The sequence below is a fragment of the Protopterus annectens genome, chromosome 12.part0 (assembly GCF_019279795.1).
Source record: "Protopterus annectens isolate FY-2018-M chromosome 12.part0, PAN1.0, whole genome shotgun sequence".
Classification (NCBI taxonomy): domain Eukaryota; kingdom Metazoa; phylum Chordata; order Ceratodontiformes; family Protopteridae; genus Protopterus; species Protopterus annectens.
The window spans coordinates 650,819,079-650,891,167 of NC_056746.1; positions in this window are offsets into that span (position 1 = coordinate 650,819,079).

The following is a 72,089-nucleotide window of genomic DNA, read 5'->3' on the forward strand; positions in this document are numbered from 1 at the left end:
AATTATCTATCAAGACAAAACTACACATTTGGTAAAACAGCATCATATAAACTAAAATAAACTTTTTTTTAAAACTGTTCATACTACTATATAGATCTATGTAATATATAACACTTGTATTCAAATAGCATTCAAATAATCTTGATGTTAGAAATCAAGAGGAGAGAAAATTAGGTTCTAACATTCATTTAAATCAAAAACTTTGGCTAATATGATTCAGACATTACATATATTAAGATGCATCTATTTTCTGTCATGTGAATACTATTAACAGCTTCCAAAAAAAAAAAATCTTGAAATGTTTGTATATGAGCATTTACTTAAACTCATTATTGTCAATAGAGTAAAATACTGTATTCATAAAAATTATTATAAATCATATTGCATAGTTATGCAAATTCTCAGAAACACTTGCATTATTAAAAAAAAAAAGCCATCACACACATACACACAGACACACACACACATACACACACACACACACACACACATACACATACACACACACACACACACACACACACACACACATATATATATATATATATATATATATATATATATATATATATATGATCTCACTGAGTTATGTCCTTGTTGAGCACTATCCTACTTGCTGTCCCTAGAATAAATCTGTCTGCTTTATAGAAAATAATGCACAGCAAACACATTTTAGTAACCAGATTTTACAATCATGCTAACCTACTGCTTTAAATATATCACATGACATTTCTTCCAGAATAGAATTATAAAATTGTTTATGCTCGTCAATCAGATGAATTAAATGAATTATAATAAAGTATATGTTTGGAACAGAAGTTTTAACACAGATTATTATGCTGCTGTTAAGTAGATTTTCAAAAACATTTAAATAAATGTTTCATTTTCTATGCCTTCTAAAATAAGACATTTACTTACTACAAGAAACTACATCATTTAAACTCATTATAACTGACATTTTATGAATAGAGTATTTTTCCTGAATCTGTGGTGTGTCAGTATGATAACTAGGTCAGAGGTTATACTAACTGCTTTCAGTTTCTCTGTGAGAATTCTGTGAGTTGAAGCTTTTGAAGTAGTTCATGGACACTGTGCATGAGACAGCCCACATCCCAGATTGTCTCCCTTAACATTTTGGTGGGAAACTTATTAAAACTTGTGGCAAACATTCATTTTGTCAATAGAGTAAAATATTGTATTCATAGAAATTATTATAAATCATATTGGATAGTTATGCAGATTCTCAGAAACACTTGCATTATTATATAAAAAAAAAGCCATCACACTTACACACACACATACACATACACACACACACACACACACACACACACACACACACACACACACACACACACACACACACACACACACATATATATATATATCTGATCTCACTGAGTTGTGTCTTTGTTGAGCACTATCCTACTTGCTGTCCCTAGAATAAATCTGTCTGCTTTATACAAAATAATGCACAGCAAACACATTTTAGTAACCAGATTTTACAATCATGCTAACCTACTGCTTTAAAATATATCACATGACATTTCTTCCAGAATAGAGTTATAAGATTATTTATGCTTGTCAATCAGATGAATTAAATGAGTTATAGTAAAGTATATGTTTGGAACACTAATTTTTAACACAGATTATTATGCTGCTGTTAAGTAGATTTTCAAAAACATTTAAATAAATGTTTCATTTTCTATGCCTTCTAAAATAAGACATTTACTTACTACAAGAAACTACATCATTTAGACTCATTATAACTGGCATATTTTATGAATAGAGTATTTTTCCTGAATCTGTGGTGTGTCAGTGTGATAACTATGTCAAAGGTTATACTAACTGCTTTCAGTTTCTCTGTGAGAATTCTGTGAGTTGAAGCTTTTGAAGTAGTTCATGGACACTGTGCATGAGACAGCCCACATCTCAGATTGTCTCTCTTAACATTTTGGTGGGAAACTTATTAAAAACTAGTGACAAACATTCATTTAGTAGTGTAAATGCATGTAAACATGACAAAACCTTCACAATGTATTCCACAGACCATTACAGCCTCTTACTTCTTTTCAGAAAGAGAAACAAATTGAATCACAGCTTGCCATTAAATCTTCAGATATTTTGACTGGTTATGAAACAAAACATTATAACTGACATATTTTATGAATAGAGTATTTTCCTGAATCTGTGGTGTGTCAGTGTGATAACTATGTCAAAGGTTATACTAACTGCTTTCAGTTTCTCTGTGAGAATTCTGTGAGCTGAAGCTTTTGAAGTAACTCATGAACACTGTGCATGAGATAGCCCACATCTCAGATTGTCTCTCTTAACATTTTGGCGGGAAACTTATTAAAAACTAGTGACAAACATTCATTTAGCAGTGTAAATGCATCTAAACATGACAAAACCTTCACAATGTATTCCACAGATCGTTACAGCCTCTATGTAAGTGAAATTAAGCCCCAAATTACCAACAAGCAATAAAACTCAACATTCTTCTCCCAACTCAATTTTCATACAAATCCTATTATTCACTGTGCCCACACAATCAAAAGCATTTCTATATATTAATAAAGAAAAGAAAAAGAGAGTAGAAAATAAAAGGGAGTGAGGCAGAAATAAAAAAATGTAAGAGAAAGCTGTAAGAAGTATATACAATGGAATGTTACTTACTGTTTATATTAATAGAGTTAAAAATAAAACATATTATTTACTCTTATTTAGTTCTGATTATTATTAGTTAAAGCATAACAGATTATTTACAAACAGGCATAAGCAGTATAATCAAGAAAGTATAATTAGAAATAGCATTTGAAGAACTTATAAAAACTTTTACAAGGAATAAATATGTTATCATTCTATTAATGATATTTTCATTACTGTTCTCTCCCTGCCCTCCCCGACCCTTTACCCACTACATAATCTAAATAGAATGTCATTGTTTAAACAAAGAAAATAATAAAAGGAGAAGGAAAAAAAGGTAAAGATAAAAAATGTATCAAATTACTAACCTTACTTCTTTTCAGAAAGAGAAACAAATTGAATCACAGCTTGCCATTAAATCTTCAGGTATTTTGACTGGTTATGAAACAAAACATTTCTTTGCACATAGAGAATAACTTTAATTAAATCTTTTCCAAAATATTTGTGGCTTTCTGGAAATGCAGGAACTATATTCAAAAAGATTAATAATGAACTAAAATGATGAGAGAAAAAAAAAACATATAACAAATCATTTGTTTTTTAGTCTCTTCTTCTTCTCTGAAGTCTTCCACGAAGCTTCAGTTGCCAATCTCTTTAATGAAGAACTAGCCCATTCCATTTCTTCTATTTTATCCAAAATCCTTTTTGCTTTGACAAACAGTAAAGCAGAGTCTAAATCATCGAAAACCTTAGGACCATCAGGAAGGAAGATTTTAAGCTTGGCAGGAAACAGAAGGTATGTTTTAAACTGTGCTTTTTAAGCTCCCTTATTAGTGGCAGAAAAACTTTTCTTTTAGCTATTACCATGGAAGAATAGTCATTGTCAAAACGCACAGTTGTCTCATTAATCTTAACAGGAGCTTTAGCCCAAGCAGATTTAAGAACCATCTCTTTATCAAAAGATGATAGAAATCTAACTATAACTGATCTAGGATATTTTTTGTTAGAGTTAGTATTAGCTATAGATCTATGTGCTCTTTTGATACCAAAAGGGAATGCTTCTGGTAAGTCTAAAGTTTTAGGGAGCCAAGTTGTTAAAAAAGAAGTAATATTGTTACCTTCAATATTTTCCGGCAGTCCAAAAATCCTAATGTTATTGCGCCTAGATCTATTTTCCAGGTCATCCAGCTTTGTTTGTAAATGTGTATTTTGTTTCAGCAGAAACTCAATGTTGATTTCCTCTTCTTGGATTCTATTTTCCATGTCATTCACAGCTTCTTCTATGCCTGTCATCTGGTTCTTCTGTTGTTGCAGGTCTGTATGTAACAGGTCTATTTGTTTTGTAGCTTTTCTATGAAGGTGTCTATTTTAGTATCCATTTTATCCATTTTATCAGTAAGTTGCTGGATTATAATTATCAGAGACTGAAGTTCTTTCTTGATGCTGGAGTCTTGAGAATTTGTCTTACTGGAACTCATTTCAGACTGATAAACTGACAGGAAAATTTCCACAGTGATTTCTGACAGGAATATTGTTAAGATTTCCTTTCTTTTTTAGATATAGTTCAAGAACTATATAAAACAAACGTATTTAGAAAGAAAATTACTTCAAAAATTAATTTTTTAAGTAATTAATTCCTGTCAGTGTAATGAAATTGGTGGAGCTGAAGAAATCTGCTGCTATCCTGTGTTCATCCTTGGCCACGCCCCTGATTTCCATTAGTCTTGATGACAGCAGAATTTATCTTGAGCCTATGGCACTTTTACTGTACTTTTTACTGTCACATGATTCTGTACTTTTGAGGGTATATCTCTAAATATTTACTATGGAGATAAATCATATACCAATTGTACGACTTTCTCATTTTCATGTAAGTACTTTTCCTTTGGGATGAAAGCTAAAAATTATTTAAGCAATTCAACTGCTTTACAACCCTGCCAATCTAGTTATATGTCTACAACCTTAACAGCAACACCTTTTTTTCATAATCATAGGCTTATAGTTACTTACCTGGCTATTGATCTGTGAAGAGCTTAAGAAACCTGTCCTTACATTCCTATTACAGTTATTTTGCCCTTTATATTTTTATGTATGAATAACCTGGAGGCGGGCAGAAAGTATATGTTGGGACGTTTATTTGTTGCCCCTATGCATGAAGGAGATGAATGCTAAATCCAGGGTGAATTTGTAGTTTCCCACCCATTCGTCCAAATGATGCTTGAATAGAGTAAGAGAAGTACTTTGCTTTACGTGGAGTAGAATACAGTGTTACTCTCTGTGATATAATAGTGTTACTTGTTCATTAACCAGGTAGGCCCACTGGGCACAATACTTTTTTCAGGGGTGACCCAGGAGCAATGTCTAGTTAAGTGACTTCCCTTAAGGTCACATATTAGGTAATCAAGGGCTGAGGGAATCAAACCCTGTACCACAGGGATTACAGGTTGTAACCACAACCTCTGTGGCAACTGCTAGAACACCAATTCCACCAATGTGTCATATTTATGCTGCAAAAAAAGATTGAGATTCCTTGAGTAGGTATTCATGCTACCGTTGGAGTTGTGAATTTGTAATAGGTCAGACAGGAGAGTGTCTGCTGAGGCTCTGTAAGAAAGGCAGAGATTGCACCTTAATAGCTTGCAAGATATTGAGAATAGGTACAAGACTCTGAGAAGGTCTGCACGGATTTTATAATTTAGGCCCTTGATTTTCTTTTAGTGAGAAAGCATTGTGATAACTCTAGTTGTGACAAATGTTTGGACAGGTACATACTGAAAGGGCCAATATATTCAGTGACTGTCCTAATGAGAGCTACGTTCAGTAGAATGATTGCATCCGTTCCTTTAGTCTCTTTTTTTATCACTTATAATGTGATGCTTTCTAGTCTCTCTCTGCCTCAATCTCTCTCCTTCTCTACCCCTCTGTCAGCAAACAGGCATCTATGCATTCAGAGCCTTAACTAGGGTGGGGTGCTCCAGGTGTAAGCTGCTAGAGGGTATGACTGGAAGTTGCAAGTGGGATGTGAGTGCAGTATCATTGTTTATTCAAGAAGCCATTTGATATAGTGGCTTCTTAAATGAATATCAGTACTACATTTTTGCTTATATTTAGTAGCTCAGAGTGCTAGTAACTGTAGCAAGGATCTTGCTACAGTTAAAGTAGCTGCAGAACAGGATAAAGTTTAGAAGACCTCTTTTTTTTTATCCTCCACTTCAAGATGAACTTTATTTTGCTACTTAACTTTGGGTTGGTGGGGTCAGCTTGTGTAATTCCCACGGAGTGCCAAATGACATCGCTATTGCTCTGCATGTCATCGCAATTAATTCAGTTCTTATAGCAAACTGAGCATTTATGCTACACAGCAACATTTTTAATACATGCTATTTGTCTGTATTCCATTCCAACCTGCTAAATGCAAGTGCCTGCCTACTATATTCATCTTACACAGAGGATATGAAAAAAATAATTATGCAAGGGAAAACCCCTCCTGTTTTATATTTACTATTTATAAAAATAACTAGTACTTTTCCATGTTTTAACAGGAACTTAAGATCAATATTCTCATATGGTTAACCCTCACAGTATGTTTTAAAATCTAAACTCTCTTGAATAATATTAATTTGGTATACAGGTTCTTGCAGAAACTATTATTATTGATATTTTAAAGTTATACAAGTTGTAATTAGTGGGGAAAAAATCTCAAATCTTGTAACAAACGTAAGTCTGACAACATATTTGCAGAATTGGGTAACATCCATTAGAATCTGAAATTTGAACACCAGCTTTTACCCCATGATTAGACCAATTTTAGACTTTTTTTGTACACTCACTGGGCAAACAGTTCAATAACTTGCATATAGGAGGCATTCCTGTATTGCAGCATAGTTTATATCATCATGTATAACTTTCCAGCCATCTTGTCCCAAGGGCTGCACATATAAGCAAACATCTCTTCTCAGTTTCATCTTGTCTGATGAAGTCATATGCTTGACGAAAACGTGTGTAAAATTGTGTGGCGTTAAAGTCAATAAACTGCTGTTTTGTGGATTTGAGCATTGGAGCCTTATTGTGAGCTGTTTTGAGTGATATCCTATCACTAATTCTTCAGGTGGAGTTTGCCTACTGGACTGCCGTTTTTATCTCTTCTCAGTTAAGTCAGATCTCATTTCTCACTCATCTTTGCTTCTCTCCTGGTGTTAGTATTTATCAGCTCAATGTTCTCTTTGCCCTTTTGCTCCACTTGTAACTGGGCAAACTTCCAACTAATTGTTTTATTTTGAGTTGTTTCATCTGGAATGTCAAAAGTTAACACCTTACCATTTTGGACGTCCTTTTAAGTGACAAAGAATGACAGTTTAAATTACAGCAAATAAAGTGCATGCCACACAACCAAAAATCCATTATTATCCTTCTTATTAACATACTTTTAAAGTTTACCATTTCATCAATGCCTGAATAATTGCCAGCATTAAGACAAATTTACTGGTTAGCATGTACAAATTTCTATACCCCATTGCATCTACTCTGACAGAATCAATCATATAAAATAAAACATTGTAAAATGCATACAAATAAGAGAATGCATATATAAAACAATCTCATTTTTTTCATACATTTCCTCATTTAATTTACATGTAGTTCTTCCTACATAAAAAACTAATAAGACCATTAGTTATGACAGTCGTGTGATTTTTAAGTCTTATTTAGAAATGATAAAAAATGATTTTATTCATAGTCTGAAAAGTATCTTGTGAATGAAAACACTTAACTGTGAGTATTTTGGGCTACAATAAATTATTCCTGGATTTATACAGTCATTTTATTTTATTTTAAATTTCAGTTTTTTTGTTTGTACTCCTTTAACACTTCTACAAATCACAACCATTACTTCAATGTCACCTCGGCATAATCCTGCTCTACAATTACAAGTCTTCCAGCCACTGACAACTTTCTACAAATTTGCCCCATCTTCCACAATGCCTGTTTGTTTTCAAAACATGTCAAAATGACATCAATATCAGTCTGTATTTTCAATATCTGACTCCTGATTCTGGAAATAGCAATAATTTTGTTAGTGCTATCCCAAGAAATATTGTGCACCCAGACCACTCTACCATTCACTTATTACATAAGGTGTATCTTTTCCTCACCTCCAAAGCATCCTGTACTCTCAGATTTTGCTTTCTTGTTTATCATCTCTTCCTTTTAAATGCTGCCCAATCTGCTCATATCATTGTACTGGCTCAATTGCCTTATGCTAAACCTCACACATTTCTTATAAGTTCATAGGTTCATAAGTAGGTACTAGGCTATCGGCCCAAAGGCCTAAGTAAGCCTAGCCAACAAGGTTCCCTGGCTTATGCCACCCACAAAAGTTAATTTCTTGAGCCCCTGTTGAGCAGAGCTGCAGAAGTGATCCCCAGGGTGTATTTCCTATTTCCCATCCATTCATCAAGATTTTTCTTGAAGAGTGCTAATGAGGAACTTTGCTTGACATAAATGGGTAGCTTGTTCCAGGGTATAGGAAGTCTCTTGGACAGGAATCTATCCCTTCAGCATGTCCTGTTTATTGTGGTGACAAGGTTTAGGTCCCTAGAGAGTGTAGCTTGGAGAGATTGGGATTTCTTTAGGTGTAGCATGTTCAACAGCTCTGGGTTTAACATAGCTTTATATGTTAGGCAGAGATATCCTCAGAGTAGGTGATATGCTACAGAGTAAAGCTGGAGTTTTTTGAGACGGTCAGTGTGGGGCATCTGTTTGAGGCCAGTAATCCTCTTTGTGAGGTACTTCTGTGGCCTTTCCAGCTGCTGCAGACGTCTTGTGAGGTACATTCCAAAAGGGGCATTGTACTCTATAATGGGTCTAATGAGTGCCGAGTAGAGGGGAACAATGACCTCTTTTTTCCTGGATGAGAACCCTTTTGTGATGAGGTGTGCCACATAGAAGTATTTCCTGACTACTATGGAGATGTGATTATCAAAGGAGAGACTACTGTCCACCTGGGTCCCAAGGTCTCTTATCACACATTCGGCGTTAAGTAGACTGCTGTTTATGTGGTAGTTCATGGGTACAGAGTTTTTACCAAAGGGGATGACAATGCACTTTTTGGCATTGAGCTTGAGGCCATGCCTCTGACACCAGGCATTTGTCTCAGTGAGGCCCTTCTGTAGGATGTCTACATCATTTGGGGACTCAACTATGGCTCCTAGTTTGTAGTCATCTGTGCACTTTGTTAGCCAGAGGCCTTCTGTGTTAGCCTGTATGTCAGAGAAGTAGATACCAAACAGGAGAGGTCCCAGAACTGAACCCTGTGGTACTCCACTTATCACTGGTTTGAAGTCAGATTTGGAGTCTGCAACTTTTAAAGTGCGGGTTCTGTCAGTGAGCCAGTTGGCAACCCATCTTGTGACATAGGGATTTATACCTAATTTAGTGAGTTTAGCTATAATTCCAGAATGGGGGATGGTGTCAAAAGCCTTGGTGAGGTCAAGATAGGCTGTGTGAACCACCTAACCCTCGTCTACAGCTTTGGTGACTGCCTCAAAGAAGTTGATCAGGTTCAGAAGGCGTGATCTGCCTTTCACAAACCCGAACTGGGTGGGGTCCAGAGTTTGGAGTTTACCAATGTCTATGTTTATGAGTTCCGTGATGATACATTCCATGGCCTTGCAGACCAGTCTTGTCAGGCTTATAGGGCAATAGTTCCCTGGATCAGTGGTGGCTCCCCCTTTGTGGAGGGGGATAACTATTGCTGTGAGCCATTCAGTGGGCACAAAGCCTGACGTGAGACTATGATTGAACATGGCGCGTAGGTGGGGAGCCAGTTTGTTCTGAAGTTTGTGTAAAATGCAACCTGGGATGTTGTCCAGTCCCATGGATGCTGTGTTTTTGGTTTTAGAGAATGCAGCTTTTACCTGCATAGATGTGATTACAGGGACTCTGCATTCTTCCTGTATAGATATGAGCCCTGTAGGGGGTGAGAGGGGGGTAAAGTTAGCACTGAACCTATCTGCCAGGATGTTGGCAATATCAGTTGGTTCTGTAATTTTCATGCCATTGTGCTGTGACTCAGAGCAGATCTGGGTGTTGCCATTGAGATTCTTGACATAGCTATAGAATGCTTTGTGGTTGCCCTTAGAATCAGTGGCGATTTTGTTTTCATAGCTAGCTTTGCAGGATCTTATAAAGGATCTCAGCTTCTTACTATGGCTGACCAGGGAACTCCTCCACTTATGGGATTTTACTTTCTTTTGCAACAGTTTCTTCCTTCTGTTGTAGAATTTGTTTATGGCAGGGGACCACCAGATTGGCTTCCTTTTCTTGGAGGATAGCGTCTTGGTTCTGTTTGGGATAGCATGATCCATGTACTCATGTAAGTGCTTATAGAGTACATTTGTGTAGTATTCAGCAGTCGTAACTGTATTGTCTATCTGCATGGGTGTCATGAAGTTTGCCACTTCTGTCTTAAGAAGCATGAAGTTGGCTTTGGAGAAATTTTTTACCGTGGTTTCCTTAATGGTGGGTGGGGGCGAGATGTGGATATCTAGGGTGATTAGCTTATGGTCGGATCTAACCAACGAGGAGTTGACTTCAGGTGTGGAACACCGGTCACTCATGTTAGTAATGACTAGGTCTAGGATATTATTGCCGCTAGTGGGGGTGTAGATAAGTTGATCCAGGGCATTGGAATTTATGAATTCCAGAAAGCGTTGAGTGAAGGAGTTGGTACATGAGTAGTTTTCCCAGTTAATGGTGGGGTAGTTGAAATCGCCCATTATTAGGGTCTTTGGTTGAACCCTAATATTTTCCAGTATATCAAGGAAAGAGGAGTGGGAATCCTGGAGCATGGTGGGGGATCAGTAGCAAGCTACAATTTGAATTGCAGTTTTGCCCAGAGTTAGCTGCACTTGGATAACCTCTGATGCATTATGCTGCGCAACTAGCCTGGAGATGTGGATATCCTTAAAGAATATGGACACACCTCCACCGTTGGTGTTCTAGTCCAGGTTAGATGGCCGAAAAGTGTGGTATGAGTTATAGCCTGGTTATGCAGGGGTGCTCTCTAGAACCTTGAACCATATCTCAGTCGCTGCACAGATATCGATGTTCTCCATTTTAAGAGTGCCTCGAGTGACTGTTTAACAGATGTGATAGCTACCTGCTGGTCTTACAGGAACTCTCTTTTATCCATCATAATCACTCCCATATATTTTGTGTATATTCAAACAGTCTAGTCCATATCCACAACTCAGTCTGTATGGCTTCCAAATTATTTCCGACTTTTACTGCATTCAGTTTTAAGAATCATTTTGTTTCTCTACTCACTGGACATAAAGCACCATGGCAGCCCCTTTCTGGCTTTTGACTAACTTCTCTTTCAGAATCTTCGAATTCTGCCACACATTTTTTTATCACAAAGAAATGACTCCAATCTTCAGTTGACTGAAAAATTCACTGACTACTGTGTCTTTACCTCACAATTTACTGATTTTAACTTTGATACAAAAAACATCTTCAACATGCAGTGCATTCCTGTTTTTATTTTAACGTCCCTTAATGTACGACTCTGTCAAATGGCTTCCTTCTTCCCCCTTTTAGGTTCCTTTCTTCTTTTTTGGGAAGCCTTGTTTTTTTCCTGTTTTATGACTGTGAAAGTCCACTGGACACAAGTCCCTTTTCAGGGGTAACACAGGAGTGCTATCTGGTTAAGTGACTTGCTCAGACTCATATGGCAGGCAAATGAAGGTAGAATGACTCAGCAGAGGGACTAGTTCATTAATAGCTCAGAGATATAGTTATCTGTGTTAACTTCTAGACTGCCAAGATGAAGGTAAAAACACTAACAGCTTTTACTTTTTCTATGACCTCAATGTATTTCTTCCTCTACTTGACCAATTGACCAATGCCTGCACTCACCATTGTACCTTCTTCCTTTTCTTCTACAGTCAAAGAATTGTTTTTTTTATATGCCTTTTCTTGTCTTAACTTCATTACTACATTGCTCATTTGCCTTTGCCTTCATTACTACATTTTTATTACTTCCACATATTTCTGCCCACATTTGTCTTTTTTATCCTTTAACTCATTTCATACTCATTTTATTCAATGGATTGTCTCCATAACCTCTTCAATGATCTACATTGGCATCTTTCTTATCCCTTCTTAGCTCTTTCAGCTAGGCTCTTTTCTATAGCTGTAGTTGTTTGTATTCTCCTTCTGATATTTACTCACAGGCTGTTCTATGTATTTGCTAAAAGAACAGTTTCCCATTTCTTTCTCATAAACTTGCCTGTCACAGTCATACAGTTTGATGCTGTTTATTTCTCTGCTGTCACATCATCCATAGTGAACCATAAAATGTCAAAATCGTTCTTGGCCAGTGGAACTTTTACTTTTAATTCTTCTCGACAATGAACCCTATTTTGTACATGCCTAGTGCTTTATCCTTCTTTGACCTTCCTACTATGGCTGAATTATGATGGATATAGGAATTTAAAAAATACAGGGTAAACATGTCTGATAAACCACTTGTGCATATGTCAGGGTAGAGCATTCCGGGCAGCATGTTTTGATTCACAAATGGAGGGCATGTAGCCTCCTGCATCACCCATTGGCTCTACTGCTTGCTGCTGCATGGTCTATAACCTGTAATATTTTGTTCTCTCTCACTCCTAATTTTTGACATAAGAATGCTCAAATATCAACTTTCTGTTTACTACCAAAGACATATTATGTTTACCCTTTTGTGCTCATTTTTTTCTTCCAGTATTGCATGGCCAGCGTATATAGTATAACTAACCATAATCATTTTATTTCTTCATGTCTGCCTGCTTCATTGCTAATTTTTATGGTATTTGAGACCTTCTTATCCATTATATGCCTCCTTGTTCACAAATACTTCACAGTTTGTACTCTGCTTAATGTACATGATTGTGTCTCCAGCTCCTCCAACTATTTCCATTTCTATCCTAAATGAACAAACTATATACCGGGTTCTTTGTACCTCATTTGCTCATGTTTCTGTCATAGTTATCATGTCTACTTTCTCATACTTTATCATCTCTCATTTTATGACATGTCTCTATATAACTCTTTACATATTCCTGTTAGTTTCATGTGATGAATTGTTTTATGTTATTTTTCATTATGTACACACTTTTAACTTTAGATTTATAGCTTGCATTATTGTCCCTTTCACATCTGTACCTTCTATTTCTATCTTCAGCTTCCCTTACTAATTCCACATCTTTCAGCCAGTTGTTAATGCAAGGCCAGCTATTGCCCTTATCCTGTCCTTTAAAAAATCTGCCCCTCCTCTGTTTCAAGGATTCTTTCAGTGATTACAAAAGGGTACACTGGTTCTGAGAATGCTAACAGTATCCTTAAAAGAAAGTGACTATACAAGAAAATATAAAATGCCAGCGGAAGCAGACTATGTTTGTTTAGTATGCCCATTTATTTTTTATTACCAAGGTTCACTGCAGCTCCATTCTTAAGTATGTTCTTGTAGTTATGCTATGCATACTTAAAAGACTTGGGGATCCTAGATTCTGCTACCCTCATGTAAGAAATGAGTCCATTTATCCATTAAAATTTCTGTGAAAACCTGTGTCCTCCTATCTATATTAAACTGCATTCTTTTTCTCTGCATGTTGTGTTATGTCTTATCTGTCCTGTCTTTCAATTTCAGTAAAATCCCATCACATTTTCCTCATTTACCTTGCATATCCATATTATTTTTATTTATGTATTTATTTATTGCATTTGTTGACTAGGAAGGTCCACTGAGCCAAAGAGTGCCCATTTTCAGCAGAGGCCCGGGGAGAAAAGCTCCACAGAGATAAAACATAATAATAATATAATGCTTACAGTGTGATAGAACACAAGATAACAGACATATCAGATAAACTGCTAAAGCATACAAGCATACAATGCACTGAAAGTAATAAAAAACACATGGATCAAATATGACAGATTAAGCTGCCTTAGCTTCAGGCCACAGTGCAGTATGGTCAATTTGATAAGAATCCATACAACAGTTGTTCCAGATTAGACTGACAGTCCCATATAGTAGTTGGCACTGAGATAGAGTCAGTAATGGTGTCAAATATCAAGGGGCATAGAGATGGTTTATTTTTTCAGGCGAAGGTAAAGTTGAAGGTACTGGAGGTGGAGGGGGGAAGGAGGGAAAGGTGAGAGGAGAGGAAGGACAGGTGGGAGAAGAGGAAGGGAAGAGACAGAAGTCAGGTTATGGGTTGTGAAGTGTTAGCACAGTGGGAGGAGAGGTGATGTTTCAAAGATTTTTTTAAAGATACATATATTACTAGTTGATCTAAGGGAGGGAGGGAGAGAGTTCCACAGTTTAGCAGTGGAAAATGAGTGGAGCCATTGTCTAGCAGAGAGGTTGGGTTTATCTACCTGTAGGAGCATCTGGTTTTCTGATCTGAGGGGCCTGTTAGGGTGGTATGGAGTAAATAAGTTAGAAAGGTCTGGGCAACTGGAAGGGTTGTGTATTAGTTTATGGGCAGTAGTTAGTTAAATATACATCAGATGGTGAGGTAGTTCTAGCCAGTTCAGAAGTCTAAGAGAGGAACAGTGGTGAGATAAGGCTTACTACTGGTAACAAAATCTTGCTATTTTGTTGTAGCATGAGTGTAGTTTGGATTTAAGACTGGTGTGAATATTGGTGAAAAGAGGAGATCCATAGAGAAGAGAGGGGAGCAGAAAATAGGAGGCAAGGGCTAGTTTAGAAAAATAATTGAGGAATGTTTTATGTCGATATAGCATGCCCAATTTCTGGTGTGCTTTTTAATGTTGTTGTGGATGTGCATGTCAAATGTTAGGTGTTCATCTATAGTAACACCTAGAAGTTTGGTATGTGTGACAACCTCTATGGAGGTGTTGTCATGGGAGAGGATAGTGAAAGTGTCTTTGCTTATGGTGCAGGATTTCTTGGGGGTAAATAGCACAAGTTTAGATTTTTTAGGATTTAATGCTAAATGGTTGTTAGCCATCCATATTTCAGTGGTGTTGAGGGCTGCTTGGGTGAATTGTTGGAGTTTGTGTGGGGAGTTGGCAGTACAGATGATAGCAGAGTCATCTGCATATTGGATGACTGTTCCTTGAGTGAGAGTAGAATGGACGTCATTAATGAAAATGCTGAAAAGTAGTGGGCCTAAGATGGATCCTTGGGGATCACCTATGGAGATGGTAAGGAAAGGAGAGAAGGAGTTTAGCCATTTTGTAGCTTGTTGCCTGTCTGATAAGTAGTTGGAAAACCGGTGTAAAGTAGAAGGAGAGATACCTGTATTGAATAGTTTTCTAAGAAGGAGTGGATGAGAGTTAGTATCAAAGGCTTTGGACATGTCGGGAAATAAAGAGGAGGCAAGTTTTCTGGTGTCACAAGCCCAATTGATAGTGTCACAGAAGGAGGTAAGAGCTGTAGTGGTACTATTCCCTGGTCTAAAGCCATGTTAGGCTGGAGATAGTATGTTGTTGTCAAGTAGGTAGCTAAGGAGCTGGCTGTGGATCCATTTCTCAAGGACTTTTGAGATGGGAGAAAGAAGGGCAATGGGCTGAAAGTTGGAGACATCTATGTTGTTTCCACCTTTATGGAGTGGGAGAATAAATGCTTTTGCCAGATGGAAGGAACGTACGACTTTTGTATGGATCTGTTAAGAAGTATTCTGATAGGGTATGCAATGGAATCTGCAGCTTTTTGTAGGACTTCTGGGGGCAGGCTGTCAGGGGCATTTGTGCAAGGTTTTAATTTCAGAAGCATTTTCTTTACTATGGCTGTGGGAATAGGGGCTAGAGAGAAGTTGGGAGAATGGTCAGGGGAGCTATTAGTGGCTGATGGCTTGGGTTGGTTAGTAGTAGCTGGAGGGAAGGTGGCAGTGAGATTGGCTATAACATCAATAAAATATGTGTTGAAAAGTGTGGCAATTTCTACAGGGTTTTTGTCAGGGTTGGGACAGGGGTTATTCTCTGATCCTGGGTGTAGAAGTCTGTTGATAGAGCTCCAGAAATGTTTAGGGTTAGGCCGATGTTGATTTTGTAAGGTATGATACTATTCTTTCTTATCCCTAATGATTTAGTGCTTTACTTGGTTGTAGAGGTGTCTGTGGGTTATGAGGTCAGAGGGTTTTTTGTGCTTTTGCCAAAGCTTCCAGGCTTTGTCCCTGGTGACCATGTTCACTTAAGTGGCTCTAGTGAGCCATGGGGCATGCAAGGATATTATGTGTTTTAACCAGAAGGGTACTTGGCTATTCAGAATATTAAGGAATGAAGAATTGAAATGTTGTACTGTGTTGTCTACAGGGAGTGTTTTAAGAGGGTCCCAATTAATGTTTCATAGGGTGCCATTAAATGTTATAGGAGAGAATTGAGATAATGCTGTAGTATATTTGTATTGATGTTTGTGAATTTCTGTTGTGGTTCTGCATATTACAAATGCTGGCAAGTGGTCACTGATGTTATTTGGGAGGGTTCCTGCAGTGGCTATTTTATTGGGGTCAGAGACCATGATCCAATCTAAGATTGTACCATGGCTGTTATTTTTGCTAGGTCTGGTAATGTCATTTATGAGCTGGCTGTATTTATATAAGTTGATGGTGGAGGGGTGGTGGTGGTGGTGTGAGAAATCAAGCCAATTTATGTTTACATCACCCAGGATTATTGTTTCTGTAGTTATGTTACTGGAACTCCAGGCTAGGATGTCCTCTAATATGGGGATATTATTACCAGGGGGTATATACAGTGCAATGATACATATATTTTTGTTGTCATTGATTTTTAGAAAGGCTATTAAGATTTCAGTTGTAGCAAAGTTGGGTATTTGTGAGCTGTAGTGGATCATATTGAAGGTGTTAGGGTAGATTAGAACTACCCCACCACCTTTTTTGGGGGGTCCGTCCTTGCATAGACAGGCATACCCTGGAGGGAGAAATTCTGCGCTTTTGATATATGGATTTTGCCATGTTTCTGTAGCAGCACTTATGTTGGGTTTATTGTGTGTTATCCAGTCATGGAAGAGAGGGATTTTATTTATAATGCTCTGCAGGTTAATAGTAGTTAGGTTTAGAGACTTATAGAGGTGGTGTGGGTTGGGAGATGGGGAGGGTGGACCAGGGTTGGGATAGATATCTCCACTTAAGTTTAGTTTGGAGTATTTGAGCAGGATGATTGCAGGCTCCTTTTTCTTGTTAGTATTGTGGCTAAGTAAGGGGGTATAGTTTGTCATAGCTTTATCATTAGTGGGCAGAAGTTTTTGTTTAAAGCAGAGTATGTTGTCTGAAGGATACAGGTTAAGAGAAATGTCTGAGAAGGTTTTGCATGTTACTTTATGTATGGAGGCTGCAGATGAGGGTATGTACTGGATTGTGGCATATGTAAGATGTAGTAGGAGAGTTAAGGATAGTAAGAGGACGAAGGGTGTCAGGTCATATTTAAGTGGCATTTTGGAGAGGTTGGGGTGGTGAGACTTTAGATAGGTAGTAATAGCTAGGAAAGTAGTTACTAGTAATATAAGCTAGCAGGTGTTACTAGTATGGGGTGTGTTTGATATGGTTTGATAAGGGAGAAAAGATAAGGAGGTGTGTGTGGGAAGTAAAACAGTAATAAGAGGTGGTGGTAAGTGAAGTGATTAGGTGATAGTGGGAAGTTTGCTGATTGGGTGGTATACAACAATGGGCAGAGATGAGGTGAGAAGAAATGTAATTGAAGTGGGGATGGGTGGGAATGGGGATAGGGTAGGGGAGCAGAGTGAGTCCGAGTGCAGGGAGGGCGAACAGAGCAGCCAACCCAGAATGGGAAACAGTGCAGCGAGAGTCAATCAGTCACTCACAGAGAAAACACGGGGATATAGTTTAAGTATGGGGAAAAACAAGAAAGTACAAAAATGAGAGAGTTTTAGTGGCAGAGAGAAGAAGTCATGAAGAAAAAATGTCTGAAACTAGTAAGACAGATTGATGGTCTAGGGACAAGCATTACCACTTAGAGACAGGTAAGTAGAGTATAGAATGAGGAAGTAAGTGAAGGTGAAAGAGACCCAAAGCAAAGAGGTAGGCAGCTGTGGGGCAGAGTAGGGTGGCTGGCTAAAGGAGGATGACATAATATGCAGTGTGTGAGAATCAGGTAAATGTCAGGCAATGGACACTGAAGAGTATGGCAGGGAGTATGGCAGGGAGAGGTAGGTAGAGGGTATGAGAAGGCTGTGAGAGAATGACTGAGAGAAAGGTTTAGTCGTCAGCTTTTGTTTTTCCTAGTTTGGTTTTGGTTTTTCGTTTTAGAGGGAAAATAGTCGACCTAGGAAAGGGGTGGAAGGAGAAAGGGTGGAGAGAAAAAAGTATAATACACCCAGGGAGGTATCAAAGGCAGACTAAGATGGGCTGCTGGCATCCCCTACTGTAAGCTGGTAATCATTAGGTGTAATGTTTAGAATCTTGAGAGAATAGCTATTAGGTTAAGTTAACCAAACAATTATCACATACATCTACTGCTTTGAGATACTCTTTGTAGGTAAAGAGCAGCTGGTTCAGCTGTTAGGTCAGCAAGGTCTCTGAACTCCCAGGGTTAACACTCAGGGGTGAGAGGCTGGGGAACAGTGGCAGGGCTGGAAAGGTAAAAATGGGAAATGTCAGTGCACACGTGAAAAGGGAGAGAGGAGAAGCACAATTCAGTATGAACAACACCACAGAACAGTTTCCACTATTGCAACTACTTCTCTAGGGTGTGCTCAATAAACTCAATATCTTAATTCTTAGACAGTGATATCATTTTGCAATATATCTTACAACAGCAGCATTTCTGCAAGCAATAATAGCAGTGATATTGTTTTATAGTATATCTTACAACAGCAGCATTTCTACAAGCAATAATTGGACATAAATTATACTGGCAAAACAGGAGCAATTCACTGGCAGCATTATCCACAATAAAGTAGGGAATGGAACGCAAATCTAGTAACTAAGCAAGGTTTCTTGTGAGCACCAATGTCGCATGTAATGTAAGTACTGCACACTAGGTAATGTTGGCTGTAAAAGGTAAGAGTGGCCTATATCACTGATATCTGCATTCCCCTCCGTACTTAGCTATGTGCAATAGTGTTATCACAGAAATGTATACATGAGCCAAGAAACCAGAGGAAAAAATGATGTATAGCTTCTGTTTGGTAGTAATATTGTAAAGTACTACGTACTGCAGTCAGGAAACTGGAGAAAAATGATGTACAGCTTCTGTTTAGTAGCGATATCACAGAAAACTACATACTACAGCCAGGAAACTGGGGGAAATGATGTACAGTTTCTGTTTAGTAGCGATACCACAGAAAAATTAAGTACTATAGGCTAGGTAATACTGGTTGCAGAAGGAAGAGCGACATATTATGTTATGTGGTGCACGCTCATCCGTATTAGCTATGTTAGATGAAAAAAAGAATGATAAAGAAAAATGGCTAAAGGCAGCTGCTGTACTTGTCTATACAGTGCACTATCCTACATTACATGTAATACGTGATAAGTGTACTCATATACGCACATACACATTTAGGTAGAGGCAGCATGGAGACAAATAAAACAAGAGGCTGAGTAAACATTTAACTTCTAATCATACAACATACCTTGTGAGTACACGGTTACAGACAGGGACACCTAACAGCAAGGGATAACTACGATTTACAAATGGCACCTGGGACTGGAAGGAACCCTATGAAAACTATTGGCCGGAAATTCGGTAGGGGGAGGGGTTAAGTAGAAGGGGCAGGGAAAAATGTATTTGGAGAGATTGCCCAGAATGGGAAACAGTGCAGCAAGAGACAATCAGTCACTCACAGAGAAAAAATAGGGATATAATTTAAGTATGGGGAAAAACAGGAAAGTGCAAAAATGAGAGAGTTTTAGTTACAGAGAAAAGAAGTCATGAAGAAAAAACGTCTGAAACTAGTAAGACAGATTGATGGTCTGGGGACAAGCATTACCACCTGGAGACAGGTAAGTAGAGTATACAGGGAGGAAGTTAGTGAAGGTGAAAGAGACCCAAAGCAAAGAGCTAGGCAGCTGTGGGGCAGAGTAGTTGTGGCTGGCTAAAGGAGGACGACATAATATGCAGTGTGTGAGAAGCAGGTAGACATCAGGCAAAGGACACGGAAGAGTATGGCAGGGAGAGGTAGGTAGAGGGTATGAGAAGGCTGTGAGAGAATGACTGAGAGAAAGATGTAGAGGGAAAATAGTTGACCTAACCATTATGTATTTGCTTATCTCAAGATGAGAAAGTCAATTTCTTTAAGACCCCTCCCAAATGTCATACACTTTGTCCCATAAACCCTCCTTGTCATTATTCTTTGTACTTCTCATTATTTGGATTTTATTTTCTCTATATGGTCTCCAGACTTACATTCCATTTGTTGCATAAGCAGTGCATAACAATGCATTGTCACCTTCCTGTTTTTTTTTTTTTTTCATCTTTGGAAATCTGACACACTTGATTTATTTTAGCCCACCTATTTTACTTTGTTTCTGCTTATTCTGTGTGAGTCTTTGAAGGAATATCCTACATCTTCTTTGATTATAGGAACAATGGTAATGAATAATAGTAGCTATTTTGCTATTCTGCTAAAGATTTTCTGTCCTTTGTCTTTGCTTGGTATGTATATCAAAACTCCACACTCTTCTGAGTTCTGTGAATCCTAACATAATCTGTTAAAGAAATATCCCCCTGGCTTGTCTTGAAGGTGTGGTAAGATGTGGAACTAATGTCATTCACCCATCAGGCATTATTAGGGGACAGGAACTGTCCCTAAACCTTGACATATGTTAGGACTACAAAGTTAAACCAGGAGTCAGACCAAATGTATCCACACATTGGACAATATGGGAAGGAAGATAATCATACGCACTGACATCCATCAGAAACTATCATACTGACACCAAAAAGAAAGGCTTATCCTATTACCCCATCATCATGCAGTGTATAAATGATGGAAGGTCTAGAAATAAGTTCAGCTGTCCCTATAGGGGCAGTGCAGTAACAGGCAATGATCTCATTCTGGCATTAGGCACTGCAGGGTGTGGGCAGGAGTCAGTACTGTTTGTAGTGAGCCATCAGGTACTGTGAAGTTAGGTGACCTTTCAGCAAATACAGCAGACCAACAACTATCAAAATATTGCAGATTGAAAGTAACAAATTGCATTGTTCCAATTATCCATCATGTGGGTATAGTGGATAAAGAAAAATTAAATCCATCCATCTGTGAAGTACTAAAGCAACCTTAAGCTCAGTGCGTCATGTCAGAGTTAAAGTATAAACAAACAATAACCCTCAAACCCAATGTATAGTGTTGGCAAAATGATAAACCACTTGTGCATATGTCAGGGCTCATCGTGCACTGTAAAGTGAAGGCAGAAAATAACCCACAGTCCAATCCCATTGCATACTGATGAAAATGAGTTGGAACTGATGATGAATGTAGCCACAAGTTAAGTACTACTATGTGAGATACGATCTCACAATGAGCATATCAACTGATTAGATACTCTAAGATCAGTGCAGGGACCAATAATCAGCCCAGCTTCCCATCAGATGCTGCAGCGTAAGACCAGAAATCAGAGATGAGCTCTGTCATCCATCAGACAATATATCATGAAAATAGAAAACAGGACCATAGCTACTTACCAATAAAGGTTTAATGTAAAGGAAATTGGTAGTTCTAAATGAGATATCTGGGAAGGCTGTGGTAAGGGCAGTAAATACCATTGACTCGAGGGATCATAAGCCTTTTGGAGTAATGGGAGGAAGAATGACACAAGCTACAGATCTGTGATAATAATGGAGTAATGAATGAGTTGGAACTGGGCCCACAGTTTCATCATGAAGTCTGGACATGGAGATTTGAAACAGTATTAACCCATCCCTACACTACAGCGCAATAGTGAGTGACCGAAATAATTCATCCTTCAGGCATTGTGTTAAATTGCATTAACACGATGGCAGAAGGAGACAATAAACCTGTCTAATCTACACTTCAGAGGTATTTCTTTTGTATTGCCTTCATTTCTAAATTGCATTTTACCCTTTTTCCATCTATCCCATGTCCTCTTGAATGTTTATGTGGATTTATTATCCATCAACCATGCTATTCTATTCTGTTTTATTCCATGAGTCGAGTATCCTCTCTGTGAAAAAGTATTTCACAAATACAAGAAGTAGTTAGTTCCAACAATCTACTGCATGTGCCCCCCTATGCCTTGGCTTTTCAATTTCAGGATTATGCCCTCACATCTCTTGTACACCAGTATCATGTCCTCCTGTCTCTTCTATTCTGTGAGAAGAGCTCCATTTCCTCTGGTCTCTGGCTATATCATTTCTCCTCCATCCTGCAGGTCTTTCTGGCGAATTTTGTCTGGGCTCCTTTCAGCAGCTTGATGTTTCTTTCATTATAAGGCCTTCAGAAAAGCACACTGTATTCAAGATGTAGTCGCACCGGTGTCCTATAAAGTGGAAGTGCTACCTTTATGCTTTTGGAAAGTATACTTCTGAGAATGTGCCTCAGCATTCTGGTTGTCTTGTCATTGTGCTCCTAGTGGTCCAGTTCAGGTGTGGTCAATATCCTCAGATTCTTTCTCCTAATCTGTTGTCATCAGTTCCAGTTCCCTAGATGATACTTCACAGTAAGGGTGTTATAGCCTGTGAGTGCTGGACCTCACCTGCCTCCTTTCTGCTCACTTGGACAGCTTTTTCAAATCCCTTGTTAGACTCTTTCCCCATCCTGCACTGTTCCACCACTCTTTGTGTCATCAGCAAAGAGGCTTACCCTGTTCTCTAGTCTGTCTGGCATGGCTAATATAAACACTGTGAAGACTACTGGACTGACCCCTGCTGTTCTTCACTAGACAGGGTTTTTTTGTGGTGTCTCTCAAATGCTGTCCCTACTCTGTCCTGCATCCCTTTCAGCAGAGCAGCCTACCTTTGTTTTCCTTTGTAAATGCTGAAAGAAAGTATTTATTTGGTACCTCTATTTTTTGCTCTCTAATGTGATCTATCTTCTATTTTTGCTTAGCCTGGCCAGGTCAGTCTTTCCCTTCCTTCCTTCTATTAAATACATAAAAAAGACCTTGTTCCACTTCCTGATGCCTTTTGTCAACTCCTTTTTAACTTGTGGCTTGACTGCCCTCACCACCTTTGTTGACCTTCAGTTAGTCTTCTTGAACTATGCCTCATCCATCTTTCCTCCCCAACTTTCTGGCAATTACAGGCCCTTGATTTTGCCCTAATTTCCAACATTACCTTTCTGTATAGCCATAATGACCCTGTCCTCATTTTGCATTTTTCTTTTACACTTGTTCATAGCCCTAAGCATTACACCCTGATCCATTCTCATACCATGTTTACTGCTACGTTTGATCCCAGACTCCTAAGACATCCTTAACCCTCAGTATAATCCATGCTCTTAAAATGTAATGCCATCACCTTTACTTTCAGTTTCTTTTCAGTGCCTCAGCTCTCATGATCACTGTTGGCTAATTGCACCTTCTTCTGGACAATCATGATCCTCTCTGCTTTGGTTAGGACCACATGTAGAAAACTCTTCATGGTCCAAGACCTCAATCAACACTCGCACCTTCAGTATTCTGGAGCTAGGAATCTCCCAGTCTGGTCCTGGCAGAGTCAAATGTCCAATGTGTAGATTATTTTATCTCTTATACCACTTCTTTACTGTTTTCTTCAGTTTCTCATCTTCCTCGCTTGATATACCTGGAGGATGATACACTGTACTGATCCACCAGCTCTCCCCATTTTTCCTACCTTAACTGACAAGGCACTTAATGTAGGTTCTGTAGGTTCTAACCCCACCTGCTCGTCTACCCCATTTTTGATTTGGTGGTGTTCTTCCTATATGAACTTGTAGTTGATGCCCTCCTTTGTGCAGATTACCTGTCCATATTCATCTCTTTGTTACCTTTCATTCCTGAATGCTCTATATCCAGCCCCCTCTATGTCCCACTTCTTTTACTGAAGGCCCCTCTTTCTGTAATACTGCCAGTGTTCATGCCTCATGTTCTACATCCTGCTTGGACCTTTGTAATTGTTCTATCTAGATGTCTTACTCTGTAAAGTAATACTACACAGCCATTTTCCAAGTTACCCATGGTGTTTTGCTATATTCTGCATCTGTTTGTTCATTTTCTCTGCCGTCTGAATATGATCCTTTGCTCCAGTGACATACCTTCCTTCTTTTAACTGAGTTTAAAGATATGATCACTGATTATGTACTTGTGTAGTATGATGACTAACTGCAGCAGTGGTCAAAGGGGAAGGGACTGGGACCTTTATGGGAGTAGGTGGCTCAGCACTACATTTTGTCTTCCAGTACAGTTAACACTTCTGAGAAGGCTGTCTAGAGGCCCCCTTCTTGCATTTTTTTCCACTGCTGGCCCTGCTTCTTACTACCTCAGCTGTATCCACTGACAGCTCAGTTGAGCCCACCAACTCTACAATATGTGAATATGACTTCCCCTTCATGTTTGCTTCAATCACCTTCTCCAACATCTTACTAAATCTAAGCCCCAAGACTAGTTTCACTAAAATCTAGTCTCTACATATTCATTTGTCAAGACCCTTAATGGAATTGCCAATCACCAGTTTAATATATATGAGCATATATGTATATCTATAATTATATTTATAGATTATTGGAAGCCCCAACTCAATCGGACATGCTCCATTAAGAGCATACTCGAGTTAAAGAAACCAGAACTTAGCAACTTTTACTGAAACACAATAATACAAGTATTCTTTTAGAGCTATAGTATTTCATGTCTATGCCTGAATTTCATTTTCATTTTTTATCTTTAGTACTAGATGTTTAATTGGTTATTTTATTTTTATATTAAGTTTAAGTTAAATTTTTTTTATTTTTACTTTTACTTCCATTGCGATTCTTTTACTTATATTTGGTATCTGAGGATAATTCAATGTCAAGTTGAATTGTTCATATTATGATATGTCTGATCAACCGTATGAAGTACTAAGCTGGTACATGCTAACATGATGAGATCTGAGGAAGGTCCTCACTTTATTAACAGAAATGGGCAAAAGCATTCTGAAATAATAATAATAATAATAATACGAATACTACTACTACTAATAATTATAATAATTTTGTGGTGAGCACAAGCTTAGACATGTATTTACTTAACACAACTACATATATGTAGGTATATGCGTGTATGTGTCTATATATATGTGTACATCTGTCTATCTCATATATATATTTTATACACACACACACACACACACACACACACACACATATATATATATATATATATATATATATATATATATATATATATATATACATACATATATACATATAAAGATAGAGAGAGAGAGATACATATGTCTGGTTTGGCATGACTCTGTCCTTATGTGTGGCCCATCTCTTACCCTTGTTTTCTGAGCCTATACACACACACACATACATCTTCATGCTTAGTTTTTCTTTTATCTTGTATTAGTACTACCCCTGAGGGCATTTTGCTGTCCTGGTTCTTTGAGACTTCCTAGACTCAGACACAGTTGCTAAATCCTCATTGCACCTCTGCCCTTATCAGCAGACTTCTGTCTTAAATTGTGTTAACCATCAGTCTCCTCCTGTCTCCCATCACAGCATTTCACACAGATTATAATCTCACTGCCATCTGTTTCTTTATATACTATAAAATGTAACAAAAATGCAGGGCCTAATGCCTACATTGTTATTTGATATTATCCCTAGCACCCTAATCAACAGCCAGATATACAGTGACTTTGCACTTACTTAGATATGAAGTTAACAGCACCAATCACAATAAATATGCAAACTTTGAATGTACCATTCCAGTCACTGTCATTGAATGTGATCAGTTTAAGTACTGTTGGAGTAAATTCTTTGTTGTAATTTACATGGCTATTTATATGGAAAATAGAAAAGTATATATTACTTATTGCTGGCATGTATATCTTAGAACTGATGAAGCTCTGACAAGGGCAAAAGCAATCATCTCTTGTTTTAACTTAATAAATTGCAGCTTAAAAAAGCAATTTCAGCTCAGATCCTGTTTTCTTATTTTTAATAAGATGCAAAGTGATCTTTGACCTGGCTCTTACATAAGAAATTGTGACAACAGCCTAGTTTAGTAATTTGTATGCCAATATCAACAGCTAGTTTTCCCTTTTTGTGTATGTATAAATATGTAAATATATGCAGCAGTGAAGGGAAGGAAACATAGTGGAAAATAGGGCATGAGGGGAACAGTGGAGTGGCAGGGAGATAAAAGAGCAGGAGTAACAGAGGCTAGGGAGTATGACAGAAGGACCACATGGAGGAAAATGGTGAGGCAGAGAAGGCTAGTCCCCAGATCTGGAAGTGGTTAAAACCAGTATTGTGCTGTGAAATAGCGTAGAGCTTCTCTTGGATCCTTCAAAACATTGCTCTCACCCATTGCATTCAGTGGGCAAGTTGCATTAGAGGTTAGTGTTTGGATGTTTAGTGAACAGGTAACGCTGGTGTGTGTGTGCATGTGTGTATGTGTGTGGCTGCATGTAGGAGTGTATGCAGAGGGATGAGTAGCCTCAGGTGTGTGCGTGCATGTGCAGACACATTTAGACACGTGTGTGTGAGTGTGTGTGTGTGTGTGTGTGTGTGTGTGTGTGTGTGTGTGTGTGTGTGTGTGTGTGTGTGTATCTGTGTGTGAGATACCTCTCAACCTCTTAGTACAATACATCTGGACAAAGCCTAAAGTAATTGGGAGACAAAGACCCAAAAACATATATATATTGCTCTTATAAGCTTAGAAAGTTGCTAGAATAATGGGATTCGTGTGAGAGTGCATTTTCTGACTTATATGAAGTTTGAAACTCAACAATGTATGTCATTTTTATTGACTTCAATCCTCAGTGATTTGCAAGAAAAACACAAATTTGATGAGTAACACACCAAAAATATGATGCAAAAATGTGAACATTCTGCAAAAATCTGGACAGTTGAGAGGTATGTATGTGTATGGATGAATGGGTGAGTGTGTCAGGGATGGAGATCAAGTGAGAAGGGGCTGTGTGTGGGGGATAAATCTGTCACATGACCACACTCCCTAAACTAATGAGGACTTCCTGTAATGTTAGTGGGGTGGGGTGGGGAATACTAGACCAGGGATACTCTTTATATCATCCCATGAAGGTACTTACAAAGATAATATAACATCAGAACTCATGTACAGCTCTTAGCTGTTAGCTCTGTACAACATGGTTAGACACAAGTGATACTCCTAAACATATTACCTTAAGTCTTTTAAACTAAAAAAATGTTAAAGGGGGAGTGTTTCAAACCATGCATGCATTTGTGTGTGTGTGTGTGTGGGGGGGGGGACTGAATGATGCCAACACAAAGCATAGGGAACTTACTACTGGAATGTTAACAGAAATCCAAAAAAACGCTGACAGTCATGTACTCAAAAACTTTTATTCAGGAAACCACAACAGTTAAGCGCTTTCATCAGCAAATACGGGCTGACTTCATCAGAACTTAAATAAAACAAAAACATGTTTAATTTATAGCATAAAAGCATCACCTGATTCAATCAAGCAATCAAGTAAATAGTTCTGTATGCTTAAAGTGCCAAGTGCAATAAAAGATGCCATAGCCATAAAAAACAACATAGTATATAAACATAACTCTACACCCTAAAAATAACTTGATATATAATTAGCAGTAGGTAATAAAATAGGAAATTAATATATTAAAAATTTAACAACTTTAAATTTCATATGCTCACAATTTAAGTAGGCTAGTTAAATTTGTTGCATCGTTCAAGCCAGGGAAGGTAGTGATGTCTAATTTAATCTGCCAAAACAATTCTTTAAAATCAAGATAATCTTCCCATGGTCCACCCCTAGTGTTCTGTGGGACTTTTTCAATGACGCAAAATCTAAAATCTTGTCCAGTGTTTTTATTGATGTGTTTGAATAAAGCACTAGTGTTGTTTTGGGTTCATATAACCCTAAGATGTTCGTATACCCTGTCTTTAAAGTGCCTTTTGGTTTTACCAGTGTAGAACCCCTTACAATTAATACACAAAGCTGCATAAATAACTCCCGCAGTGCTGCAAGAAAATCTATCCTTGGACTTAATAACTGTGTGGTTAATAATAATCTTGTCTGTGTTCAAAATGTAGGAACATTGTGAACAAAACCCACACTTCCTGGTGCCTAACCCACCATTACTTGTAATGGGATGAAATTCCCTCTCCAGTAAATTTTTGATGGTAGCCCCTCTCCTGTAAACAACCTTACTTAAGATAGTATCTTGTCCATAAAAAATTCTCCAGTACTTCTTTAAAATACTGTATATCTCATTGTGATCTAAAGATAAATTTGTAATGAAGGAACAAACGTGTTCGTAGTCTACTTCCCCAAGAGCGGTGCTTTTAGTCGTATTCACTGCATAAGTATTGTCTAAAAGTAACTGGCACAATTTCTCATCTAGTCTCATATTTGAAACCTCACTAATGACGTTGTCAATTAATTCCAGAGGATATCCGATAGCCAAAAACATACCCTTTAAACAATTAATCTGAATAGGAAAATCTTCAGTGCTGCTAACCATGCATGAAATTCTAATAAATTGACCTTTAACAACTTCTTTCTTGACATGTTCTGGGTGGCTACTCTGATAGTGTAATAGACTATTGCTATATGTAGGCTTCCTGTACAAATCACTAACAAAGGAAGCGTTGGTCAAATCCTTTCTTATAGTTACATTCAAAAAGTGAATTTTATCTGCACTATACTTTGAAGTAAATATTAAAAACTGCGTTGTACTGTTGATATAGGTCAAAAAATGGGACACTTCTGCTGGATCACCATTCCAGACAAAGAATAAATCATCAATATAACGTACATACAGAGCCCACTGACTAGAAAAAGAAGAATGCAAGAGAAATTTCCTCTCCCACATGTACATAAAAATGTTTGCAAAAATGGGGGCGCATGAGGCCCCCATAGCCACCCCACTCTTCTGTACAATAAACTGTCCATCAAAATAAACAAAGTTAAACTTTAAAATAATTTCCATAAGTGTTACCAAAACAGAAACCTGGTTATTATTATAGTAACAAACACAAAACCAAGAACCAACAGAAAACTTGACAGAAATCCAAAAAATCGCTCATAGTCCTGTACTCAAAAACTTTTATTCGGGAAACCACAACAGTTAAGCACTTTCATCAGCAACCACAGGCTGACTTCATCAGAATTGAAATAAAACAAAAACATGTTTAATTTATAGCATAAAAGCATCACCTGATTCAATTAAACAATCAGGTAAATAGTTCTATATGCTTAAAGTGCCAAGTGCAATAAAAAATGCCATAGCCATAAAAAACAACATAGTATATAAACACAAACAACTCTACACCCTAAAAATAACTTGATTTATGCTATAAATTAAACATGTTTTTGTTTTATTTCAGTTTTGATGAAGTCAGCCTGTGGCTGCTGATGAAAGCGCTTAACTGTTGTGGTTTCCCGAATAAAAGTTTTTGAGTACAGGATTGAGTTTTTTTGGATCTCTGTCAAGTTTTCTGTTGGTTCTTGGTTTCATGTTTGTTACTATCTCCAGACTGCCAATGGGTTCCTCTGCTTGTTCTTTTACTTTGGGGATGACCCAATGGAAAATTTGGGACTTCTTACTCAGCTCATACAACAACTCTACACCGAAATTCCTCATACTAACAGAAGTAATGTTTCTCTGCAGTTGTCCGGTGAGAATACCCCTCCCCCAGAACAAGGCACTTCTATCCGCAATTCTAATACCATTATAACTAACACTACTTCGGATGTATCTTTTGAACGTTGGTATAACAAAGAAATTATTTTCAACTGTGACAATGTTAATGTTGTGCAAAGAGGCACTTTTCAACAGTCCCTTTCCCCGTTTTGAAAACAAACTGTCTAAATGCAAGAAGTTACAAGTGGAAAATGCCTACTTTCATGAGTGTATCAAGAAATAGGTAGTGCCAAAGGGACTTAGGTATTGGAAATTTCCTACAGGCTTAACTGCAGATTCTCCATTATACTGTGAGTTGGTTACTTTGTTTGATAGGCAAGGTACCGAATTGCTTGAAATTTTGATGAAAAACAACAACAAAGTTATTGATTTGTTACACTCAGAACTTTCTGAGTTGGACAGAGTGTTACATGATGATCTTTTGTTTCAACATTCTGTTTCTGCCTACCAACATGTGTTAAATAAAGTGGACAAGATCATTGCAGATGGTAAAAACCGCGAAATAAAAAAACTTGACAGAGATATTAGAGCTTATCAGTCTGGTACAGCCTACCCTAGACCAACGGCCACTAGTGTTCAAGATACCTCATACAAGGACTCTCCTGTTGGTAGCGGTCCTGTGAGAGGTGGAGCTGAAGAGCAACCGGATCACCAAGTCCCTTTAGGGGAAGAACCATTGAGGAGATCGATAAGGATACGCAACCAAACACAACAGGAGAGTTACAGTCAATATCGGCCCTATGTGAACCAGGGTTATCAACGGAATTATTTTCAACAGAACACAAGGCGCCAACAATCCAGATGGAATTAAATGATTTGGTAACTGGTTTGGATTTTCATACATCTTTTGATGTTAGTTCTTGTTCCAACTCTGAGGACGTGTGTTATGAGTTGGGGGATGTATGCACCGTGTCCTCTTCTATTGTTTATAACACAGCAGGTGACTTTTCAGTTTATAACTTTTCTAACCTGTTCTTTGACGCTGACATAGCTAACCTGTTATGTAAAGGCTTTAACTTTGTACCTGCAAAACATTCTGACATTGTACAACTAATTCTTGACTTGAAACTTTTTGTGTGTAAGATAAACTTATGTTTATTGTTTGATTACATTTCACATAGTGTTCATGGTAACACTTTAAGAAAGAAGAGTGTTTTTAATCTGCCCCTTGTCAGTTTTTGACTATTTTTGAAAGTATGGTTGAATTTGAATTTAGAACTCTTTTGAGTTCATGGTCTGTTTGTGATGGCACTGGGTTGAATTTATCCAGGACTGAATATGTCTTATTAAGAAAATTATGTATAGATAAATCACTCAGAGTCATGAAACTGGACAAAGGGGGTGGAGTAGTCATCATGACTAGATGTGACTACAACAACAGAATGAATACTCTGCTTTTAGATGATGCTATGTATGAAGAAGTTTCCCTGAATTTTGTCAATATTTCACATTATAGGATTTATTTACTTTATAAAGACCTGTTTGATCAGGGACAAATTGATGTTGAACTTTATGAATTTCTCACAGTTAGATTTCCTAGGGTGCTAAGTATTTTCAGCATACCTAAAATACACAAAGACAGGAACAATCCTCTTATGAGACCAATTGTTAGTGCAGCAGGATCTAAAACACATTTTATGGGTAAATATCTTGACATTATGCTTAAAAATGTTTTGAAAGACGTAGAAGACATTTGTATAGATTCCTGGCACTTTTTGACAAAACTTAAAAAACTTGCCTTGTGATGAGGATGTTAGTTTTCTAACTGTGGATATTACCAACTTGTTTAACATCATACCACACTCTTTGGATTTGGAATGTTTTGAAGAATTTTGTTTGACTGTAATTTATTTGATAATAACCAGGTTTCTGTTTTGGTAACACTTATGGAAATTATTTTAAAGTTTAACTATGTTTATTTTGATGGACAGTTTTTTGTACAGAAGAGTGGGGTGGCTATGGGGGCTTCATGCGCCCCCATTTTTGCAAGCATTTTTATGTACATGTGGGAGAAGAAATTTCTCTTGCATTCTTCTTTTTCTAGTCAATGGGCTCTGTATGTACGTTATATTGATGATTTATTCTTTGTCTGGAATAGTGATCTAGCAGAAGTGTCCCATTTTTTGACCTATATCAACAGTACAACGCAGTTTTTAAGATTTACTTCAAAGTATAGTGTAGATAAAATTCACTTTTTGAATGTAACTATAAGAAAGGATTTGACCAATGCTTTCTTTGTTAGTGATTTGTACAGGAAGCCTACATATAGCAACAGTCTGTTACACTATCAGAGTAGCCACCCAGAACATGTCAAGAAAGGAGTTGTTAAAGGTCAATTTATTAGAATTTCATGCATGGTTTGCAGCACTGAAGATTTTCATACTCAGATTGTTTAAAGGGTATGTTTTTGACTAGAGGATATCCTCTGGAATTAATTGACAATGTCATTAGTGAGGTTTCAAATATGAGACTAGATGAGAAATTATGCCAGTTACTTTTAGACAATACTTATGCAGTGAATACGACTAAAAACATCACTCTTGGGGAAGTAGACTATGAACAAGTTTGTTCCTTCATTACAAATTTCTCTTTAGATCACAATGAGATATACAGTATTTTAAAGAAGTATTGGAGAATTTTTTATGGACAAGATACTATCTTGAGTAAGGTTGGTATATACCCTAGAGTTGTTTACAGGAGAGGGGCTGCCATCAAATATTTACTGGAGAGGGAATTTCATCCCATTAGAAGTAATGGTGGTGTAGGCACCAGGAAGTGTGGGTTTTGTTCTCAATGTTCTTACATTTTGAACACAGACAAGATTATTATTAACTGCACAGTTATTAAGTCTAAGGGTAGATTTTCTTTCAGCACTGTGGGAGTTATTTATGCAGCTTTGTGTATTAATTTTAAGGGGTTCTACATTGGTAAAACCAAAAGGCACTTTAAAGACAGGGTATACGAACATCATACAGCTATAAGAACCGAGAACAACACTAGTGCTTTATTCAAACACATCAATAAAAACCCTGGACATGATTTTGGATTTTGTGTCATTGAAAAAGTCCCACAGAACCCTAGGGGTGGACCATGGGAAGATTATCTTGATTTTAGAGAATTGTTTTGGCAGATTAAATTAGATGACACTACCTTCCCTGGCTTGAACGATGCAACAAATTTAAATAGCCTACTTAAATTGTGAGCATATGAAATTTAAAGTTGTTCAATTTTTAATATATTAATTTCCTATTTTATTACCTACTGCTACTTTTATATCAAGTTATTTTTAGGGTGTAGATTTGTTTGTGTTTATATACTATGTTGTTTTTTATGGCTATGGCATTTTTTATTGCACTTGGCACTTTAAGCATATAGAACTATTTACTTTATTGTTTAATTGAATCAGGTGATGCTTTTATGCTATAAATTAAACATTTTTTTTTGTTTTATTTCAGTTCTTATGAAGTCAGCCTGTGGTTGCTGACGAAAGTGCTTAACTGTTGTGGTTTCCCAAATAAACGTTTTTGAGTACAGGACTGTCAGCGTTTTTTTTCGATTTCTGTCAAGTTTTCTGTTGGTTCTTGGTTTTGTGTTTACTACAGTAAAGTGTTGAGTGCTAACTTGCTCTCCCAGTAGTTAAGGATTATTCAGTGATATGCAAATTAGCTGATAACAAGGCCTTTTCTCCCTTTAGCTAACATGTCTCTGAATCTCATTTTCTCACATTGCAGAAACAGTCCCTTTTGGCTGCAGCTCTTGCCTCTGGCAGTGAACTTCTTTTTAAAACCCTGGGTAAGTAAGTGGAAGCATGTCAGCCCTTTGGAGAAGATTTTAACAAATGCAAAGAAACTGAAGCCAGTTCACTGAAACCGCCTTTGATGAAAATGGAGATTACATTTTGCTGTACTGCTGTGCTACCCTAGAGTCGGTATATATATATATATATATATATATATATATATATATATATATATATATATATATATATATATATATATAAAACTCTGAGGGGTGTGGGGGTACCCACAGATGGGTGGTGCAGGGTTGGGTGTGCCCCCTCTGCAAAAAAACAAATTGCTTCAGTGTTCACTGAAGGTGGTTTTGGTGAACTGGTTTTCGTTTATTTGCTTTCACCGAAATCGCCTCTGATGGAATGACATGAATCGAAATGTAGATACAAAATATGAAGCAGAGTGATACTACACATTCCCCAGATGACATGAGTGTTTTATGCTTTCTGACAACACGTACCCTATTCTTGTTTTCTTTTTATCTTGGGGAAAAATTGCATGCAAATGTTTCATTTTATATGTTTGAGCATTTAATATTGCAAGTAAGTTTGTAAAAATATATGTTTTATATTTTCCTTTTTTTGTATTATTGCTTATTTGAACAAGTACACATAGCTATACCCATTGGGAAGGCTGTCACAGATTACACTACAAAGAAACAGATGGAGATCTTTATTAAACAATATTGCTTTTCTTTAACGAGTCTTAAATAAATGCCTTATTAGTGAAATATTAACTAATTATATATCCTCTTGTCATATTGAAACTCTGAATTTCAAAGCTTTCATGGGTTTACTTTTTCTTATGCATATTAGTACTGTATATTGTGACTTTGTTTTTTTTTTCATTAAACAATTGTTAAGAATTTTAAAATGATCTGATTGCCTAAAGTTCTTCTTCAGTGTGAGTAAATTTCAACTTCTGCATACAGAAAAGATCAGTGGATCACATTTATTAAAACCAATGCAATCATATAGCATTTCTACATTGCTAGAAGTAACTTTCTGTTTTTTTTTCTAAAACAAAACATAACTAAAAACATTGTTCAAGGCACATTTACGATTATATGAAAGAGGCATTCATAAACAATGCTGAGCCGTAGACTTTTAAACATATATTCCCATATCTGACAGATACCCTCTCTTTCTTACTTCATTTCCATACCTTCCCCTCTGTTCTATCATCCAATGTTTATGAAAAATATTGTATTTAGCAACTTAAAATTAACAGGGGTAGGGCATTGATCCCAATGGACCTATTTCAAACTCAGCCCAGGCATGCGAAAACAGTGTAGTACAGACTATTACAAGCACAATAAAAGCAATAAATTATACAAAGAATGATAGAAGCAATTCTATACATAATATTTACATGAACATTATATCAACTAAATATCAGAAGGAAATACAGTAAGTAAATATTCTTGTTGATGCATGACAAAATGAGAGATGGTGAAGTGAAAAATTTAATGTAGAGAGAATTAAGTTAATGATGATCAGGTTTCATTCTGTCTGAGATAATTACAGAATTTAGAATTAAATAATTCCTACAAGTTAAAATATTTGGATTTAATGTGAAAACATCAAAAGCATTCATACTTGATTCAGTTAAAATTAAATATGTCAACCTACTTTTAGCATTGCTCTCAGTCTGTTAATTTTAAAACTGGGTTATTTAGGACTAAAGTCTCAAATCAGAAACTGGTTTTAATATATATATATATATATATATATATATATATATATATATATATATATATATATGTATGTATAGATATTAGTACTATTAATTTTGAAAGTTCATAAAATAAAGGACTTTAATTAAGAAGTATTTTTGAAGTAAAAGAAGCCTTTGACTTTAAATCTGGTTTTGTTTGTTAAATGTGAACCGCCATCATGTTTTGAAAAATCAAAACTTTTAGGAAGAAGAGATTACAATTTTGAGCTGAAATTAGGGATGCCCCTAAAAAATCAGGGACAGTTTAGAGATACAACTGTCAGGTAATAAAGTAAGCAAAATGGCACTTATTAGCATGTCTGACTTAATGTAAATTAATTAACTTTACTTAATTAACTAATGAAACTTGTGCAATTTCTTTCTATTGTCTGCGCTAGTACTAGGCTAAGTCATTGTTAGCATAATCAGTTTTAGTTTGTTCTGTCATTCTGCCATTTCTTTGGTTATTTCCTAATTAATTCAGGAAGGAATGCAAAGAAAACCACCATGCCATCTGACTGGCACTCTGCTGAAGGCAGGACAAGAACCGAATGTTCATTACGATCATACAAATATACAAGTTGCAACTGCTTTTAAAATTGCCAAAGTTATTGATTCAGCATGATGCTCTTTAACATAACTATAATGTAATAAAAATGCAATATAAATTATTGTTATGATTTACCTTTCATTGTTCAAACAGACATATTCACCAATTATATGAGATACTTTTCTGAAGTAAAAGCCATTACCTGCACAGACTGACTCAATACCCTGTCACTACTATATGTGGTATCTTACAGACTGCTAAGAGGTAGATTAACTACACATCAGTAAGTCAAACAACATCAGAAATACTCAGTCATGGGATCTAAACCTCTTCATCAACATCAACAGAGCAGTTTGAAGGGACATGTATATCCTGCAGAGCATACTGCTACTGCTGGGCAACAGACTCTCCATCCACATAAAACAAAGTTCATTCCTGTCCAAATTCAAGCACAACTGAGATCTATGGATGGGAAACAGAAAATGTATCCCAAGACTGCCCCCAATGCTAATGGACAGTGACAGCTCCAAAATGCTTTATCCCATGCATGGGTCCCCTCCAATTTTCTATGATATGATCCCAGTTATTCTCATTAGGGGTAATATATAATTATCAGGCATGGGATGGGTAAGGCCAGTCTATAACAAATGGGATAGGATATTTTGAGCACAAAAAATGGAAACTGTCTAGGCTCAAAATGGCCCATAAGGACAGCTAGCCTAGTACTTACTAATGAAACTGTGAACCTATAAGAGTAAAGCACATACCCTTTTATGTATTAGCAGAAAGTGACATAGCAGAAGGCTAAACTATACCACCACAGAATGATACTGCCTAGTAACAAAATGGTCATAACAAATAAGGTAAAAAAACATGTCATAGGATGTTCACTATTAAAATTAGTGGTTTTCCTTCTGTACAATATACAGTGAAATGTGGCTGGTCATGGAGGGCCTCTGTGGGATCAAACATTTTATCACTGAAGCAGGAAACACAGAAAATGCAAGCACAAATGTAACTAATGCTAAAAAATTATCATCTTGAAGATTTCAGAATTATCAAGTCACAAAGTAGCTTGCACACTCCATGTCATAATCTTACAAAAGCACAGCATCATCAGTCTGTTATTTTCATATTTCTGAAATAACAATGGCAAGACATAGTTGAGATTAGAGAGTTAAGCTATGGCCTGCTAATGAACTTATTATCTTATAATCCTGGTTTAAAGCTTTCAATCTCTACTCACAAACTGTGAATCTGAACAACTGACTCAGTGTTCCTGGGTCACCCCACAAAAAAGTAATTTGCATTTAGTGGTCTTACATGGCTAAAACAATAAAATAAAAATAAAATGAATACTGAATTGTTCACATTTAACTTTTTACAGTATTACACGAGATGAAGCAAGACAGCTCACAATCTTCATAATAGTGAGTGAAGGATTGCAAATGCTTTTATTGTTTGACCTAGTTTTGCAAGAGGAAAAGACCCCTGAACCACCCTTACCCCCTCTACTAATATAGTTCATGTCAGAAGTTGCATAACTATGGAGAAAATAAAATATTTTGTTTTTATAGAAAGTCAAGTATTCCATTTTTTCTGTGCTTGTACAACATCAGGGTTGGAGCATTTAAGAAGTAACATTGAGCAGTTGATTACGGAGGCTAGCACTTTAGATGGTAACATCAAGAAAGATCTTCTATTGAGTGATCACTATGGTCTAATGTTGTCTTTCTTCATTTTTTATTTTAATCTGTCACAACTACATTCATGGGTGGACATAAAATAAACTGAATCTGGTTATGCTTTCATTTGTCTCTAATTGAAAGTATGTGAGTGATACGTAGAGATATATGACATGTATTGTTCACTCAAACATATTTGCATTATCATCTCTAGTGAACACAACTCTAAGGGTTCATTCTATGAACTACATAGTTTTTGTAGTATGATTCAAGTGTTCTGAATAGACTTGTCTGTATTTATCTTCACTTAATGATACATTTCTAAATCTACTTCACTCAGTTATATTATATTTTTAGTATGTAGGAGAGTGTTTAACTGACATAATCATTAATATATTGGTCATATCAGAATATTGGAGACTATCAATATGTATATATACTACTCTCAGGCTAAAGAGAACTAATGTTAAGCAACATTTACTGTGTTATAAATGAGATTTTACTTTATGAATGTTTAAGTAGTGCATGATAGGATAATAATATTCTGAAAAAGAAGTCTAATCTAATCTAATCTAAAATTAAACTGTATTACCAAATCAATACTCATTTCCATACATTATGTTAATTCATTATTAATAGTTATATAGGGAAAATAATAACTAATATTGTTAATCTCCAAGATAAGAGAAAAGGTGTACTGGAGTTGGGGTTAGATTTTTTTTATTCTTTTTTCATGAGGGAAGTTATGGTAGACAATCTGTTAGATGTCTTTTCAGCTAGCAGATTGGAAGTGTATTTCACTTCATGTACATTAGATGGTTTACAAAAATATTTATATACTTGTTATACAATTAATTTTGGCATTTTTCTTTTTTCTTTTTTTATTGGCCTGAACTAAGCTCTATTTTAAGTTATTTGACCAAAATTAAAATATTGACTACAATGAGAATTATTAACACAGTAGTTACACATTTTACATTTGGTATGGTATTACAAAATATAATACAAAACAAATATGATGTAAAGTTAAATACTGAGAATGGACTTGACTATTAACACTAATGGTTCAAACAATCCAAGGAAAAGATCTAATTTATTAAGATATATGAAATTAAATAAAGTACAAATAGTATTTCTTCAAGAGACTCACTTCAAAACAAATGATACCTTTAGCTGGAATCCTAATGAATATATGATCTTATCTCACTCTTCATATAAGAAAAAGACTAGGAGAACTTCAATTTTATGAAAAAAAATGTCACTATGCCTCAAATCATTTACAAATATGAAGATAAGGAAGGATTTCTAGCCATAGTAATAGTAAAATATAACAATGGACTCTGGACATTAGTAAATATATATTGGTTTCCAGGTATTGGGGATGGGACAATAAGAAAACACATGGATCTAATAACTGGAGTATATAAAGGAAATTTGATTTTGGGAGGTGACTTTAATTGTATAGTGGATAAACCAGAGACCACAAGCAAAATAAATGTACGTGTAAGTTCTATAGGGAAACTACTTAAGAAATGGGAAGAAAGTTTAAATCTCATTGATACATTTAGTTATAAGGAGAACAATTCATTATTATTTTCACACCAAGACCACAGATTTGGGACACATACAAGAATTGATAAAATCTTCATATCTCAAGAACTAAATTCAAAAATAATAAAATTTTCCATAATCCCTTGTCCCTTTTCAGATCATAATTCATTAATTCTCAAAATACATACAGATTACAAGAAATTAATTTTTATGTCAAGAATTCCAGCTTACATTACAAAATTAAAACAATTTAAACCTTGGTTAGATTCAGAAGTACAATTATTTGTAGATATAAACTACACTACTGAAATAAATGTAATTAATCTTTGGGATACCTTGAAAGCCTATCTAAATGGAAAAATTATTTCATGGTATAAAAACAAGCTAAAAGAGTGGGAATCAGAATTATGTAACATCCAAAAACAAATTACAGATCTCACTATTAATGCATCTACTTACACACAAAATAATCATAAAAAAGCATTGGAAGACTTAAACAAAAGATATAATGAAATCCTAACTCACAAAACTAATATAGCTGTAGAAAGGTTAAAACTTAGTTCCTATGCAGTATCACCCAAACATATGCATAGTTTAGCAATAAGATTAAAAAAAAAAAACATTTGATTGAAAATAATATTACAAGTATTATACATGAAGGAAGGGAAAAAAAACAAAAAGGTTTCGGATATAAATGATATACTAGATGCATTTAAACATTATTTCTCTGACCATTATAATAATACTTCACATATAACTAATACATCAAACTTAGACCTGAAATTAGTAAAGGTAAAGGCGATACCAGAAAAGTTAAAGTTAGACAATCAAAAACAAATATATCTAAAAGAAATTACTAAAAAAATCAAGGAAAGTAAAAGTAATAAAACACTGTGAATTGATGGAATAATTAATGAATTGTATAAGATATTTCCATCTTCAGTAATATCATTGTTTCACAAAACTTTGAATGAAATTCTAGCACAAAACACAACTCCAATTTCATGGAGATACTCCTTAATTACACCCATTATAAAAGAAAACAAAGACCCTTTACAGTGTAAATCTTATAGGCCAATATCTTTACTTAACAATGATTATAAAATCTTCATGTCAATATTAGTAGATTTAAAAAATCATTGACACAGATAATAAATGAGGATCAAACAGGATTCATTTATAAAAGACACACACATGACAGTGTACAACGAATTCTAACACTCATAGATTTTCTAAACAGAAACAACTAAGAATCTCTAATAGTAGCTTTGGATATAGAAAAAGCCTTTGATTCATTGAGCTGGGATTTTCTTTTTAAGGTTTTAGAATTGTTTGAATTTCCTACTAATTTTATTATGCTAATAAAGAATATTTATAAAAACAATTTGGCTTATGTAAAACTTAGGCCAGTTACTTTGAAGGCTATTGAAATAACCAAAGGTACAAAGCAGGGATGTCCGATGTCTCCCATCCTGTTTGCCTTAGGAATTGAATTATTTGCCTCATTAGCACGCCACAACTCTAATATATCAGGCATAGATGTATATGGTCAACTCAATTCAAAAATTATGTTATTTGCTGATGATGTTTTACTCACGTTATCTGTCTCGGAGAAATCAGTACAAAAACTAGATGAAATAGTGGAAAGGTTTTATCATATTTCCGGCCTTAGATTTAACAAGGGATAATCTAATTATATACATTTGAATAAAAAGAGAGAATTTACCTTAACTACAAATTGTGATAGGAAAACAAGTTCCCATAATAAAATATTTAGGAATAACACTATGTGATAATTTGGAATCTAGGCTATTCACAAATTATAGCAACATAATTAATAAAAAAATGTTAATAGTAAGCTGGAATAAAATGTTCTTGAGATTTGAAGACAGATTACAAATAATAAAAATGACAATACTTCCAAAAATTAATAATATTGCACAAGCTATTCCTATAGTACCTAACAAGAAAATCTTGAAAGAAATAAAATTCTATTAAACATTCTTTGGTATCCAGAAAGAAATAGAATAGCCTATACACATCATATTAGATCTTGGGAAATGGGTGGAATTAAACTTCCAGATCTAGAATCATACATAAAAGCTTCCATATTAAGAACTATAATTAATTGGATAGATCCTAATTATTCTTCAACATGGAAAACATTGCACACTATTATTTTTCTAAATGAAAATAAAATAATTAAAAATTGTATATTAAGTGAACAAAATAATAGGATGTGGTACATATTGACTGTTAATATTCAATATAATATAACAAAACCAACAAACTTAAATTATATAAATAATATTTACAATTTATTCAGAAGATTTATATATACTAACACAGCTATTAAGATATGGCTAGACTTGATAATACCCTTTAGCTCTACAAAGAATTTCTTCAATAAAATTCATAATGTTATTTTAACTAGATGGGAGGGGAAAAACTTCACTTGTTGGTGACATTGTATAGAGAATCAAGTAGTAGTATTAGACATTCAACAAATTCAGAATAAATATGACATTCCATCAGCAGATTGGTTGATACTACAAAGCATATTATCATATATTAAGGATTTTAATAGTAAAATTATTAATTCTCCTTATAAAACTAGTCCAAATTTGATAAGTCTAATATCTGAAGTTATTTATGACAATTATAATTGGACGAATCTAATTTCAAAATTATACAAAATATTGATAAAATATAAAACTAACCCTAATGCAAGATATTGGAATTTCATAGCAAAAGGATGTCACACTAATCTATCAATTGAGAGTAAAACAAATATTTTATGTTCTGTTAACTTAACATTTAATTTACAAGTAGGGCATTTATTACACCTGATAAACTAGCCAAATTCAATTCACTTGATAAATCCATTTGTTGGAGATGTTCTTTAAACTGTAAAGCTGATTGGTCTCATATATTTTTGAGTGTATTAATATAAAACAATTCTGGGAAGAAATTACTATTTTTCTCCAAGTTATATTCACAGATACATTTATTTTAACCAAATCTTTACTCCTCTTAAATGTTAATGATACTACTGGAATGAATAAAAAAGATCTATACCAACTTTGGTCCATACTAGCTGTGGCAAGGAAATGTATAACTAGAAAGTGGAAGTCTTCACAAGAACCTACTATGGAAGAATTCTTGAGATTGATAGAAGAAACAACATTAGAAATCAAGGTGAAGGAATCGAGAATTTCACCTAAAACATAGACAAACAATCCTTGGGAAAAAATTGTAACTCTTATTGAGACATTAAAAATGAACCCTAAATAATTAATGTGTAACTTTATCCTTTATTAATTGAATATTATACATTTTTGTTACTAATTTCATATATTTTATTAATTTTTTCCCTCCTTTGTTCAGGTCAGTTGTACATAGTGTATATAAAGGTTTATAATACTTGTTTATTGATGATTATACTTTTAAACATTATATTATTTGAAAAATAAAAAAATATTTGAAAAATAAAAAGATAGATCTTCTATTCTCAGTCTGGAAAACTCAATACCTAAATATTTTTTCTAAAATCAACAAAACTGTTTTTAATATTTCAAAAATAAAAGAAAAATGTTGGAAAGGGATAGACTAGAGTATGTGGAAGGGAGAGCCTATCCCCAACCAATGAAAATCAATGAGAGACGGGAATCCTTTGCCAAAAATGATGGTAATAGAAGTGAGATGATGAATACTGGTGTCTCTGACCATGCCCTTTTAGAAAGAGAGACATCCTGAGGAGGTTGGAGCATCTGAGGACCTGGGAGAAGTACTTGGGGGGCCCTTGGTGGGCTCACAACTATCAACGGAACCAACGATGTCAAACAGGATACAACAGTGCATGGAAAGTGAACTAGAGTTTGGTTTTGAACCAAACGATTTACTAGAGATTGTTTTAAACTCAACAGGTGACTTTAAATAATATATTTACACAGACAATATATATAGTATTGAGCATGTTGAACTTCTAAGTAGGGGTTATACTTTTTTCCTATATGTCGTACCAATGTAGAAACTGTGATTCCTGATTTTAAATTATTTATTAGGAAGCTCAACTTGAGACTGTTGTTTAAGAATGTGAACTTTGAACATGGACTTAATATTATATGTAGAAGCAGTGTTTTTAACCCACCTCCCACATTACCGTTAATTCTCTTTGAGAAGCTTTGTGACTTTGTAATTAGAGAATTTATTATTAATAGAGGTAAAGAATATAATTTTAACTTGAGCCATTCTGAATTTGAATTACTTAAGCAACTATGTCAAGACAAAAATGTCCAAGTGATGAAACCAGGCAAAGGTGGGGAGTGAGTGCTGGTAATGCAGAGTGTTGACTATGTAAATAAAATGTATGTTTTTTTTAAATGATGAGGATATGTATAAAGAGACCACACTGAATTATATTCATATGACATACAGAAAGATAGATTTTTTCTTCAGGATATGTTTGAGCAGGGGCAAATAGATGAAGAGGTGCTTGACTTTTTATATGTAAAATTCTCCATTGTACCATCTATTTTTGGTATACCGAAGATACACAAGGACATAAAGGACTCCCAAGTGAGACCTATTGTTAATGCAAGTACATCTAAAATACATGCTTTGGCAAAATACATAGATTTATTTATTTATTTATTCCAGTTTGCTTATCGGGGAGGTCCACTGGGCTTGGGGGCCCGTTTTCAGTGGAGGCCCGGGGAGAAAAGCTCCACAGGAAACAGTTTAATTACATACAAATTCAAAGACAGTTTGCATTACAAATAACAGGTTGCTACAAAAAGAATAAACACTAACAATTTCTATTTTGTTCAGGAGAAAAAACAGGCATATAGCATAAAAACAAGATTTTACTATTTAGTTACCTATACTATCTATATTTAAAAGAGGTTAGGAAAGTAAAGAGGTTAGCCTGGAGAGAAGGGAGGAGATAGCTTGAGAGGTATGGGCTGAAGAGTGCAGTTGCATTTCCTGTTTAGATAGCGGTAGGAATAAAGTTGGGGTTTTGAAGTTCTTAAGGTTGTTACAGGTCCTTAGTGTGGAGGGCAGGGCATTCCATTTTTTAGCTAGGGTAAAGGATAAGAGAAGCTGATCTGCTGGGCGCTTGGGTTTTGTACGGTGATCAGGTTTTGGTGAGAAGATCTAAGGGATCTAAGGGGGGTATAAGGTTGTAGAATATTGGAAAGAGCAGGGCAGTTAGTAGGATGGAACAATAATTTGTGGGCTGTGGTGATTTGGAGAAAGTCAAGTTGATTGGGGAGTTCAAGCCAGTTTAGAGAGTGAAGGGAGGTGCAGTGATGAGAGGAGGATTTGGCATTTGTGGCAAATCTGGAGATTTTGTTGTAACATTGTTCCAATTTGGAGGTAAGTGTGGATGATAAATTAGTGAGCAGAGGAGTGCCATACAGTAGAGGGGGAAGGAGGCAGGTAGAGGCAAGAGTTAGTCTGGTGGGAGGAGAGAGGAAGTGATTGTTTCTATACAGTAAGCCAAGTTTTATGTGAGTTTTGTTGATGTTTAGCTGGATATGAGTATTAAATTTTAGTTGGTCCTCAATCGTAACACTAAGAAGTTTGGTGGAGGGTACGATCTCAATAGTGGAGTTGTTAAGGCTGATAAGTTGAAATGAGTTTTTATCAAGAGAGGAGGATTTAAAGGGGGAGAAAAGGAGGATCTTAGTTTTGTTTACATTTAGAGAGAGATGATTTTGGAGCATCCAGATTTCAGTGGTTGAGAAGGCTCTTTGTGTTAGAGCTTGGAGCTCAGTTAGGTTAGGGGCGCAGCAGATCAAAGTGGAATCATCAGCGTATTGCACAATTTTGGTGTTAGGAATGGCTTTGTGGAAGTCGTTAATAAATATATTGAATTGTAATGGGCCAAGTATGGAACCTTGGGGTACTCCAGTAGGGGTAGGAAGGAAAGTAGAGGTGGCTTGGCCCCATTTCACAGCTTGGGACCTGTTTGAAAGGTAGCTGGAGAACCAGGAAAGAGTTTTTTGGCAAAGGTTGAGATTAGAGAGATGGTTTAGAAGGTGGGTATGGGAGAAGGTGTCAAAAGCGTTGGATAAGTCTAGTAGAACAGAGGATACTATATTACCGGAGTCACGTGCTGACTTGACAGAGTGTAAGAAGGTGAGAAGGGCGGTGTTAGTACTGTGTCCTGGGCGGAAGCTGTGTTGGGTAGGAGAGAGTAGTTGGTGTTTTGTAAGGAATGGCAAGAGCTGCAGGTGGATGCATTTTTCAAGGATTTTGGAGATAGAGGAGAGGATGGTTATGGGGTGGAAATTGGAGACATTACAATTTTTGCCACCCTTATAGAGAAGAAGAATGAAAGCCATGTGCCATAGTTTAGGTACATAGGATTCAAGTGAGACCTATTAATTAGGATGCTGATAGGTAGAGCAATAGCGTCAGAAGCTATTTTTAGGAAGGAGGATGGAATGCTGTCAGGGGCATTGGAGCAAGGCTTTAGTTTATAGAGAAGTTTCTTTATTAGGTCAGTGGATCTAATCTAGATCTAGATCTAGATCTAGATCTAAAGTTAAAAACATTTTTGACCAATTTTCATCATCTAGACAAAGACTCTTGGGACTTTTTGCACAAGTTACAAAGAGTAGATTATTCTAATAACTTGTGGTTTATAACCATTGACATAGTAAACTTATTCAGTGTGATACCACATGAACATGATTTAGACTGGTTCAGGGAATTTTTGGTTGAGTCAGGGAAGTTGATCAATGATGAAATTAATTTGCTGGTTCTTCTAATGGAGTTAGTTTTGGATTACAACTTTGTCTACATAGAAGGTCAATACTTTCAACAGAAAAGAGGTGTTGCAATGCTGGCCGCATGTGCCCCCTTATACGCTAACATAGTGATGCTACAATGGGAGAAACATTTTGTACTAAATTCTCCCACAGATAGACAATGGAAGCTATATGATTGATTTTTAGATGACATATTTCTAGTGTGGGAGACTGAAAAAGATGAAACTGAAAACTTGATTAGATATTTTAATTCTACCACATCTTTTTTTAAGATTCACCTACTTCTATAATGCTGAAAAAATAAGTTACTTAGTCATACTAGTGTCTAAAGACCATCTTCGTAAGAAGATAACTAACAACATTTTGCTTAAACCACACTACTAAAATGAATTATTACAGTACTACAGTTGTCAACCCCATCATGTGAAAAGGGGTGTGATAAAAGGACAGTTTGTTCGCTTAGCTAAAATGATTTTGGAAGATGATGACTTTATTTTAAAAGGGTGTAAACTAACAGAAATGTTTTATGCAAGAGGATATCCTGAAGCCTTAGTGAGTAGTATATAAAGGGAAATATGTTTAAAAAGGAGGCAAGGTATTATTACCCCCCTTTTAAGAGGTGACATGAATCTTGTAGAGGATAGGCCTATTGACACTGGTATCAACAACAACAAAATGTTTGAATGTGTTTTTATTACAACCTATACTGTGGATTGTGAAAACATATTTAATATACTTTTAAAAAATTGGACGATTTTTTTCTTGTTTTGGAAAAGGAACAGACACCTTGGAATTAAGACCACGTATGGTATATAGGCTGGGGTGATCCATTAAAGGATACCCTGAAGGAGGAAAAAGGTAGGAATGATTCTAAAAAAAGCAGGGGCACCTTCAAATGTGGTTGTAGTAGCCAATGTAAATTTATTTTGGAAGGCGATGTGGTTAATGTAGGGGTTCACAGAATATACACCCCTTTTCATTGTACATGTAATTCCCAAGGAATAGTATACCTGGCAAAATGTTCACAATGTGCTGTTTTTTATATAGGGAAAACAAAATGAAAATTTAAAGAATGTATTTATGAGCACAATTTAGACATAAATAATAAAAATGAAAAGCACTCACTGTAAAAGCATATTCAGTTTCATCCTGAACACTCTTTTACTTTCTTTGGGGTAGACACTGTTTTTCAGAACATGAGAGGTGGACCATGGGAAGATTTAATTGAATACAAAGAAACAATGTGGCAAATTAAGTTAAACGCAAATGTTTTTCCAGGCTTTAATGAACATGTATCTATAGCTAGTATATTGTGTTTAAAGTCATACAATGTGTAAAATGAAGTGTTTAAAAGTATTTTTATTCATGTAACAAGTTGGTGTACATATTTTAAAATGGTGTTTGTTTTTAAAAAGTTTTGAATTGGTTAATTGAATACTTTACTGAATATTGTTATGTGGTCATGTGACATGTATTGATTGATTATTTAAGCAAGTTGTGTTTGTTGGATAGTATGGATTCTGAAGAAGTCTAAGTTATATTCTGAAGAAAGTGCTTAATCCAGTAATAAAAACTGCCTAGAGGAAGTGGTGGTCCTGCATTTTGTTCCAGTGTTTGGCTTTGTTGAATTGTGGTTCCTGTTTTTTTGTGTATTGGTTGATAAGCATTTAAAAAATATCTAGGGTGTTGGGCAAACTTCCCCTGCAAAACTTTAATCAAAATATGAAAAGTTAAGATGATGTCTGAATTCAAAAACAATTATTGCATGGCATTATGTAAAATTGTGATGTGAGCAATGACATTCAGGTTGAGGTCAAAAGAAAGACATAGATAGCATGATGGTACTTACCCAGGAAAATAGTGTGGACATTATATGCAAATGACTGCATACATGGAAATGAGTAATATGAAACTGAGAGCAATGGCACATGTAAATTAGTTTAAACAACATGGTAACATGATTCAGGAATATATAAAAGTTGCATGGTGAAATGTGATGGGCATATAGTTTGTACACTGTCATTTCTTGTTGAAAAGACACAGAGACAGAGACAGCATTAATATTTAATGAATAGTATCTGTATTAGCTGGTCAGTGTTTATGTATATATATATATATATATATATATATTTATATATATGTGTGTGTGTGTGTGTGGGCATATACATCATCATCAGCCCCCTTTTTTCCCATTTTTCTACATGGGGTCAGGGTATCATGTTAACTGTCGCCAATTCTCTCAATTCAGTGCCACACTACTGCCTTGTTCAACACTCATGCCTGACTGTCACAGATCTTCTTTCACACAATCCATCCACCTCTTTGCTGGATGTCCTCATTTCCTCTTACCTTTTTCCTGTCTGTCTCAAATCTTCCTCACCAGATTGTCTTCTGCTTTTCTACACATATGCCCAAACCATCGTAATCTGTTCCCTTTGGTCTTTTCTGCAATTGGAGCTAATTTGGCTTCTGCTCTTATGTCCTCATTTCTTCGCCTGTCCCACAGTGTGCATCTTACAACCTTTCTCAGACGCTTCATTTCCATCACCTCTAGCATCTTCAGCTGTTCTTCCCCTGCTGCCCAGGTTTCTGTACCATACAGTAGTACTGGTCACACTACTGTCTTGTATACCTTACTTTTCAGCTTCTTTGGCATTCTTCTGTCATAGACTACACCTGATACTTTATGCCAGTTGGCTGCAGCCCCTCTGATTCTAGCTTTGACCTCTTCATTCAGACTATCCTTCTCCTTAACTACCCCTCCCAGATACTTAAAGCTGTTTACCTGTTCCTCTATCTTCCCATCTATCTCTATTCTCAGCTTCTTCTGATTTCCCCAAATTTTTGCCATTACCACCATCTTATCTGTGCTTAGTTTCATCCCATGTGCCTTCAGATTTGCATTCCATTCTCCTATCCTTTGCTGATGTTCTAGCTCAGAGTCTGCCTGTAATGCCACATCATCTGCATATAGCAGATTTCTTGATTCCTCCTCTCCAGCCTGTTTGCTAATGTAGTCCATCACCAGTATGAACAGCAATGGGCTCAGAGCTGAACCCTGATGTACATCCAATCCCACTGGGAACCCCTCTTTGAGGCCAAACACTGTTCATACTTGAGTCATTGGGTCCTTGTACATAGCCAACACTAATTCTGCCAATGTTTTTGGGACTTCAAACCACCACAGTACTGCCCAGATCAGCTTTCTTGGGACCTTGTCATATGCTTTCTCCAAGTCTAGGAATGCCCAGTTGGACTCTCTCTTCATCTCTAGCTTCTTCTCAAGTATCTACCTCAATGCAAACATTGGGTCAATTGTGCTGCATCCTGATCTGAATCCAAACTGCTCATCTCCCGTCTTACATTCTACTACTCTGCGTATCCATTTATCAATCACCCTTTCCAGAACTTTCATGCAATGTGACAGGAGTTTGATGCCTCTGTACTGCCCACAGATGTGGATGTCCCCTTTGTTCTTGTACACTGGCATGAGTATGCTTATTCTCCAGTCATCTGGGATACGCCTTTCTCTCCACACTGCTATTAGTGCCCTTAGGAGCCATTTCTTCCCAATCTCACCCAGCATTTTTATCATATCTGCTGTAACCTCATCTGAGCCTGCTGCTTTCCCTGACTTCATCTTCCTTAGTGCTGTTCATACTTCTTCTAAGATGGGCTCCTCTTCTTCTCTCATCGTAGGCTGTTTCTGGGGCAGTACAGCTTCTATGGGGTTTTCTTCATTCAGACACTGCTGGAAATACTCCTTCCATCTGCCTTTGATGACCTCTGGACTGGTGAGCAGGTTGTTGCTGGCATTCCTTATGAAGGGTGTCTGACTGTCTTCTTTATCTTTCTATCTTTGCCTTGCAACCTGATATAGTTTCTTTGTTCCCCTTACTGAGTCACTTTCCAGAAGTTGGTACAGTGCCTCTGATGCCTTGTTCTTTGCTATTGCAACTTCTTTCTTAGATTCTTTGTTAGCCAGCCAGTAGTCCTTCCTAGCCTGGTCAGTCTTTTCTATCTCCCACTTCTTCCTGCACTCCTTCTTTCTTTTGATGACTTCCTGGACTTCTGCATTCCACCACCTGCTTTCCTTATGTACCTTATTTCCATACCTGGCTCGGCCACATATCTTTTCTGTAGTCCTAACATATGCTGTTTTTAGACGCTGCCATTCTTCTTCATCTCCACCTATTTCCTCCTCTTCTTGAGGTGCTAGAACCCTGAGTAATTCCTTGAACTGTTGTACTTTCTCTCCAGTCAACTTCCAGGTCTTCAGTCTGGTCTCTGTTGACCTTCTCTGACCACTTCTTGCAGCTGATTGTGGCAACTAGTGGTTTATGCTGTGGGCCGACTGTTTCACTGGTGATGACTTTGCAATCATGGATTCTACCCCAGTGGATTTTTTTACTAGGAGGAAGTCTACCTGAGTTCCATGTTGACTACTCTTGTATGTGATCTTGTGACTATCTCTCTTTCTGAACCATGTGTTGGCTAATATCAAGCCATTTGCCAGACAGAATTCTAGAATAGCTTCTCCTTCTCTATTCCTGTTGCCCCACCCATGTGGACCCAGGCAGTCCTCATATCCTGTTCTGTCTGTCCCGATATGTGCATTCAGTCACCCATTATCAACACCAATTCATGTTGTCCTGCTTTATCTAGTAGGTCCAGCAACTGCTGCCTGAATGCACTCTTTTCCTTATAATCACAAGCCTGCTGTGGGGCATAGGCTGAGATTATGAATACTGCCCTATCATTACACTGGAGTCTGACTACCATGATTCTGTCATTAATTCTGATAATGTTCCTTACTGCCTTCTGAAGCCTTTCTCTCACCACAATTCCTACACCATTTCTAGCCTGCCCTCCACCTGAGTAGTAGAGTCTGGATCCCAAGCCAAGTGGCTTTGCTTCACTGCCGTGTGTGTGTGTGTGTGTGTGTGTGTGTGTGTGTGTGTGTGTGTGTGTGTGTATATATATATATATATATATATATATATATATATATATATATATATATATATATATATATATATATATATATATATATGGATCTACTTCACATGTTCAACATTCCAAATCGCCAACTTTCATATGGCCGAGATGTCATGATTGACATTTTGAAATGCCGAACATCTCCTACATAATGTAAAACACACAAAAACACTTCACTAACTGCCAGGAAAACTTAAGAGGCAACACCATCCAAAGCGAAGGAGACCGTTTATTTCATCCAACAAGACATAAAAATAACGAAGTCAAACAAGACATAAAACTAACAAACTGAGCACGTTCGCGTTCCTATGAAGGCTTCTTCATACTTATTCATTGTTAAAAAAACATTCATTTAAATATAGTCAAGAGGCTAAAGTGGATAACTCACTTGTTATGTCTTTCGGCTTTTCCCGGTTAGGGGTCGCCACAGCGGAACTCCGGTCTGCTAATGACTGGCAGTAGATTTTTATGTGCCGAGTTGCCGGCCCTGATGCACAGCCTTCAATGAAGGTACGCCCATTCACGCACGTCTCCACACAGAAGACACTCTAGCTGAGAATCGAACAGGACAACGTTTTACTGTGGGGCGACAACGCTAACGCAGCACCACCACCGTAGTAACCAATCAAATATCTGAATTAATTAAACAATAAACTGACTAGTCTGTTACATATATTTAAAAATCTATACTCAGTACTAACCATAAAAACACACACCCATGTGATGATGAGACATTAAGAAACATTCAAATATAAAAATGCGATGTAAAAAAACCTTCAATAATATATAAATTATGTTTGAAATGTTATATTAAACTATAAACAACATGAATGTTTTTTAACGTTGTCAAACATCTCAAGTAGACCTATATATATATATATATATATATATATATACTAGAAGCTTTTCTCACTGCCAGTAGCAATAATACTGAGAGTTATCACCCTCCATGTTACCAGAATAGAGACTACAACGAGTAAAATTGGTGCATATATTACTAAACCCAGGATTTGCAGTACAGTGCAATGACTGTCCAAACTGTGTATTAGATATTACCAAATGCAATAAACACAGAGTGGTCAGCAGAACACAGTTGCCATTATTCTGTGAAACACAGTGAAAGGGATTAATAATGAATACACAAATGAAGGTGAGGACAGACCATGGATTTCAAAGTTTTACTATATGAAAAGGCTGGGTGAGTAGGAAGAAGGATATGCTATGTAGGAGGGAGGAGGGGGAGGTGATGCTTTATGAGGCAGTAGGCTGCCAGATTTTGTAAATTGTGAGTGCTAGCACAGAACTGGTGTCAGGGACACAGCTTAAGTAGAAGGCAATGGCATACTGCTGCACCATCAGAGATAAGACAGTGGTCAATGGTCCACCTTTTGGAGTGATACAGACTATGAATAGCTCTTGGCAAGGGGGGGTGTCCACATCATGGAATGACCCTGTCAACAACATCGACTGGCAAGGATGATGTGGACCTGCATGTACATGGCCAGTAAGCTGTCTACTGTGGAAATTACCACTGAGGTTGGCTCTGCAAGGGCAGCCTTGTTGTGACACAGTAGGATCACCATCACTAGGCAAAATCAAGAAACTGGCAGTATGTGACCATGAAGCACAGTGGACACAGACGAGTGCTAGCCATGTTTTTGGTGGTGGTCCTGGTGCACAGAGGAAGGAGACACCATGGGACTGCAACATCCGCAAAAACATTCTTCTGAGAACTGAGCCTGTAATCCAAGTATTGCAAGCCCTGGCATCCATCACCACAAATACCATGCTATATGCTGATAATCTTTGCTATGGCAGTGGTTGCATCTACCTGTGCCTGGATCACTGACCAGCACATCAGCTGATTTATACCCATTATGACACCTATTTCAGGCAATGAGTGGGAAGCAAAACTTCAACATCCACCAGCATGCTACTCACTAGTGCTGTTGTCATGCTAAGTGGTGGCACCTCTGCCCCTTCATTTATGTGACAGCTGATGATGGTGCATATTGTACTGGGCTGCCAGCCATGTCATGTTCTTCCATATAGAGTGGAAAGACAGGGATAAGTTCTACAGGAGACACAGCCATGTCATTGAATGTGGTAGGTGGTGCCCTCCATCATAACCATTGCTAACAGTGACACTATGCCTTTGGACTGTGCCATCATTGTCAGGCTCTGATGCTTCATTGACATCAAGCTTACTCAGCTCTATTGTAGCTGACCTCATATCTGTTGTATCTGTAAAAGCAAAGAGATAAACACCTGTACATACAAATCCTTATATGTGACAATCCCAAAAACACTTTGGTGTAGAAATCCTTATATTTGATAACCCCACACCGTAGCACTGCACCAGTAGTCATACATGAGGTGACGATAGGAGGTACTGCCTGCCATGCTAGGCAAAGTACGGCAGTGGATGTATGACTTGTGCCAGCACAGGTAGCTGGAATTTTGTAAATAATTGTGTCATTTGTATATCAAACTCATTTGTGCAGATGCTTGTGCTGAAAATGCCTCTTTAGGTGCAAAACTCTACAATTAAAGTAACTATCCAGTTCAGTTTTAAATGCAATTAATATCTTTAATAATTTAACAGTAGCCGGTATCCTATTCCATGCTCTTTCTGTTCTAACATGGAAGTAAATCTTTAAGCTTGTATTATACCTGTCAATCTTCAACATCAAATTAATGTTCCTAGTATCCCTGCTCTGACTCATTATCTCCATATCTGAGAGGTTTCCAAACATTTCTTCTTTTAAAATATTAAATGCCCATATCGAATCTTCTTTCAGTATTCTATACTTCGCAGAATATAATTTTAATTCAGATAATCTTTATTTGTATGGCTTTTCCTTTACTAAGCAGATCCTTTTGGCATAGCATTTCTGCGCCGTTTCCAATTTATCAGTATCTGTCCTAGTTAATGTAGAAAAATACAGACCATATTACAACAAAGGACTCACCCTTGTTTTATTCAGGGGTACTGAGATTTTTGCATTTCCAGATGACATTGTTCTAAAAACATTTTCTTAAATTTAATGTGTGATTCAGAGTTAAAATTGTTTGACACAAGTATACCCAAATCTTAATATTTTTCTTTTCTATTAAAATCATTAAAATTTGTCCATTTTGGAATATGGATAATGTTTATTTTTGGTTCCATATGTGTACTGGGCATTTATTTCCAGCCCCGTATGTGTACTATGCATGTATATCCATTAAGCTTTATGTTATTTTTCTTGGACCAGATAAACAGCTTATCTAATTATACTTTATGTTCATTGATAATTGTAGAGGTACTTTTGATTTTTGAATCAATAGCACAATTTGCACACACATAATTTTTTTCTTCTATGGGCATAGTTTTCATAAAGATGTTGAACAAAACATTGAGTCCTGTGGCAAACGCCTGAAGATACCATCTCTAACTGTAATGCATGAATATCTATCTGTTAACTACTTGTCTATCCAGTTTGGAATATAGGTGTTGATATTCTAGCCTTTCAGTACCTTTATGATAACATGTTTTGGGATGGTATCAAATGCTTTTGCAAGATCAAGGTACATTTTATCATTTGGGATCCCAAATTCTAAGCATCTATCATTGTTCTACAAACAGTAAGTATATTTATAATGTAAGATCTTCCTTGACAGAATCCATGCTGGAATATTATTTATTTATTTATTTATTTTTATTTTACATTTTTTTACCAGGAATGTCTGACTGGGCCAGCCGCCTGCTTTCAGCAGAGACCCAGGGAGAAAGGCTCTAGTGCATCCATAAAGAAATATTTAAAACAATTTTAGCATCAAAATATAAGCTTTTGGTACAATAACTAACAAACAAAGAAAAGAGTAGAAATTTAGCCATACTGTTAGTACAGATTGTACATTAATACAGTAACAGTATGACATGTTGTACAGAAACTAGAAACATAAACATGTTGAACTCATTCATAATAACCGGTTGTATTTATAAGAAAGCCCACTATATCTATTAGTTTTAAGTAGGTAGGTATGAGCAGGGTTCAAGTACAATATATATGACAGGCGGAGGAAAAGGACTAAAGGAAACGTTATTAAGGAGTGGAGTGCAGGCCTTGATGAAGCAAGAAGAAAAAAAATGAACTAGTTGCAAGGAAGGGGAGAGATTCTGTAGAGATCTGAGAGACTCATCCTGGGGTAGAACAAGAGCAATGCCTGTTTCTGGTGAGGTGTTCCTTGAGGAGAAGTTTGAATATGGGAATGCTAGAACTGTTGACTATGTATTGGGGGCTAGAGTTCCAGATTATTGATATCTGTCCGGAGTACAGAGAATCACCAAAACTATTGTTAGATTTGACTACCTTTAGTAGCAGTTTGTTGGATGATTGTAATGTTCTATTATGTGGTGTGGTTGAATCAGGTTTGCAAGTGCAGGGCAGTTGTCTGGCTAGTAAATAATGGTGTGGGTGATAGGCAATAGTTGGTTGAGAGTTAAAAGATTAGGTAATTCTAGCCATTTTAGCTCCAGTAGAGTTGTGGAGTGATGTGTTCTAGTTGAGTGGTTAGTGGCAAACCTTGCAATTTTATTGTAACAGTTGTCTAATTTGTTTAGTTCTATTTTTCTAAGGTTTGTAAAAGCCTCACAGCAAGAGGTTCTTCAGTTCGATTCTTGGTAGGGGTACCTTCTGTGCAGAGTCTGCATGTCTTCCCTCTGGTTACATGGGTTTCCTCTGGGTGCTCTGGTTTCCTCCCACATTCCAAAGACATGCAGTAGGTGGATTGAACACTCTAAATTGGCTGTAGGTGAGAGTGTATGTGTGAGTGTGTGGTATGAATAAACTACCGTGGCAGGGCTAGCCAGCCAGCGGTGTAACCCTTGGCTTGCATGATTGTCACTACTGAAGTGACACCCCGACCCCATGTGCAAAATGGGAAAAGGGGTTGAGGATGGATGGATGGATGAATATAGCAGTGTGGGAAGTAGATGTATTTTGGTTACAGACTCTCTGGTGGTTTAAGAGAGGAATTGTTTGGCTCTGTATAGTGAGTCAGGTTTGATATGCACCTTTTTTATATCTTGGGCTATGTGTATGTCATATTTTAGGCAGTTGTCAATAGTGACTCCTAATATCTTGGTTTGTGTTACAGGTACAATTTTGGTGTTGTTTGAGGATTGTATGATAAAAGGGAAGTTAGCTCTGTTGTTAGAGAATATCATTAGTTTAGTCTTGTTAGGATTTAGAATTAACTGCTATTTTAGTGAGATACTATTCTAACTCTTATGCAAAAGATTTTTGAGTTTTGTGTAGGAACTCAGGGAGGGAAGGGGCTGTTCAGATGAGAGAGGAGTCATCTGCATACTGTACATTGGTGGAGCTCGGGGAGGGAAGGGGCTGTACAGATGAGGGAGGAGTCATCTGGATACCGTACAATATATGTACAATGGTGGAGCTCAGGGAGGGAAGGGTCTATATAGATGAGGGAGGTGTCATCTGGATACCGTACAATATACTGTACAATGGCGGAGCTCAGGGAGGGAAGTGGCTGTACAGATGAGGGAGGTGTCATCTGGATACCGTACAATATACTGTACAATGGCGGAGCTCAGGGAGGGAAGTGGCTGTACAGATGAGGGAGGAGTCATCTGGATACCGTACAGTATACTGTACAATGGCGGAGCTCAGGGAGGGAAGGGGCTATACAGATGAGGGAGGAGTCATCTGGATACCGTACAATATATGTACAATGGTGGAGCTCAGGGAGGGAAGGGTCTATACAGATGAGGGCGGTGTCATCTGGATACCGTACAATATATGTACAATGGTGGAGCTCAGGGAGGGAAGGGGCTATACAGATGAGGGCAGTGTCATCTGGATACCATACAATATATGTACAATGGTGGAGCTCAGGGAGGGAAGGGTCTATACAGATGAGGGCGGTGTCATCTGGATACCGTACAATATATGTACAATGGTGGAGCTCAGGGAGGGAAGGGGCTATACAGATGAGGGCGGTGTCATCTGGATACCGTACAATATATGTACAATGGTGGAGCTCAGGGAGGGAAGGGTCTATACAGATGAGGGCGGTGTCATCTGGATACCGTACAATATATGTACAATGGTGGAGCTCAGGGAGGGAAGGGGCTATACAGATGAGGGCGGTGTCATCTGGATACCGTACAATATATGTACAATGGTGGAGCTCAGGGAGGGAAGGGTCTATACAGATGAGGGCGGTGTCATCTGGATACCGTACAGTATACTGTACAATGGTGGAGCTCAGGGAGGGAAGGGGCTATACAGATGAGGGAGGAGTCATCTGCATACTGTACAATGGTGGCTAGGTTGGTAGTGGAACTAAGTTTATTAGTAAAGATAGTAAAGAGTAGGGGATCAAGTACTGAACCTTGAGAGACTCTAACAGAGATTGGGAGAAGGGATAAGATCTCATTTTGCCATTTGACTGCTTGTTGGTGGTTAGACAAATAGCTGGGAAACCATGAGATGGCTGTTTGGGAAAGGTTTAATGAGACTAGCTCATTAAGAAGTTTTTGATGCGATACTGTATCAAAAGCCTTGGACATGTCCAATAATATTGATGATACAGATGGATTGTTGTTTCTATACTGGTTAACTGTGTTTGTGAAATGTTTTAGAGCAATTGTGGTACTTTGGCTTGGTCTGAAACCATGCTGGGAGTTGGAGAGAAGGTTGTTGTTTATTAGATAGGGCAATAGTTGAGAATGTATGCATTTCTCGAGGATTTTGGCCGGGGGGAGTATAGCAATTTATCTGTAATTTGTTAGGTCTGTACAGGGGCCTCCTTTATGCAAGGGTATGATATGTGAGATTTTCCAAAGTTTGGGGATGTATTGTTCAGTAATGGATCAGTTTATTAATATGGAGACAGGATAGGAGATGACATCTGCTGCAGTTTTAAGGAATTCATTGGGGAGAAGGTCAGCTGCTAGTGATGTGGGTTTTAGTTTATAAAGGAGTTTTCTATATAACTAGTTTGAACTGGTGTTATAGAGAAAGACTTGAGTTGAAGGGCAGGACAGGTGGAAATAATTCGGGGGGTATTAGCATTATTTTTTAGTAGAGAGAGTATTGATTTAGTGAAGTGTTGGCTGAATTGGGTAGCAATGGATTTGATGGTGTCTGACGTGGTGGAGGTTAGGGTGGTGCATTGATCAGGGTTTAAGTTTTGTTTAATGATGGCCAAGAATTTTTGTGGGTTGTATATTTATTTTTGTTGTAATTTCAGGTAGTATTTTCTTTTGTCATTGGTGATTTGTTTTTTGGCTGAGTTTCTTAACTGACGAAAATTTTGGAAAGATGCTTGGTTTTTGTATGAGTGATAAAGAGACCAGGCTGTGTCTCTTTCTTTCATGAGTAGTTTGGTTTCATTAGTTAACCATGGGATGGATATTGATTAGATGTGGGTTCTTCTGAGAGGGGCCAGGTTGTTAAGGATATCAAAGTATTTTTTGTTGAAGTATTTGACGGCGTCATCTAACTGTAACTATTTTTAGAAGAAACCAGTCACAATGCTTTAGTATGCTATTAAAGTTTTGAAAGGAAATGTTTATTTTTCTGTGAATATATTTATATACAACATTTTTGCTGGGACTTATTTTTTTGCCTGAGAAGGTAGGTGGGCATGTGGTCATTGAGGGTGTCTGGGAGGCGCCCATAGTGGTGACATAGGTTGGGGCGATTTGTAAGTATCCAATCTAGAATGGAATGTTTTTGCTGTGTAAGTCTATTCTGGTTGCAGAGCAAATAATTTGAGTGAAACCATAAAGGTTGATAAAGTTTGTTGGATTGTTGCTTTCTTCTATACAATTTTTCAACAGCAGTTCCAACAGACCCCTTTCAAACACTTTGCCAAGTATATTTGTTAGGCTAATCTGCATGTCGGTGGCACAACCACTGACAGCTTCCTCCCCCCAAAAACTAATAGCTTTCTTCCAGATGCACAAGATGTGACCAAATGTCAACATTTCCTGATATAGATATGTTAGGCAGGGTAAGAACAAGGAGCTTAACTGTGTACCTGTTGACATTATAAAGAAGCTACTAAAACCATCTGGTCCCACTGCACAGTCTGGTTCAATTCTCTTCTGTGCTTGTTTGACTGTACTTTCCTTAAAAGCCAGGCACTGTGAAGTTTCCATTTCAGTGTTCTTCCATTTCACACTTTACTTTGTGTTTCAAAGAATTCTGCAAATATATTGTCCATTTCTTGAGCATCAGGAGTTACCTTATTACTTTCTAGGCTTAATGATATAACTTCATTTTGCATTATTATAACTTCTGTTAAGTTTATAAAATGCTTTTTTATTGTCCTCAGCATTTTAAAACACCAATGTTTCATAATTTCTTTTTGCCTTTTCATTCTCTTTTATAATGTTCTGTGACCTTATTATATAAAATTTCACCTTGTGCTATAGGAAACTTCTTTTTCCATCCCCAGTAATACTTTTTTTTCCTTTTCTACAATTTATTAAGACTAGTTTATCAGCAATGTGCCCTTTTATTTTCTTACCATTGATTGTGTCTGCTTGCAGTATACATTCCTTAACCAGTCTGTTTTAGAATTCAGAGTACTCCAGCAATCATCTACTGATTTGTTATGAAACTCAATTCAGCTACAATTTCCATCTTGCTTTCAAACTTACAAGTGGCTTTGGCTTCCAGAAGGGCTGATTTTTTTGGAAAGGCTCCTGCACGGTGCATCAGAGAGAAAAAAATCTTTCAACAACTTCTGCATCTGTGTTACTGGCAGCACTTGCTAGAAGACTCTTATGAGGAGTCCAGTACAAGGTAGTTCTCTGGCACAGTTGTATCAGGGTGGTAAAGGATGCTGTTGGCATCATCTTCTCTAGACAGCAGTACTGGTATTCGAACAGTAACCTGACCATATCCACCAATGGGAAGAAGAGGCTAGGGAGAGGGAGCCATAAGTCTACAGCATGTATGCCTAAATAATTATCAATTTACATTTCTAGCCATTACAGCACACACAGTAGCAGTTATTGATGTTTATGAGAATGGTGTCTTGTTTTTCATTTATATTTTTTCTCTGTTTTTAAGCATTGGGTGAGATAGTGGAAAAATAGGTTGTTCTATCAAAGAAACCTGACACTCCTGTCCAGGTGTCTAGGTATGGATAAGGTTACTGTCCTAACTGCCTCACCTGCTTATCTATCTGTATGTGCTTGTAATGTTAATTGGCTACACCTGTGCTTCTAGTTTTACTTAGCTTTACCTGCACCGGTCCTTATAGATTAGTTTTTCTGTAACATTAGCAAGGCTTCAGGTTTTACTTGCTTTCACTTGACCAGAGCTGACTCTATCATTAATCATGTACATGCAGTGGTACTGGCCTTCCTGCTGCCTGGATTGTTTTAGGTGATAAACAGCACCTGCAGGTGTAGGTTTTTAGAATGGTACATTAACTATTGCATTGTTATTACCCTGAACTTATATACACCATGTAGGTACTCCACATGTCATGCTGTCTGATTGTCTATTCCACAGTTCATGTTTGTGTCAGATATGCCTGGTATACTATGGGCATGCAAATGTCTGACTGCTGTGTAGCAATGCATTTGGTATGACATTAGTCAGGGTGCAGTATTATGACAGTGAATGCACATCACCTGTGTACTCCTGTTGGTATTTGGATTTATGTCATACATAGTTTGATGCCACCTGTACAACATATCTCAGCACTGACCATGCACTTTATGCTTTTGCTTATAGCTTCTTTAGGGATATGCTGTTCAATAGTTTAGATTGACTATTCCTGTCTAACCTTTATGCCAATCACACTCACTCTGGTTGACACCCATACACTGTGCAGCTGTTTTGCATGGCTGTGACAGGGTATCTCCTGGCATATCCCACCATATTCCCCCCTGTTGTCCACTTTATTCTGTTACAGGTGTGCCATACACATACATACCACCCTTGTGTTGTCATTGCTCAGCTTAATGCATTTCTTCCCTTCCTGGACATACAGTGCACAGCAGTGAAGCAAAGCCTCATTATTATTGCTTTTGCTTTTTTTCTTTCTTTCTCTTTATTGCTGTGCATTTTTTTAACTTTATTTGCTTTTCTTTTTTATTTATTCTCCGTCAATTTCTGTTCATGTGTTCTGTAAGTTAGCAATGGAGCTGGATGTAGTATGACAGTATCCATTATGCCCTGCATCAGCCTTGACACCACCTGCTCTGTCCTCAGCAATCTCTATGGCAGTCTTTCTGCAGGGGGGTGACGATGGTCATCCTGCAGGAGGTGACCTGGAAGTGCTGTTGCAGCCTATGGTGCTGCTTCTGTGGTGTGTATGGGGGTGTAGACTCCATGTCTGGGAGTGTCACAAGATGGATCCTGTTGTGTCATCCAATAGGAGATGGAAGGACTTGTGACAGCTGTGGTGAACCAGTAGCTGGACTCAGAGACTGGCATACTGAAGCATGTCCTTGTGCTACTTATACAGCTGTGTGACTCCATAAGTAGAATGTCTTGGTGCTGCTACTTGAAGATTCACACAGCTGCTGGGCTCTGTTCATTGGAGCACCAGTGGCTGGATACAACCATGAGGTGGTCACAGAGATGACTGACTTCTGGTTGGGTTCATGCTGTGCAGCCTGGCAGGTGGTTCTGACTCTACCCTATCCACCTTCATGGTGCTCCACTTCCTTTTCTCTCAATCCCATCCCTGGTTTGTTGCTCATTTTTTTCCATCACCAGGTGATCTGCCTCTGTCCAGCTGCATCTTTGTTGTCCTCTTTATAAGTCAGCACCTTCCCTATTTGTCTTTGTAATTTATATCTGTTTGTCTGTACCTGCTGCTATACCTATACCTTTCTTCTTACACCTTTTCCAGGCTATCTTTTCACTGTACCCAACCTAAGAAAATAAAGGGTGCCTGTCCCACAAAAAATAAATGCTCTTTCTCATCCACTCCAGAAACCTTTTCCCCTTCCTCTCTCTGCAGGGTTTCCCTTGTTACTCTTCTTCCTTTCTTACTGTCCTATCCATTCCTTTCTTTCTTATCTGTATTATAAAAGCGGTACAGGCTTTGCTGTGTAGCCCTTGTCTGGGCTGTTAGCTGTGCCCATGTTGCAAGACAGCTGTGTGACATTACATTCATGGACATGCATCATTGTGGATGACCTATGTGCATGCCACTGTACTGAGGTTGTGCGACCCACATTTGCATAGTCCATGTCTCAGAACAACATATACTATTTTCACCAGTGATGAGTCTCCTCACACATCTCTTGGCTCACCATGCCTACACTAAGTTGCTGCTTAATTAATTTGCATACTTAACCCCCATTGGGCTAGATTGTACTTCTTTGGTAGCACAATTCTTACTATACAGCTGCATTACTATTTTTTTCTGAATCCCAGCCTATATTATTTACTTTACAGGTTATATCTTTATTTCCATATTTTTTTAAAAAAAAATACTTACATAAAAAGAAAATTGTGATTTATTTCAGAAATGGTTTTCCCAGAATTCTGGTAAACTCGTATAACACAAAGAAGGAAGAGATAAGGTACTGCATATCAAAACACCAGTAGGTAACCACAGCTGCTTTATCTATTTATAATTCTTTGTATGCAATTCTTTTTTTAGGAGTATAACGTTTGAAACACATTATCATTTATTTATTAGCTGCACTAAACTGGTGCAGTTACATATCACAAAACTGACATTTTTTGAAAGAAGTCATTGTTCAGACTTTGTGAAGCACACAAGGGATTTGAATTTATAATCCCAAATCAAGTCTAAGCTCTCCTGTTTTGGACATGCATATGCACAGATGTGTACTGTTGGTATTTTGAACAATGGCATATTCAGATTTTAGCATCCAACGTGGATTTCCTTTTCCTGTTTGAAAATGAGTAGCAAACATCTAAACCCACCTCTTGTTTAAAAGCACCATGGTATAGAGGACAGCAATAAAATGGGTTTATTTATTGAGATCAGGTGATGAAGTTACTAGTTAGGGAGGTGGTAATAATCCACTGCTATCAGCTTGCCCATCCTGGATGACAGAGAAGATGCTAGGTCAACTGTATGAGTACCAATCAGTAGCACAAGTTGATAACTGCAGCATGAATGGCCAGCTGGTGAATGCCTAGCCCTGCTAAGCAGTCTGTAACACTGTAGCCAGGGTTCAACTTGTTGAAGCAGGCACCATCCCAGCATTGTAAGCTTTGCGTTAGGACATAGCACAATAGCTGCTACAGAGATAGGGTTAATGCATACAAAAAAAAAATTCTTAACCAGGCCACAGCTGACAGGCAGATGGCTCCTGACTCTCAGCTCGTCCCAATGGTAGGATGATGGAACAAAAGGACCAGTGTTGGTCATGCTAGGTTAAATGGTCAAGGTTGATGAGACAAATATAACAATTCATAAAACTCATCTCTGATTTTAATGATTTAACAATTTTAGGGCTGTTTCTTGTTGAGTCTGCTGGATAAGCTGCAATCCCTAACACTGGAGGTCCACAGTAGTGAGCTGCCCAGCTCATCCTGGTAAGGCCTGGTACAGTCTTAATCATAACTGATCAGGAAAAAGAGCAAACAATAAGTTCACTGGTCCACTAACGTGGTATTTATTTTATTCTGAATTTGTTAACTGGTTAGGTGCTCTGATCCTGGTACCACTGTCAGCCACGGCACAAGCCAAAGGCAAACATTCAGTGAAAGAAATGCAAGACTATATATATATATATATATATATATATATATATATATATATATATATATATATATATATATATATATAGATAGATAGACATATATATATATATATATATATATATATATAGATAGATATATCCAGATACAGATTCTTAGTTTTAGCACTTGAATTTGCTTATTCATGATCAGCACTTGTTCAGAACTTGTAAGCACTAAATTGAGGCAATAGAGAAATTGCCTCATGTACACAGACAACCCTCTCATCCTACCACCCAACACTACAACCTGTGAGAGATGCACTTATCTAGCCAAACTGGAGGTAAAGCACTCTCCAATCAAGACTGAACTTGACAGTCAAGAGGAGAAGGAAAACACTTGCACCACACCATACTCATCACATAGTCTCACTAAATCTACACCACCAAAATCCACACATAGAAACACAAAAACATTTGCAGAGGCTCTCAATAATAATCTGCTCAAACAACAGAGACCTCCAAAGCAGAAATGCAAGCAACCTCCACCCCCAACACAACCCAAATGACACATAGCCCACAGACTCACTGTGCCACTCAACCACAGCCAGTAAGGCAAAACAATGTACCCAACACACTAGTCATAGGTGACTCTATAGTCAGGCACACTGATGTCCCACTCACCAGGCTAAACAAGGAGAAGGTTACTGTCAGCTGCCTGTCGGGTGCCAGGATCCGCCACATAACCCACACACTCAGGTCACTCCACAACAAGTACAAATATGGCTCTGTCATTGTCCATGTTGGTGTGAACGACCTGAGACGTACCTCCCTGGACTACATGAAAAGAGACATGGAATAGCTCTCCGATCTTGTAGCCCAGGCAGGTATGACCCTAGCCCTGAGTAGCATTCTGCCATCACCCAGAATGATGCCACAGTACAAGGACAAAATGATTGACTTCAACAATTGGCTAAGCTTCTGGTGCCATTCTAAAGGGATCCAGTATATGTCTGCCTGGGATGACATGGTCGACAGACCACGATGCTTTGCCAGAGATGGCCTGCACCTGTCACCCCTGGGATTCCGGATACTGGCTAAGGTTCTTGCCGTCCCTATAGTGCCTTTTTTAGGCAAGGTTCAAATGACATATTCACCACCATAACAGGAACAGGCAAGCAAAAACTGAGGATGATGTACTCAATGCTATAAGTCTAAATCTCAAAATGCACTCACTCAAGGCACTCCTTAAAATGGAGAACATTGATATGTGTGACTGAGACCTGGTTCAAGGCTCAAGAGAGCACCCCTGCACTACGAGGCTATAACCAATACAACACTTTTCGGCCATGTAACCTGGACCAGAACACCAAAGGCAGAGGTGTGTCCATATTCATTAAGGATATCCACACCTCCAGGCTAGTTACTCAGCATAATGCAGCCGAGGTTATCCAAGTGCAACTAACACTGGGCAAAACTGCAATCCAAATTGTAGCTTGCTACAGATCACCCACCATGCCCCAGGATTTCCACTCCTCTTTTCTTGATGTACTGGAAAATATTAGGGTTCAACCAAACACCCTAATAATGGGCAATTTCAACTACCCCACCATTAACTGGGAAAACTACTCATGTACCAACTCCTTCACTCAACGCTTTCTGGAATTCATAAATTCCAATGCCCTGGATCAACTTATCCACACCCCCACCAGGGGCAACAATATCCTAGATCTAGTCATTACCAACATGAGTGACCGGTGTTCCACATCTGAAGTCAACGCCTCATTGGTCCGATCCAACCATAAGCTAATTACCCTAGATATCCACATCCTGCCCCCACCCCCCCATTAAGGAAACCATGGTAAAAAATGTCTCCAAAGCCAACTTCATGCTTCTTAAGACAGAAGTGCTGAACTTCATGACACCCATGCAGATAGACAATACAGTTACAACTACTGAATCCTACACAATTGCACTTTATAAGCACTTACATGAGTGCATGGATCGTGCTTTCCCAAACAGAACCAAGACACTATCCTCCAAAAAAAGGAAGCCAATCTGGTGGTCCCCTGCCATAAACAAACTGTACAAAAGAAAGAAGAAACTGTTGCAAAAGAGAGTAAAATCTCATGAGTGGAGGAGCTCCCTGGTCAGCCTCAGTAAGAAGCTGCAATTCCTGATGAAATCCTCCAAAGCTAGTTACCAAAATCAAAATCGCCACTGATTCTAAAGACAACCGCAAAGCATTCTATAGCTATGTCAGGAATCTCAGTGGCAACACTCAGATCTGCTCTGTGTTACAGCACAATGGCACTAAATATACAGACCCAACTGATATTGCCAACATCCTGGCAAATAGGTTCAGTGCACTGCTAACTTTAACCCCACCATCTCACCCCTTGAAGAGCCCATCTCTATACCGAAAGAATGCAAAGTTCCTGTAATTATGGCTGCACAGGTAAAAACCACACTCTCCAAAGCCAAGAACACAGCATCCATGGGACCAGACAACATCCCATGCTGCGTTCTACATGAACTATACAATGAACTGGCACCCCACCTAAGTGCCATTTTCAATCATAGCCTCACCTCAGGCTTTGTGCCTGCTGAATGGCGCACAGCGACGGTTATCCCACTCCACAAGGGGGAGCTACCATGGACCCCCAGAACTACTGCCCCATTAGCCTGATGAGTCTGGTCTGCAAGGCCATGGAATATATCATCATGGAACTTATAAACAAAGACATTGGTAATCTCCAAACTCTGGACCCCACCCAGTTCGGGTTTGTAAAAGGCAGATCATGTCTTCTAAACCTGATAGACATCTTTGAAGCAGTCACCAAAGCCATAGACAAGGGTAAGGTGGTTCACACAGCCTATCTAGATCTTGTCAAGGCTTTTGACACCATCCCCCACTCTGGAATTATAGATAAACTCACTAAACTAGGTATAAATACCTATGTCACAAGATGGGTTGCCAACTGGCTCACTGACAGAACTCACACTGAAAGTAGCAGACTCCAAATCCGACTTCACACCAGTGACAAGTGGAGTACCACAGGGTTCAGTCCTGGGTCCTCTCCTGTTTGGTATCTACATATCTGAAGTATAGTCTAGCACAGAAGGTCTTTGGCTAATGAAGTTCGCAGATGCCTGCAAACTAGGATCCATAATCGAAACTCCTAATGATGTGGACATCCTACAAAAGGGCATCACTGAGACAGATGCCTGGTGTCAAAGCAATGGCCTCAAGCTCAATGCTAAAAAGTGCATTGTCATCCCCTTTGGTAAAAACTCTGTACCCATGAACTACAACATAGTCGGTAGTATACTTAACACCAAAAGTGTGATAAGAGACCTTGGGACACAGGTGGACAGCAGTTTCTCCTTTGATAATCACATCGCCACAGTAGTCAGGAAATCCTTCTACATGGCACACCTCATCACAAAAGGTTTCTCATCCAGAAAAAAAGAGGTCATTGTTCCCCTCTACTCATCACTCATTAGACCCATTATAGAGTACAACACCCCTTTTGGTATGTACCTCACAAGACATCTACAACAACTGGAAAGGCCGCAGAAATACCTCACAAAGAAGATTACCAGCCTCAAACAGATGCCCCATGCAGACCGTCTCAAAAAACTCCAGCTTTACTCCATCGCATATCGCCTACTCAGAGGTGATCTCTGCCTAACATACAAAGCTATGTCAAACCCAGAGGTGTTGGACATGCTCCACTTAAAGAAATCCCAGTCCCTCCGAGCTACATGCTCTAGGGACCTAAACCTTGTCACCACAATAAACAGAACATGCTGGAGGGATAGATTCCTGTCCCAGAGACATCCCATACTCTGGAATAAACTTCCTATCTATATCAAACAAAGCTCCTCATTAGCACTCTTCAAGAAAAATCTTGATGATTGGATGGGAAATAGGAAATTCACCCTGGGGATCACCTTTATGGCTCTGCTCGACAGTGGCGCAGGAAAATAATTTTCTTGGGTGGCAAAAGCCAAGGTACCTTTTTGGCTGGGCTTGTATAGGCCTCAGGGCCGATAGCCTAGTACCTACCTATGAACCTATGAACCTATATATATATATATATATATATATATATATATATATATATATATATATATATATGTAGAGAGAGAGAGAGAGACATATAGATATATATAACTATAGATATAGATATTGCCTCAGTTATATGAAGATCACATCTTTTGTCATTATATGGTACATACTGAAATAGGAGTCAGTCATATTTAACCCTGTTCAGTCCACTGTCATAGAATGTTGAAAGTTATCTTAGACCTGCACATGCAGAGCCCTTGTATGGCTCTTGGTACACTACTTATAATTGATGCATCATTAGATATATTAATTCTTTCGTGGAAAGGGTGGTGTGTTACCTGACATGAAGGCTACAAGGTAGATGCATCCAATCACCTGGACAGCTAGACAGTTCCCAGCATGGTCCTAAATAGCTGCAATTATGATTACAACAGCATTAACACTTAAGGGTTTTAACATGACTGGATGTCATGTGTTTGCACTTGTCCATTTGTAATACGGCAAATGACATCTACTTATCGCAGCACAGATAAGTTGATGTACTAATGGGTGTGCATAGCCAGTGACAGTAGGGATATAAAGTACCTGTATGAATTAGGCACTAGCTACATAGGATGAGAATACAGCACATAAACTAATAACCTGTTTGCTACAAATAGGCGCAAGTATGCAGATGAGGGATTAAAGATGAGGTGTATCCTACTTTAGCTTGGCCAAACATTTATGCCCCAACTCAAGTGAATTGACAATGAACTATCTGTTAAAGCATATATAAATAATGTGTGTCATGTAAACTGGAGTTAGATCTGATGAAGCTCTGTTAAAGGTGAATGGACTCACCTATTTATTATTTTTTTTTTTTTTCAAAAAGAAACATCAATTTCTAAACAAGTCGTTAAGTGCTTGATTCCTTTGACGTCTAAACTGAGTCTGGCTACAGTTCATAGTTGTTTTTCCTGGTTTTAAGGAGACTCAGTCAACAACTCTGATGCTCAAGAATTACCAGTTTTCCGTATGACTCCCAAATATGGAACAAAGTTTAGAAGATTTAGAATCTTTGCTTGGAATTGTTTACATAAGTATTTTTATACCCCAAGTAGACTCCAAAGAATTTTTCCTCGGGTAGATATCAAATGTTGGAGGTGTGATGGGGAAGAAAGAGGTAACTGGAAACATATTTTGGGAGTGTAATGAGTTGGCATATTTTAACATTATTTCCCTGCAGAGTACTGTATTAGAAATACTGGGTGGCAATTTGATATAACTAAGGAAATTATTTGTTTCAGCTTTGATACAGAATCAGAATTGTCCAGACATACTAAGGCCTTGCTGACTCTATGGTGGCTGCCAAAAAAGCAATGACTAGAAAATGGAAATCAAAGTGCAAAACAGCTGTTCTAGAAGTAGTGAATATAATAACAGAGATAAAACAACTGGAAATGAGATCCTTAGAAAAGGATAGGAGCAAATTACATAGAAAAAATAGGAATTGTGGGAACAATACATGCAGAATAATGTTTTGGAGGAGGAATGAGATTTAAAAGAAGACAGGATTTGAATGAGCAATAGAATGATTGATTGAATGGATAAATTATAAATGATGTATAATGTTTGCAACCAAAAATATGTCAATATGATTTGTTTTCATTTATATAAATATATGATTGCCTATATCATAATGTCATAAGTGATAATATGTTTCTTGTTTAAAAAAAAGAATTAGCAGTTTTCCCTGTGGTTTAGTGTTTTTCTTTAAGGACAGGAGACATCTTACCCCATAAGGAAAACTATTGCACCTGACAATGAGATCTGTTTATCCTCTCTCTCTATCTCTCTCTCTCTCTATATATATATATATATATATATATATATATATATATATATATATATATATAGATAGATATAGATATGGATATTGATATAGTACATACACACACACGCATGCCCACATAAAAAAAAACTGAATTACAAGCAGTCATTCAGTAGGAGTAAAAATGTACAAACGAGGTACTCTGCTAAAACTCAGTCCCCCGAAGTTTGGTGCAGTCTTAATTGTAAGTGATAAAAAAATGCCAAATCATAAGTATGATGGACTATGATATGCTACTTTTTGCTGTAACTGAAAATTATTTCTTAACATTATGACAATTTCAGCAGAGCATATTGTTCAAACTATGGATTTCCTAAATAAATAGAATACATAAAGATAATGTGGCCTACATAGATGCTGTGTGCATTTCAAAATACTCATAATGGAAGCATTTCTTACTTTTTTTTTTTTTTATTTTCCTGCACATCTCTTTTTTCTGTTTTTTTTTTTTTTTTGCTGTAGTACTCATTTTGTCTTTAAATACAGGCTTAGTTGCAATGCCCACAGAGATGCATCCTGAAAACCTCTTTTTGGCACTCTTTTCCTATCTTTCCCTGCTATTGTCACATCCCTTTGAGGAAAACCATCATTTAGCATTATGGAATATTATTATCCTTCTGAAACCATAAATTATCAAAAATATGGGTAAGTTATACAAGTTGTAACTCTGCACATAGAAGGTACTGATCTTTTTGAGAATCTGATCCTTTCCCATGTGTATTAATAATACGTAAATAAAACCCCCAAAAAAACACTGGCTGCATATTTAAAATAAAGAAATAATTCTGTATGAAGACTATGTTATTTTGAAACAATGAATTATTTTTTTCCCTTAAGGAAGGGCTTAATTATTCAGCTGTGCATTGTACTTGTATTAAAAAAAAATCACTTTACTAAGGACATGTGATTAAAAGAGCAACTTAATTATGCCAAACTGCAGAAGTTCACAGGACAAAGTAGCAGAAAATTCCTAACTGAATGGGAAAAGATTTTTAAAGCTATAAAAAAACATGGCTTGGAGAACTGTTGCTACATATATTAATAGTTTCATAGTTTCATAGTATAGTACTAGGCTATCTGCCCTGGGTCATTTGTAAGCCTAGCCATAGTGATGTGGCTTTTGCCACCCCATGAAATGGTACAAAAAATGTACAGAATAAATTTAGAATACTGTGCCTCTGTCTAGTAGTGACACAATGAAGGTCCCCTTATATAATAGAATTAGTTTCCTGTGCCCCTGTCTAGCAGTGACACAGATGTGACCCCTGGGGTAAACTTACGATCTCCCATCCACTCATCAAGATTTCTCTTGAAGAGAGTCAGTGAGGGGCTCTGCCTAATACGAACTGGGATCTTGTTCCAAAGCATGGGAAGCCTCTGGGTTATGAATCTATCCCTCCAGCATGTCCTATTCATACTTGTGCCGAGGTTTAAGTCTTTAGTTCTCGTGGTCCTGATGGATTTGGATTTTTTGAGGTGGAGCATGTCCATCAGATCCTGATTGGACATGGCCTTGTACGTCAAGCAGAGATCACCTCTGTGCAGGCGGTATGCTACTGAATGGAGCTGAAGTTTCTTTAGTCTGGCAGAATAAGACATATGTTGGAGACCCTTGATCCTCTTGGTGAGGTACCTTTGTGGTCTCTCCAGCTATTGCAAATGCCGGGTGAGGTCCATACCAAATGGGGCATTGTACTCAATCATGGGTCTGATGAGGGAGGAGTATAGGGGTACAATGACATCCTTGGATCTGGGTGTGAATCCCTTCATGATGAGGTGTGCAAGGTAGAATGTTTTTCTAACCACTTTGGCAATGTGGGTGTCAAATGAGAGGTCACTGTCGACTTGGGTCCCTAGGTCTCTGATTACTTTTTCCGTACTCAGTGGGTTGCTGTCTATGTGATAATTTGTGGGTATTTTGTTTTTCCCAAAGGGGATGACTATACATTTTTTGGCATTTAGTTTAAGGCCGTGACTCTGGCACCAGTTGTCCGTTTCTGTGAGGCCTTTTTGTAGGATGTATGTGTCCGCTGGTGTATTGACTATGGCGCCTAGTTTGCAGTCATCTGCGAACTTTGTCAGCCACAACCCTCCCATGTTTGCTTTAACATCTGAGAAATAAATGCCGAACAAGAGGGATCCCAGGACAGATCCCTGTGGGACACCACTTGTGACTGGCTTTGAGTCTGACATTGCTCCAGCGATTTTAACTTTATGGGTTCTGTCCTTTAGCCAGTTTGCAACCCATCTAGTGACATAAGGGTTTACGTTTAAGCTGTTGAGCTTATCTATGATGCCTGATTGGGGTATTGTGTCGAAGGCCTTAGCCAAGTCCAGGTAGGCTGTATGGACTGCTTTGCCCACATCAATGGCTCTAGTGACTGTTTCGAAAAAGTCAACCAGGTTCAAAAGGCAGGATCTGCCCTTTACAAAGCCGAACTGGGTGGGGTCAAGTGTCTGTAGGTCCTCTATGTCTCTGTTTATGAGTTCCATAATGATTCTTTCCATAGCTTTGCAGACCAGGCTGGTTAAGCTTATGGGGCGGTAGTTCCCAGGGTCTGTAGAGGTACCCCCTTTGTGGAGTGGGACCACTGTTGCTGTATGCCAGTGTTCAGGTACATATCCTGAAGTAAGGCTAAGGTTAAATAGCATTTGTATGTGTGGGTTTAGCTCCTCTTGGAGTTCACATAACACGCAACCCGGGATACCGTCAGGTCCCATTGATGCTGTGTTTTTAGCTTTGTTTAGGGCAGTTCTTACCTCTCTGAGATGACAGGGAGAGTACATTCAGCTGGGATAAGTATTTCTTCTTTTGGGGGTGAGGGAGGGGAGAAATTTGCACTGAATCTGCCAGCCAGAATGTTAGCAATATATGTGGGTTCAGTGTATTTTTTGTTGTTGTGA